General features: G+C 33.3%; 6 protein-coding genes, 1 long non-coding RNA gene and 2 pseudogenes across 16 annotated transcripts; 5 read left to right on the top strand and 4 right to left on the bottom strand.

The window, feature by feature from the left end:
* Nucleotides 1-4336: 4336 nt before the first annotated feature.
* On the top strand, nt 4337-7730 carry EMB1303 (embryo defective 1303). Of its 2 annotated transcripts, none has more exons than XM_011039444.1 (5): nt 4337-4426; nt 5143-5229; nt 5904-6055; nt 6745-6823; nt 7294-7730. In XM_011039444.1, exons 2-5 carry the CDS (start codon nt 5178-5180, stop codon nt 7488-7490), a joined length of 480 nt encoding a protein of 159 aa, XP_011037746.1. In that variant the 5' UTR covers nt 4337-4426; nt 5143-5177; the 3' UTR covers nt 7491-7730. The 2 variants fall into 2 exon arrangements, with proteins under 2 accessions (XP_011037746.1, XP_011037747.1); XM_011039445.1 differs by having other exon boundaries at nt 5155-5229.
* A 332-nt stretch (nt 7731-8062) lies between these two features.
* LOC105134902 (heat shock cognate protein 80-like) lies at nt 8063-8852 on the bottom strand (annotated as a pseudogene).
* LOC105134875 (obg-like ATPase 1) lies at nt 8824-14440 on the top strand. The gene is made up of 12 exons (XM_011039446.1): nt 8824-8985; nt 9067-9234; nt 9792-9915; nt 10270-10361; nt 10593-10691; nt 11134-11247; nt 11331-11395; nt 11637-11753; nt 12048-12123; nt 12980-13072; nt 13274-13324; nt 14043-14440. Exons 1-12 carry the CDS (start codon nt 8899-8901, stop codon nt 14139-14141), a joined length of 1185 nt encoding a protein of 394 aa, XP_011037748.1. The 5' UTR covers nt 8824-8898; the 3' UTR covers nt 14142-14440.
* Nucleotides 14441-14856: 416 nt separating this feature from the next.
* LOC105134876 (2-succinylbenzoate--CoA ligase, chloroplastic/peroxisomal-like) lies at nt 14857-20204 on the top strand. Of its 5 annotated transcripts, none has more exons than XM_011039448.1 (10): nt 14865-15191; nt 16109-16202; nt 16308-16476; nt 16571-16669; nt 17485-17582; nt 17772-17965; nt 18280-18407; nt 18929-19308; nt 19528-19739; nt 19896-20204. In XM_011039448.1, exons 1-10 carry the CDS (start codon nt 14992-14994, stop codon nt 20023-20025), a joined length of 1704 nt encoding a protein of 567 aa, XP_011037750.1. In that variant the 5' UTR covers nt 14865-14991; the 3' UTR covers nt 20026-20204. The 5 variants fall into 5 exon arrangements, with proteins under 5 accessions (XP_011037753.1, XP_011037750.1, XP_011037749.1 ...); XM_011039447.1 differs by having other exon boundaries at nt 14866-15191; nt 18920-19308; XM_011039450.1 differs by having other exon boundaries at nt 14866-15191; nt 16308-16440; nt 18920-19308.
* A 1125-nt stretch (nt 20205-21329) lies between these two features.
* LOC105134877 (uncharacterized) lies at nt 21330-23071 on the bottom strand. Its single transcript, XR_844090.1, has 2 exons — nt 23027-23071; nt 21330-22622 (listed from the first exon to the last, which is right to left on the bottom strand). It is a non-coding gene; the product is annotated as an uncharacterized LOC105134877 (long non-coding RNA).
* A 7088-nt stretch (nt 23072-30159) lies between these two features.
* Nucleotides 30160-36177, top strand: LOC105134879 (WPP domain-associated protein-like). Of its 2 annotated transcripts, none has more exons than XM_011039453.1 (6): nt 30160-30376; nt 30998-33415; nt 33789-33915; nt 34778-34879; nt 35318-35400; nt 35607-36177. In XM_011039453.1, exons 2-5 carry the CDS (start codon nt 31077-31079, stop codon nt 35378-35380), a joined length of 2631 nt encoding a protein of 876 aa, XP_011037755.1. In that variant the 5' UTR covers nt 30160-30376; nt 30998-31076; the 3' UTR covers nt 35381-35400; nt 35607-36177. The 2 variants fall into 2 exon arrangements, with proteins under 2 accessions (XP_011037755.1, XP_011037754.1); XM_011039452.1 differs by having other exon boundaries at nt 30161-30376; nt 35318-35389; nt 35611-36177.
* A 124-nt stretch (nt 36178-36301) lies between these two features.
* On the bottom strand, nt 36302-40563 carry LOC105134880 (N-acetyl-D-glucosamine kinase-like). 4 transcript variants are annotated; one of them, XM_011039454.1, is made up of 7 exons: nt 39896-40563; nt 38801-38948; nt 38266-38475; nt 37863-37991; nt 37403-37572; nt 36985-37130; nt 36302-36689 (listed from the first exon to the last, which is right to left on the bottom strand). In XM_011039454.1, the coding sequence occupies exons 1-7, from the start codon at nt 40134-40136 to the stop codon at nt 36612-36614; spliced, it is 1122 nt and encodes a 373-aa protein (XP_011037756.1). In that variant the 5' UTR covers nt 40137-40563; the 3' UTR covers nt 36302-36611. The 4 variants fall into 4 exon arrangements, with proteins under 4 accessions (XP_011037756.1, XP_011037759.1, XP_011037757.1 ...); XM_011039457.1 differs by having other exon boundaries at nt 38284-38475; nt 39896-40560; XM_011039455.1 differs by having other exon boundaries at nt 36985-37115; nt 39896-40559.
* Nucleotides 40564-43131: 2568 nt separating this feature from the next.
* Nucleotides 43132-46974, top strand: LOC105134881 (probable receptor-like protein kinase At1g30570). The gene is made up of 2 exons (XM_011039459.1): nt 43132-43965; nt 44167-46974. Exon 2 carries the CDS (start codon nt 44190-44192, stop codon nt 46698-46700), a length of 2511 nt encoding a protein of 836 aa, XP_011037761.1. The 5' UTR covers nt 43132-43965; nt 44167-44189; the 3' UTR covers nt 46701-46974.
* An 8487-nt stretch (nt 46975-55461) lies between these two features.
* Nucleotides 55462-59501, bottom strand: LOC105134882 (probable LRR receptor-like serine/threonine-protein kinase At4g26540; annotated as a pseudogene).
* Nucleotides 59502-61782: the final 2281 nt, after the last annotated feature.

Here is a 61782-nt window from a genome sequence, read left to right on the forward strand (position 1 = left end):
TTAAATAAAATCTTGATTATTTAATAATTTCTAATGATCTAAGAAATATCAATTTATAGAGGTTTTTATTAAAACAATTCATGAAAATGAATATGATTTGAATATAAACTATTTTTCATCTTACAAGCACAATTCTCTATTTGATATGTAACTTTATTTTAAATCAAATTTCTTTTTCATCGTTAGCACTTTCTTTCCATGTTCTTATTTATATTCTATGAAAAATCACTAAATTATTTTTAAGAAATTTTTATTTTTAAGCTAGAAATATTATACATTAATGTTAAAAAATATATTATATGTTATATTAACAAAATACTAAAAGGAGGTGGTGCTTTTAATTTGTTTCACCTCACAAAATATTATTTATTTAAATAATATTTTTTAATCTATGTTTTTTTAAAAAAAAAATATTTTATTTTTTAACATTTAGTTTGTTAAGAATTAAGTTTCATGATTTATTTTGATTTAATTTCTATGAGGTTATTTCAATCTAATAATCTGGGTTTTGAGTTTTATGAGTTAAACTTGGTTCACCTAAGTTTTCTTTTCTTTTCTATTTAATTGACTTTGTTTTGTTTTTTATTTTATTTTATTTTTTTACATTTTATTTAAAGTCTAATTCTCAATTAATAAGATGTCAATTTAAAAAAAAAGTCAAATAAATAAAGGAGAAAAAACCCGAGATAACAAGGTAACTCACAAAACTCATAACTTGAATTACTAGACTAGGATAATCCTATAGAAAACAAATCAAAATAGATAATGAAACTTAATCTCTAGCAAATCAAATATTGAAAGATAAAATTAAAATTAAAAAAAAAACATGGATAAAAAACTATTGAAATGAATAATGTTTTATAAGGTGGTACATAGTAAAAATATAATTTCTTTTAGTATTTTGTTAATGATTTATTTTGGTTTACTTTATATAAGTTTGTCTCGATCTTATGATCTAATTTATGGGTTTAGTGTGTTAACATATGTTGACTTAAGTTAGTTCTTTAGTCTTTATAATAACCCCAAGTTTTGAGACAATATACATATGAATTCCAGGATAAAAAGGAAGAAAATCCAAGGATTTCTTTTTATTATATAATGTGAACCCAGTAATGTGGATAATTCATGATTTATTTTTCTTATACTTGTAATCGTGGAATTCGTGTGTATATTGTTTTTAAAAGTTAGTGTTGTTACATTTAGTATTAGGGTCCTAGTCTGGGCTTAGGAAATGAAATGAAAAATTGATAAATATTGGTTTGTTTTCAGGATGGTATGAACAAGGAAGCGTGTGATGATTAACTCCTCTTCAGCAAGGAGAAGAAACCATGATACAAGATTTGTTGATAGTCAGCGAGTAGATCATTTAGAGGATACCGCTTTGTATATACCACCAATATCCTATCAATTGAGTGTTGGAGAGTCATCTAGACTTTGAGATGAGGTTGGTTCTAACTAAGTTGGCGCATTATCGCTTAAGAGATCCAAATTATAGAGGCAACGAGCAACACCTCCATTAGCAACAACCCCTGTACCATACACGAACCCTACCTCACTTGCGCAAATAGTTAAAGATGTGATCGAGACTATGTCTAGTATAATAGTTAAATGGCCCTAGTAACCCTAAAAGTTTCAATACTACTTGAGGCATCAATTATTCCTACTATTACTATTTCTGATAGTATAGTTGCTCTGGTTCAAAAAGTGAAAAGCATAAAGGAGTTGGGATGTGAGCTTTTTTCGAGCAAACAAGATGCAAAGATTGCAAACAGGTGGATGTAGAAAGTAAAGAACACCATAATTCAAATTAAAGTACTCCAGGATTGGGTGGTGAGCAATGTTATATAATTATTATTAGATAGAGCTCAATCATGATGGGAAATGATACAATCCAAGAGAGATATAAGGTTATGGGCCTGGAGTGAGTTCATAAGATAGTTTAGGATGCAAGATTTTCTCTTATCAGTATAGGGTCAAGGAGTAAGAGTTTGTAGTTTTGAAATAGGGGGACATGTTAATCCTGGAGTATAAGGTTATGTTCCATGACCTCTCATTATTTGCTTCATAGTTTGTTTCTATTAAGCACCACATGATAGATAAACTACAAGATGGATTGTGCTAGAAATTGAGATAAAGACTGTTTGCTTCATGGTTTGAGTTCACTAAAGAGTTTATAGAGACAACTTAAGCCTTAGAAACATGAGGGATAGTAGCAGTTAGTTGTTTTATTATTTAGGTTAAAAATATAAATATTGCTAAGGGAAGGGTTAGAAAAAAAATTTCTTTATAGGGGTCGGGACCCTTACCAGCCGCTCATGTCTTCACCCCTGGATAGTAAGGCCAAGCAGCGTTAGGTAAGTAAAATGGTGGTGATTTTTTCTTAAGTAGATCTCTTAATCCTAAAAAAAAAAAAGAAGCTTCAATTTAGTCAATTTAGAAAGAAGGAAGGGGCAATAGCTGGGAATGCTTAGATTTTTCATATCAAATCTATTGAAAGACAACATAGTAATAAGAGTGAATCAGTTAAAGGTATATAAGAGCAAAAGAGAATTACTTATCTTTAGTGTTTTGTAATGTGGACAGAAACACCATAAAAACTACTCTACTATATTTAAACAATGTTATATATATATATATAGGGAGGAGCATAGATAAAAGGAGTGTTTGTATTTGGGTAAGAAATGTTATTATTGTCAGGGATAAGGACATGTTATAAAAGATTATCATTAAAGATTAGAGTTTATACAAACTTGGTAGTAGATTCAGAGCCAGCAGTAATCAATCACAATGAACAGACTTGATGGGTAGACTCAATTAAAAGCTGGTGGAAATAAAGACTATAATAGAGCTTAAAGTGTTTGAACCTAAGATAGGTTATTTACCATGACATAAGAAAAGACTCGGGCTTGTTTCGATATTATTGCAAATATAATGTTATTATATCACTTGTTTGTTTATGTGTAATCATTGGGCTTACCATTTCTTTATTATAAGTGAGATGGTAAAAAAACTAGGAAATAGGTCTTGTAGATTCAAGAAAAATTTTATTATAAGTACTTCTTTATGAAAAATGAATAAATATTGATATAATGTATATTGATATTAAACTTGATATTAGAGGTGGCAAATGAGTGTAGATTTAAAAACCAATGAAGAGTTTAAATCAAAATCAATAAGACAAGTTTTAATGTTATAGAAAATTATGAATTTTGGTTTGTAAATAGCAAAACTTGGTTTAGTTGTAGTTATAAAAATTGTAAATCTATGTTTTATTTTTTTAAATATAAAAACCTTGCATAAAACAAATATGGTAGATGATAATATAGGTCCAAGTGGTTAACAATTGCATTTCATAGCTAAAGTGGGTTAATATATAATAAAAAGAAATTGATTAAAACCAATAGATAACTTGTTTATTTATTTATTTTTTTAAAAAGAAGGTCATCCAACACTTACAAAAATTAAAGAAAAAAAGAATAAGCATGTGGATCTCCCTCAAGCCGATGTACTCGAGGTTTTTTTAACAAGCACTTGTGCATGAGCTTTTTTGGCAAGCTCATGGCTTGAAATGGTGACAATTCATTGGATTCCAATTCCGTGTTGCTATTTCCTTAAAATTCCACTTATCAAACAATGAATTTTGTATACTCAAGTTTTCTTGATAAACAAAATTAAGAATAAGAGCATACTATGAATAAATCGAACTAGGGTAAGGAAAATCATGATCTTGCAACTTAATTCTTTTTTGAATTTTTCTAATTCAACATGTTAAGTTTTTTTTATCTTTAAATATTAATTTTTTATTGAATTTTATCATTAATTATTATATTTATAATGCATTGATTTTTATATTTTTTAATAAAATAATAAAATAAAAAACTAATTCAATTCAGTAATCCATAATTCAATTAACTAGATTAAACCTGATATTTTTTTTCTTTGAATCTTTTCAGTTTACAAGTTTATGTTGAGGGAACTCTAACATAATTTAATTTAAAATTAGAATTAAATAGATAATTAAAAGAAGATTTTTTAAATCTTAATAATACAAAAATCTACATATTATTTGTTTACATTCCAAAAATATTTTTTTTGTCTAAGCTGCAGTAATAGCGTGGGCAATAACCTGCTATTTAATCTAATCACTAACTGGAATTAAAAGGAAAAATATCAAAATCATTTCGATCCAATAATTTTGGACTCCACAAACCACCCAAAGAGAAATTTCAGCCCATCATCCATTTAAGCCAGCCCAGAAAAAACAACCTGAAACTTCAAACGGCACCGTATTACAGCGTCATCGCCGCCATCATTTTCCTGCTACCAATCCAATGTTTTCGCAATAAAACCACAGAAACATTACAGAACTTTCAAATTCAGCTGGTCTTCTTCTTGTCCCAATTCTCCTTTCACTGAGTCAATAAAGGTACGGTGTTTTTCTCTCTCTCTTTCTTTCTTTCTAACGGTCGCTGAGAAAATTCAAGAAAAGACAGAAAAGGATATACCTTTAGGATGAATATTAGGTACCCATTATTTAGGACTGTGAAAACAGAAAAACCAATCTTTCAATTTGTGTCTGATTTTCATTTTTCGTGTTAATTAAGGTGAAACTTATGTGGTTGTATTAGGTATCTAGCTGGTTAGTTGTTCTGTTTGTTGTGGTCATATGTTTTCTTTATTCAGTGGTTGGGTTAAAATTCAATTGGTGACATTTTGTAGCTTAAGATATGGAAAAGTCGCAGTCTTGGTGATTGTGGTGGATTATGGATTAGAGAAGGGCTAGTGTGTTGTGCTTTTACTTGGGTTTTGGTTGGAATGGGATTATATGAAAAGAAAAGGTATTTTCAAGAGTTTCTCAATCTTTTCAAGATGGGATTTTTATTGTTTTTTTGAAATTTAAGTTTGAGTAATGGAAATGACTCAATTAGCCTTGTTACTGTACTGATTTTGCTTTCTGATGTTTGCTTCATTACGTGGAATGTGCGTATTTACTCGTGAAGAATGCATTTCACTTCTTGGATTGAAAAATTTTCTTTCTTTTGGCTTTAGTTATCTGGTTTACAAGCTATGCAGTTCATTATGGTGGCACTTATTTAGCATTTGATTTCACTTGACATCTTTCGTCTCATTTAATTTTAACAGATAAATTTACAGGGTATTTCTCCTTTGTTGCTGAGATGTTGCCCTTTTCTGCAAGTAATATCAGCTCTGTGCCTGTTTCTGTGCCAGGTTTGTGTTCCCCTAATTTAGTGCTTGGAAAATATAATGTGAATGTTCATGGTCACTAGTTTTTACTTGAGAATTGTGGACCAGACACCAGTGAGCAGGTATTTGATGCTATAAAATGTGCATGCCAGTCAATTGGATTAATCATGTTGATATGACTATAATATATTGAATATATATATATATATATATATCTGTGGATGATGCTCAGCTACCGAGCACCTTACAGTTTTGAATTGTGAAGCTTAAATGCACAACATGAATAAACAATTTGCAATAGTAATAGATCCCCGCTCCATCCTCAACCCTAGTATGGCTTGGTTACCCTGTGCCTTTCTAATGATTAGCTAGCCCTTGCATTTAAACTTATTGGGGAACTGATATTATATAGTGGTATCAAGCTTTGTTTGAGTGTGGGTATGCGTTAGGTTGTTAATGCCCGAGTGCAATGGATAGTATCTATCCCCCATGATCCCTGACAGTTCTCTTGAATGTTGTCAATCAAGGCTATTCCCCAACCCCCAAAATTCCTGATGGTTCTTTTTGCAAGTAGCTTTCTTCTTGTACATGATAATAAAAATTTAGTACCTGGTTAGTTATTTGGCTAAATTTACTAGGTTGTTAGATTGATTCTGTGTTGATTCTAAATACTGCAATTTATAATATTTTGCGCACAGTGAAGACAAGGGGTCAATGCAAGGGCCAAATTAAGCAAACAGGACAAGGTCCCCTTGGACTTGCTACACAACTACAGCCTATTGATAGAATAAAACCCTTTGTACATTCAAGTAGAAAGCGATCTGCTTCTATTATATGTTCTGCTGCTATGGTAAGCCTGTTGTTGGATCTATTACTTCATGTTATGCACGTGCTATATTTTGAATGTAGGAAGTTTTAATTTCTTTCTCTATGATTTCAACATAATGAGCTCTTGCCTTTTATTATTAGTCAACTGAATCAATGCAATTGGTCAGAGAAACCTTTTCCATAAGTATTTTTTCTGTCTTCTATTAGCACTTTACACAAGTTGAACAGGCAAAGCCATGCTATAATAGCTTTCTAAAGCAAGAAGCCTGTAATTTTGTTGTTCCCTAGGTTAGAGGTAAACATTTTGCCATTGGGACAGGGATTTATTTGTATTGCTGTCTGAACTTCTTGTTCCTTTAATTTTTTTGAGATGTGTAAGTTTGCTTAAGGAGAAAGAATATTGCAAGTTAAATATGCAGAAGAGTTGGCCTAGAGATACTCAGTTAACCTTTCCCTTCTGTAGTTTGTTTAGGTGATTTAGAAGCAGATTTTGTTTAGGTGATATAGAAGCAGATTAATCTGGCAATTTCATGGGAATGTATCTTGATAAAACAAGATGGAAATGCCAATCCTAGAAAAACCATGGAAATACGAGTGTTATACATATGCATGCACAGAGATGTTGAATATTCATTTTTCAAAAGTATTCTGATTCAACAATTTAAGAAATGGGGGAGTACAAGGTTTGAACGAACTTTCTTTCTCCTGCAGAATGCAAGATGCTCTACTTCAGGGCAAACTCAAACTGTTCTCAAGGAGACACCTACAATTACCAAGGCTCCTGTACGAGGTAATTGCTATTTGCATAGTCAACTGAATTGCCAAATTGCTTAGTGAATGAGTTTCAGCTAGCTTTTGGCACACAAGTTCCTTGGGATGTGAAAAAGCACAGTGATGGACATGCATTGATTTTACATGTCCATTTGTATTTCCTTCATTGACACAGCATCTATTTCCAGTTATCATCGAGTCCTGTTCCTGCTTGTTTGCAATGTTCATTTGTATGTTCTAGTTGAATTGTTCATGAGTGCCCTAGGGATTGATGTCTTCTGGAAATGTGTCTTGGTTGCTCAACATTTTTCTTTGTTTGCATGGTAAATATTTAATGAACTTCATTTTTTGGTTATTTAGAATTCACATTAAGTGTGCTTTTGTTATTTTCCAGTTTGTAAGTTTTCTATACAACTGTCTGTTGGATAATTTATCTTTGTTGCTACACATCATATTTAAGATGACTTATACTGGTCAATTGAACTCCAGAACCAACGAAGACACCTCAACTTGATGATGGAGGACCTGGGCTCCCACCGCGTGATGATGGTGATGGTGGCGGTGGTGGGGGTGGGGGAGGAGGAAACTGGTCAGGTGGATTCTTCTTCTTTGGCTTTCTTGCATTTCTAGGGTTCTTAAAAGACAAAGAGAGCGAGGGAGACTACCGGGACAGCAGGAGAAGATAAGGAAAAAGGATTTGGAATCAATAAATCTTTTATGCACTTCAATTCTTATATTTCCTATGCTGAAATTTTTTGGGTGGACGGGTAGCTATTAAGCATAAGCATGAGATAGGACAACTTTTGATGTCACTTACATCAAAGCAGGAAATTGTAACGCTATGTTGTATTGTTTGTTTCAGTTTTCCATTACCTCTGAAAGGATTTGTTTTACTAACTATATAATAAAAGCTTTCTGTTTATTCACCGTTCCGGTCATTTCAAGATGTTGGACATGAAAACTGGTGCTCATGCACTTCACCTTCCAAAGGAGTACATATGAAGCGATCCTGGACTTAAATCTGAGACCTCTTGGTTCAACTACTCCGCAAGTTATCAGGCCCAAAAAAGGCGAAGAAGTATCAATGTCTAGCTTGACGGATGAAAAATACTCGATAGGAAAGGTGAGACTGGTCACACCAATGACCTGTGATGGACATGGCATGTTCAATAATAGGCCCTGTCTGAACTCTGAAGAAGGAATGTTAAAGAGAACGTAAATTTCGAAGGTTAACCAACGTAAATTTCGAAGGTTAACCAACATGCACAAAGAGCCTTGATCAAAATGTTCGTGTAGCCAATTCACAAGTCCAGGTTATGTGAAATACCACTACCACTCACCAAGCACTCTCTCCTAACCTCCCTAGTTGACGACTAGGGCTATATCTGCGTTAGAGGTAGCAAAACTGCCACAATACCTTCTCTACCTTGTCTCCCAACACATCCTTGATAACCTTGCAGAGACCCTCGAAGTTCTGCTTCAGCTCTTCCTGCCTTTTCTTCTCATCTTCAGCCTGATCAAGTTTCAGGCCCTCCTTGGTAGCAGAGACAAGCTTCTTGCCCTCAAATTCCTTGAGCTGGCCAACAGCGTACTTATCAATGGCATCAACCATAAAGAGAACTTCATAACCCTTCTTCTTCAACTTGGAATGGAGACTTCTCAACAGCCTTCTTGCTCTCGCCAGTGATGTATTAAACGTCATTCTGGCCCTGGTTCATCCTGGTCACATAGTCCCTTGTCAGCTCATCACTACTCTTGGTAGAATGATATATGAGCAACTCAGCAAGTTTTGACTTGTTTTGGTAATCCTCGTGGATACCAAGCTTGAGGTTCTTAAAGAAGGACCCAGAGAACAACTTGTAATCCTCCTTGTTTTGAGCAATCTCCAAGAGGAGCTCAGTAAACACAATCTTAATAAACACACACTTAATCTTGTGGCTACCAATTGGGTTCGTTCCTGAAGGCCCATATCCTTCAACAAACCCAAAAAAGCCCAATTCGGAGTCATCACTGCTTTCGCCTTTCTGCTATTTCACGCTAAACATCATCCCTCCCAAAAACCCTAAACCAAATCCCCCACCCCCAAAAAAAATAATGCCACCAAAAGCATCGAAATCCAAAGAAGCACCGGCAGAGAGGCCGATTCTTGGCCGATTCTCATCGCACCTCAAGATCGGCATTGTAATTATTCTCTCACCCCTCTCGTTTCCCCTATTTAACCTCTTTTTCGTGCTTCGATGTGTAAAATTCTTTTTTTGCTAGGTTGGATTGCCGAATGTGGGGAAATCTACCCTTTTTAATACTCTTACGAAGCTGTCAATACCGGCTGAAAACTTCCCGTTTTGCACCATTGAACCTAATGAGGCTAGGGTTAATATTCCTGACGAGAGATTCGAGTGGCTTTGCCAGCTGTTTAAGCCGAAAAGCGAGGTTTGTGTGCTTCAAGTTGTTGAATATAATTTGTAGATTTTTCGTGCTGATGATATTAGCTGTTGAATCTGACGGATTAAGCAGGGTTATTATTGCTGGATAATGAAGAAAGAAATGAGAAAATCTGAAATTTGATGGAATTGATGGGGAGAAAATGAAAAAAATGAAAACTTAGTACTGGGTTTTTTAAAAAGATCACATTTTTTTTTCTGTTAGGAATCTTTATGCTTTTTTTTGGATGGGACGTGTTGAGATGAGATGATTAGTTCCATCATTTTTGTTCTTTTATTTAACTACTTCATATGCTAGAATTGTGAATAGGCTGATTAACATGGTTCTTATTGCTGAACTGTGAAGAATGAGGGTATTTCTAGATTTGGTTGAAATCATGGGGAGAAAATGGAAATAATGACAATTTATCCCTTGTTTTTTCTTAAATGCAATTTTGTTGGTTAGAAGTAATATTTTGGATCGAATATGATGATAAGTTACATTTTATGTTATTCTTATGGTTTTAAGTAATTTATGCAATATATATTGAAATTTTTAATGCTCAGGTTTCAGCATTCTTGGAGATTCATGATATAGCTGGATTGGTTAGAGGTGCACATCAAGGTCAAGGATTGGGGAACAGTTTCTTATCTCACATTCGTGCTGTTGATGGCATTTTTCATGTTTTGCGTAAGATATTTATCACTTTTTTTATAATTAGATTTTTGTTATTCAAATAGTGCAGTGACTTTCTAATTTTTTTACTGAACTACTATTCTCTTATGGAAATTGACAAGAAAAAGTGCGTCAAAGAAGAAATATTCTTCTTAGGAAATATGGTGCTTTGCTTTTTAAGGGGAGAATAGTAGAAAACTTTTCCATTGGATAGGGTTAACTGTTCTATTTGCTGCTGTTATATTAGAAATTAGAAATTGGGTTCAATCTAAACATGATATCTGAGATTTTTTTTTTCCTGCTTGTTGTACATGGGTGTTAAATGTGCACTTGATGTGGAATTTATTCATATCCATGCATGTATAATAGGAGCATTTGAGGATCCTGATATTATCCATGTTGACGACATTGTGGATCCGGTTAGAGATCTTGAAGTTATTAGCGCAGAGCTACGACTGAAGGTATGTGATTTACTTACAGATACTGTTTGGCACTTAAATAATGCCCATAAGTATGAATTGAACATCTAAATGACTGTTTTGGAATTTTATGTTTGATTTTAAAGTATGCTCCATCACGCGTTTTTGAATGCGATGTGCTATAAGATACTGTGATGTATTTTTGACCACTCAGTCTTAAACTTCTCAGTAAAAATGAATTAGATTTTTAAACCCTGCATGACTGTACTGTAGGATATTGAGTTCATAGAGAGGAGGATAGAGGATGTTGAGAAGAGCATGAAGAGGAGCAATGATAAGCAGTTAAAAATAGAGCTGGAGTTGTGTCAAAAGGTATGTATTCTCGTGGCTGGAACTTAGTATGATATTTTACCTTGAATCTATCAGCTAATCACATGCTGATGTGAAGGTTCATTTGCATCTGTTGAATGATGTCTATTGGCTTTGTATATATACTCCCTCAGTCCCATAATAAACTTCTTCATTGTTTTTGCACAAATTTTTAGGAATTGAATAAATTAATTAAAGGTGTTTATTTTAAAAATATGATCCCACCTTTACCCCTAACTATATTTATATAGTTAAATGTTTTTTTTTAGTAAATTTGATAGATGGTAAAGGGTAATAAGGGAAAGTGAGTGAAAGGAGGTAATAATTATACTTTGACTTTTAGAATGGGCATTTATACTGAGTAGGACACTTAATATGTGACTGAGGGAGTATAACTACTGGCTTATTCCTTTAAATGATTTCAAGCAATGATGGTGCGTGTTAGGTCAATGCTTGGCTTGAGGAAGAGAAAGATGTCCGTTTAGGAGAATGGAAAGCTGCTGATATCGAGATATTGAATACTTTTCAGTTGCTTACTGCCAAGCCAGTTGTCTACTTGGCAAGTTTTCCACCCTTCTTTCATCTTAGGCTCATCTTTTGCAGTTTTGATGATCTTCTTGGGTGATTGCATTGAATTTTCAGATTAATATGAATGAAAAGGATTACCAAAGAAAGAAGAACAAGTTTTTGCCCAAGATACATGCATGGTATGCCCTTTTTTACCTCATATTTACCATTTCAAGCTATTCATGTATGTTGCTATGAAGTCTGCCACTCCATTCCCTGCATGTGACTTAATTTGCATCATGTCTTGACAACCCCTGTAGAAATTTATTGTTGCTTGTGACAGTTTGATTGTCAAATTTCACTGGTGGTCTCTGATCAGCATACGCTCTTTTAGATTGTTTTCCTACAAAAGAAATAAGTGGTTTTTGATTTCTTTTGTAGGGTGCAGGAACATGGCGGTGAAACCATTATTCCCTTCAGCTGTATATTAGAGAGAACTCTTGCTGATATGCTGCCAGATGAAGCAGCTAAGTATTGCGAGGAGAACAAGTTACAAAGGTTGGTATTGAGGAGCCAGTGGCTTGTAAATATCTCTCAAGTGTTTTTTTTTTTTTCATTTGAAGATCTGTATATTAATTTGAGAGCAAAAACAGTAGCGTGTTCACAAAATCTAATGATGATGGCCCCCCCCCCCCCCCAAACAACCACCAACTCATATTTTGCTGGAAAAAGTTTCTGGAGTTTGCAATGTGAAGTTTTCTAGGAGTATTGCACTTCTTTTTCTTTTTTTTTTAAATTATAACGTTGTGCTTTTTATGGTATTAACTTGAAACAAGTCCAACTTGCCTGCAGTTGCCTTCCAAAGATCATAAAGATTGGATTTTCAGCGATTAATCTAATTTACTTTTTCACTGCTGGCCCTGACGAGGTAACATATACCTAATAGCCATACAATTTTTGTATTGTTGTTCTCTTTGTTTAGTTTATCTTCGGCAAGTTTTATGGAAAGCCTTAGCTCGAAAATTTATTGCAATTGAATTGAGTATGCAGGTAGTGGTTTTTTACTTTTGTTTGCAGCTATATGACGCCTTATCTCCAAAACATGTTCTGAACTTCCAATGGCCATGGCATCTCACAATAAAGGCATATTGTGCATTTGTATGCGGTTTCTTGATAATTGTTAATGCCACTGTTGACATGTAATTTATAATTTCTCAGATTAGTAATTGAAATTTTTCAATGACAAACTATTTCTGCAAGTATTGGCCAATCATTTATATAGTTATGTTCACAAACTTGAAGTGTAGCCTTGGAATCTCTCTTGTTAAAATTTTAGCTTGTTCAACTAAATGTTTCTCCACATGGGCGCTTTAGTTTGTCACTGTGGATTGTGGAAAAATTTATAAGAAATTAACTTCGTTGCTATGTTTTGGTCTGAATTGTTAGATCTTAGCATATGCACCTGTATATGGATTTTCTTTGAACATCAGTTGCAATTATTACTGCCTATTTCCCTCATGGTCATGATTTTCAAGCTCTCATTAGTTTTTCATAATCTGATTGTTACACTATTAGTCTGGGATTTGGTGTTTTGTGTTATACAAAATTTTTATTTTGTAGTGCATGTTTTCTTTTGTCTGCAATGATAATTATCCTTCTCATTGATGGCATATATTTTTCATGATAGTCCTTCCTGTGTATGTCATAATATCTTTACAGCCAGCTGTCTGTGGCCTCTGTTTTGATAAGTTAAGCCTAATGTCCTGAATCACTTGCTCTTGCAGGTGAAGTGTTGGCAAATCAGACGGCAGACAAAAGCCCCCCAAGCTGCAGGGACTATCCACACTGATTTTGAAAGAGGATTTATATGTGCTGAGGTTTGTTTCTTGTTTCTGGATTCACCACTTTCAAAACTGAGTCTTTAACAAACTGCTCAATAAATTTATAATCTCAACTGTCTGTGCCTTTCATTATTTCCAAGTCAATTAATGATCTTGATGCATATTTGATTTTTATCAGTGACCACTGAAAATTCAACATTGTGATTTCTTATCTTTGAATTTCCTGATAATGCTTAGGTCATGAAATTCGATGATCTGAAGGAGCTTGGTAGTGAGTCAGCTGTTAAGGTATGCATTTTGAATAAAACATTGTTTGTTTGCTGTGAGAGCCTTAGGGGTTTGGGGGGTTGTGAATGATAATTTCCATATTTCAATATATTCCCTCGGTAACTATTTGGAGTCAGAATTGGACAGACTAATTGGTAAAAGGAGAGATTAAGAGATACAAAAAAGGAAACAAAACGAGATACTATTGTCTGTTGTGGAAGCCTACAATATGCAACATGATGAGAGACCCTAGAATCTAGCGTATGGTTGTAAAACTGATGACTTAAGGATGAATATGTCCAGAATATATCAAAAATATGCACCGAATAAACTACATGATATCAAGCGATCATTAGCTGTGGAACCATTATGAAATCAACTAGTGTGTCCTATGAATCCAACAGGTATTTGAATTTGTTGCATGTATTATAATTATGTGTGAAACGCTCATGTTGTACAGTACTCTTCCGAAAAGATCACATGCATGTGGTTGTGGTATTGGTTTTCATTGTATGGTTGATGTTGATCTTGTTGCCTCATAGGCCTTTGTTATTGTGAGCTTTTAATATGGCATCTATTTGAACTTGAAATGTGACGTTTAAGGAAAATTTTAGTGAAGTTCCCATTAATGACTCTTACATTGGTGTCTATATTTATATGCACCGCACCCCAGCTGTACAAAATATGCAGGCTTATCCTTTTTATTGACGAATTGAATCTCTCTTGCAATTTCGCTCAGGCTGCTGGGAAGTATAAGCAGGAGGGTAAGACATACGTTGTCCAAGATGGAGACATAATATTCTTCAAGTTCAATGTGTCTGGGGGTGGAAAGAAGTGAGATTTTATCCTTCAAATCTTCCACTGCAATGATTAATGTATTTTTGGTGGCTATGCTAGAAATTTTGTTGGTGTTTGGAAAAAACACTTGATTTGAGCGGTCATTTATGTGACTGTAAAATCACAACATCACAGCCCAAATCAAATGATTTAAGAATTGTAATTTATAATCAGAATCATGAGCTCTTGGATTTATGGTGTATTGGCATATATTTCTGTTTTGATACATCTAGTCGAATAGTACCATGGGAGGCCATAAAATGGGATCAAAGAATTCATCGCCATATTGCCTTCTACAAATTTCTCCTTCATGAACTTTTGCTATGATGGATAAGTGATCAAGCGATCATTTTTAGGATTTTTTTCTCTTACATGTTCAAGAAGAAGTTGTGGACTTGTAAGGAGCAACTGGCTTTAATTATTAATTAACCAGAAAGGATGTGTTTGGTTAGTGTTCAAGAAATGACAGGTTCAACATGTTTAACTGGAGGGATGGAGACATGAACGGATGTTTGAATTGTTTTATTTTTAAAATAAGAGGTACAGGGGATGTTTTATTGTTTTTTTGTTTGTCTTTTTTTTCCTAGACAAAAAACAAATCTTAAAGAGAGAAAGAGACCCAAAATCTCTTCCATTTGGAAAAAGCCACGTGGCTTTCTCCAAGCCATCCACCAATCACTTATTACTGTGACCTACGTAGCCTCACAGCCTAACCCCCCTATCCTTACCCTAACTAGCAAACTGATAAGGTAATCTAATCCGCGCTTTCTTTCAACCGTCAAGCTTTCCATTAAGAGACCAAAGAGAAAGAAACTTTCTTCTTTCATATCCCCAATTCGCCGTTAACACAGATGGCTAATTACTCTCAAGCCCACATTTGCCAGTGCCTAACCAGACTATCAACTCTACGTTCAACTTCTGTGGTTACCATCTCTGGTAATAGGCAGAAAACAGGACACCAGTTTGTGGGAGATGTTTTGTCTTTGGCTCATGGGTTGCTTCAACTTGGTCTTGGCATTGGTGACATTGTAGCCATCTGTGGTTTCAACAGGTTCTTATTATCATCATTATCTATCCTTGCACCTTCACATTCCTTTGGCAAAAAACAGGTTCTTTTAGACAGTGGTTTATACTTTGAGCTATGTTTTCTTTCTTTTTAAGGATGTTCTGGAAGTTGGTTGATGGAAAATGTTGTTGCGATGTTCTTGTTTGGTTTGCTAGGAAATTGAGAGTGGAATGGGAATTAGGTTCTTATTTTAGTTCAATTGATTAATTTCTAGAGTGAACATTAATGTTTTTGTGATTAATTTGAGCATAGATTAGTTGTATTAAACTTAGAATTAATGGTGCCTTTCAAAAGGGTTTTTTGCATTGATTAAGGAAATTAATTTGGAGAAGTGAGCAAAGGTTAATTAAACAAGGATTGATGGGCTTATGAGCCTTTTGTTTAATAATATTGGCGGCATTGTCAAAACTAGTTTGGTAAGAGAGAATAAAAAATATGTAATTTAGTTTAATATGAAGTCATGGAAGACTTTTATCTTTCATCTTTGAGTTGGTAATATTAAGAAATAAATTAAAAAAAAGCTTATAATCTTGAAAATATAAAGAATAATGGATAAATTACGTTTGGACATTATTGAAATTTATACTATGATTAGCTGACCTTTTTGTAGTTTTTGAAACTACTCTAATCTAGCCCTCCATTTTCTGTTTTCTTTCAAAATAATTTTTTGTTCATCAATGTAAATAGAAAGTATTGATGGATAATGATCCTTGTTGATTGTGTAAAATAGTGTTATTCCGTGTGGGTCAACTTGTAATGATGTGACCCCGGCCGTGGGCTGGGCCATGGATGGGACAAGTTTAATAACTTTGGTGTAAAATAATCTGTTGATCTTAAAGAGTGGCCCGTGTTTAATAAATTTGATCTGATTTTACAAATTCTGATGAATGTATTTGTTTCAGTGATTGGTATTTGGAGTGGTTACTTGCTGTTGCATTTGTTGGAGGCATAGTTGCTCCTTTGAATTACCGATGGGTTAGTACATCACCTGCCTGTGTATGTGCTGTTCGGCATCTGCACCAGTCATCTATCTACTTGCTGCGCAATGCTTTAGCCAACTCCTAAAGAGTTAGATTGAGGTTTTGTGTTCTCCATTTGCAGAGCTTCGAAGAAGCAAAATCAGCAATGTTAATGGTAAGGCCAGTGATGCTGGTCACTGATGAGAGCTGTAAACACTGGTATCAAGAGCTCCAGAGTAATGCTCTACCTTCTGTAAAGTGGCATGTTTTTTCAGGTTCCCCTTCTTCTGGTTTTGTAAAAACATCAAATGGTGTGTAGCTTCCTTCACATCTCTTCATCTGGTTTTATTCTTCTTCCATGTTCTGACAGATGTAATGTTGTTGTTGCTTTCTTCATTTTGACAGTGTTAACTACTGAAACACTTAGGAAGCATGTCATAGGAACTAAACAGCTGGATTACTCCTGGGCACCTGAGGGCGCTGTCATAACATGCTTCACTTCAGGTACAAATCCTATGATCTGTGTGGAAGCAAATTCAAGAAGAAATCTCTTGATGTTCAGAGGAATATTATATTTTTACCAAATTTATCTTCAGAGTGTTGTTGGTGCATGTTAGAGGTAAAATGCATAAATACAATTCTGAATTTGTGTACAGCAACCATACCCCCCTTGTAGGGAGGGTTTCCCTGCTTCCTCTCAATCATCCATCCCAGTATGTCGCGTAGGGATCTCAAAGATCAGCTGCTTCCCTTTTTTAGATTCCAATTGATAAAGCACTTTTCATGACTTCACAGAAAGGAAAGCTCTTTAGATCTGAGCAATTAAACTGACAGAAATGACAATTCTTTCATACAATTCCAACAGCTTCTACTACTCCTGTTTGTTTTATCAACTATGTGCAAGCAATAGATGTCAAATCCTTGCTACATGATAGGTCAGCAACTGGCAGTCACCAATCACACTTGACAAACCCTTTGAGACCAGTTCAAAATTTTATGTTTTGAGCTAAACTTGGCCACTGTTGGTTCGAATTTTGAGTGTCCTTTATGATATGTTTCGTTGTTGAAGATTCCTAATGAAAGTGCTTCTATGAAATGCCTTGTGCTTTTCTCTTAAATTAGTTCATCTAAGAGCACATTTTACTTACAGAATCACTTCAACAGCAGGGAAAATAAGTTGAGTAAAAAAAATAGTATCTTAAATATGATTGAAGTTTAAATTCTAGTACCATTCTTCAGGTTCCTCCTGTGTGGATCCTTAACTGGCATGATCCAGCAATCTAATTATTATTTTGGCTGAAATTTTTTTATGGCTTTAGGAACCACTGGAAGGCCCAAGGGAGTTATCATAAGCCATTCAGCTATGATAGTACAGTCCCTAGCGAAAGTCGCTGTTGTTGGTTACAGTGAGGATGATGTATGCAGCTCTGAAGAATTGTTTTCTATGGATCTGAATTTGTAACTGGAAAAACATGGCAATTAAAAGGGATAAAGATAATGCAAACCATTGAGGATATTTCTAGAGTTTCTTATAATTTGGAGAATGGTAGCATTGGTAGCTAGAAATGACTGTTGGCTGGATTCCTTATTCCTTGGACTTCTTCAGGTTTATTTGCACACTGCTCCATTGTGCCATATTGGTGGATTGTCATCAGCCATAACCATGCTAATGGTTGGAGGTTGCCATGTCTTGATACCAAAATTTGAGGCTTCGTTAGCAGTAGAAGCTATCAAGCAACATTGTGTTACTTCTCTAATCACTGTCCCAGCAATGATGGCTGATTTGATTTCCTTAACCAGGTAAAGTTGCAGTCCCCCCTGTAATGGAGATTAACAGAGTCGTGTCTAACCTCTGCTTGGATAGAGCTATCTTTACGCAGTAGTTTTTGTCATTGGAATTCATTATTACATTTCATACGACATGCACTACATGATTAACATTTACGCTGCAATTTGTCAGCACACACTTAAATTTTTTTCTCTGTTGCTAAGCTCTTCAGAATTCTTTTGTCTAGTTTTCTTCATTTTCCCCCAAAATTGACCACACTGCTTTATTTGTGATTTTATCATTATGTCTCATAGTAGTAAATTACTATTTTGAAATATTTTGTCAGGTTGAAAGAAACTTGGACAGGGAGGCAATATGTGAAGAAGCTATTAAATGGAGGTGGGAGTCTGTCAGCTGAGCTTATGAAAGATGCCACCGAATTGTTTCCAAGAGCTAAGCTTCTTTCAGCTTACGGTAGCAACTTGTCTATCTTTGTTATCTTCTTCTTTAATATAATCTTTTGGCATGTTATCTTCTTTTTGGGATCAATTTTTTGATGAAACATTGTAGATGTGAATTTGATTTTGAATTGTTGATTTCTAATGTGTTAGAGGAGTGGGCTTGTGGATGCTTTAGGCTGTTCTGCAATTACTTTCATTGTTTCTGCATAACATTTACCACTACAATGGTGGCCAATGGACTAGGTCAATTTAACAATTGTTGATCCTAGTGCTTCATAGACAATCCAGGCCACATGAGGCTATTAGAGTGTAGCTGAACTGAATGGAGCCACTCAAACAAACCATGTACGAAGAAATTACAACCATATTTACACATCTATGGAAAAAAATTGTATTTCCATACAATATTTCCAATGTTAAATTGTTCTTGAAAGTACAAATCAATTTGGATGAGCTATGTTTCTTATACCACTAGATTTATTAGTGTCTTTCTCTTGTTTTTTCACTCTCACCCTTTTTATGAAGGGATGACAGAGACATGTTCTTCTCTAACTTTCATGACCCTTCATGATCCAACACTTCAAACCCGTGCTCAGACTCTGCAGACAGTGGATAAAACAAAATCCAGTTCAGTTCACCAACCACATGGTGTATGTGTTGGCAAACCTCCACCACATGTTGAATTAAAGATAAGTGCTGACGAACCTTCTACCATTGGCAGAATTTTAACTAGAGGTCCCCATCTAATGCTTAGATATTGGGATAAGAATCCAATGAAGGCAACAGAATCCACCAATGATTTTTGGCTTGACACAGGTGACATTGGTTCCATAGATGACTGTGGCAATGTATGGCTCGTTGGACGACAGAATGCCCAAATCAAGAGCGGTGGAGAGAACATTTACCCTGAAGAGGTAAGTGTGATATATATCTGCCTTCATAATCTACTTTATAATCAAGCAATAACGACTGAATCTAACTTTGGGACAATCATGGGCAGAGTGATTTGCTGGATCCTCTGAACTGTGGAATCGTGCAATAATAAATTTGAGCTTCATGTCTTTAATGGATCAGTAACTGGATTTATGCATTCACAGTCCTTAATATAAAGTGTAGTTGCTTTAATGTTACAGGTGGAAGCAATGTTGTTGCAACATCCAGGAGTTATTGCCACTGTTGTAGTGGGAGTTCCAGAAGCTCGTTTGACAGAGATGGTTGTTGCTTGCATTAAATTAAGACAAAGTTGGCAATGGACCAATAACAACTGTAAACAATCTGCTGAAAACAATCTAACCTTATGCAGAGAGGTTCTCAGAGACTACTGTAGGGAAAAGAAATTAACCGGGTATTGCTGCTCTCTTTAAATCCGTTTCAGAAATGTCAACTTAATAGCCTATTCACATCGATAAATACTCAGCAGCAAAGATTCAACAGTTGCATTTTCTTCCTTTTTACGTGTATTTTGAAGATGTTTAGTGGCTTACTGATAAATCTTTTGCAGGTTTAAAGTGCCAAAGCTATTTATTTTATGGAGGAAGCCATTTCCACTGACAACAACTGGTAAGATAAGAAGGGACCAAGTTCGGAGGGAAGTTACGTCTCATCTACAATTCTTTCCCAGCAATCTTTGATTGTTACGAATAATTTATTGCATTATGTACCATTTTTGCTAGCAAAAAACAAAGTAAAAACATTGAAACCACTGTGCCTCATCATAGTTTCCTAGCTCAGAAAGTCCATCCAATTCAGTAATGGCTAATCTTATGTGAAATGCCATATCCTAGTTTTCCGAGAATTTAGTCTTGGTGCGCAAGGTGGTCCGAGAATATCCCTAGTCACTTAATAAAGTAAAGAAGAATTAGCTTGTGTGAAACGCGAGACGTTATAGCACAAATAAAAGGATTGAGAAAAGATATGAAGTACTATTAAAGACAACAGATTATACGTGATTTTTCAATGGAGATTCCAGCTTTTCTTAGCTAGCAATTAAATTTCTAGAAATTAAGCACATCTAGGTGCCATATTTATAACATGGCTTGGTGGAACTGCTAGTGTTTGCTCCCCTTGTTTGTTCTAGTCCCAGTTTGAGCATTATACATTTTGAGCACTAAATCTTTAGATGAAATCCTTCCATTTTCATTGCCTAACACTCAGGAGACACCTTCCAACACCTTAGGTCAGACTTTTCAAATCCCCTTTCACAGGGGAGAGTCCTAGCTTCTAGCTTTGTTTTGATGGAAGGGACGAAATCACATGTAGATGACTTTCGTTTATTAATACGAATTAATTTTAGATCTTTGTTGGATAACATGTAGTTTCGCTCATCGTAGTCGAGCTTTGATTTGAAGCTAGCTTGTCAAAGCAGAGAGATTGAATTTCCGATGCAAGCTGGGTGGATCCATCCCGTTCATCTACAAGGAAGAGCTTTAAGGTAGCTTTTTACTATTTAAAAAAATTGAGCTTTAAGGTAGAGGAAGGAGGATTTTATACGGTATTGGAGAGAGCCTTGAATTATGACTAGAAGGCAAGTAGCCAAGCTCGTGGATTTCTATATATATATCCTACGTCAACAAACAGAAACACAGCTAGCTTTCAATAATTGAGAAGCGAAAGGCACCATGCTCATACATGCATGCATGCATACACAATGACTTGCATGGTACGTATTTATCACAAAAGTGAACAGACTTGGATGTATGAAATGAAAGCATGCAGAAGAGAGGAGTACCATGGATCAATTAGCTATGGGAAATCAATATTAGAGAGCTGGCTGGCTAGAAAATCTATAAATAGCTGCTGGCATAAGAGAGAGATCGTCACTTGCCACATAGATGTAGTATACACCGGCCATTAAATGACCATGCAGCTGATGGGGAAAGGGACAGCGACTCTTTTATTAAAATGATTTCCTTTCTTTAGAGGATATCCTTCTTCATTTTCCTGGAAATATACTAATTTTACCAAGTATATGTGTGATGATAACATTTCCTTTCTATCAATTTAATTATCGATAGAAACAAAAACAAAGAACTTGTAATTAACTTGTTGTGGTCTTGGTTTTTTTAGCCTTGGCAGCATGATCTTCTAACCAGGACAGGATAGTCTCAAATACAAGCTCCACATTTTCCTTAGGCTCACCAATCAATACATGCCACATACCAGGAAAGATCTTCAATGTCTTGTCCTTGCTTGAAGCTGATTCATGCACAAAGCTAGCTGACCTAAAATCACATACAAAATCATCCTCCCCATGCACCATTACAAATGGAACCTATAATTAGGTCATAGCAATGCATCCTTACGTACTCAGAAACACTCAAAAAACTTTAATGCAGTTGCCGCCGCCAGCTTCCCTGAGTTCCGGCGGTTTGGGTTGTTGGCAACCAACCTTCTCTTCCATTCTACCTTGTATGATCTTCTAGAGACTGGCTTTGAGATCACCACTTTCCATGTGGGTGCAAACAGTGCCGCCAAAAGTAGTTTCTCTAGGGTCACATGGGCTTAAATTTTGGTGAAATGCCACACATAGCACTGCTTAATATCAAGCCATCCCATGCATACCCTTGCTTCAAAGAGATAAGGATTGAAATTGCCCCTAGTGATTCACCATATAGAAAGGCTGGCAACTTAGGGTTGCTAGCCTTGACTGAGTCAGAAAACTTAATGCAATCACTAACAACATATTGAATATTTGTGATATATATGACCAGCTAACCCATGTGAGTGCAAAATCCAAGAATCCTGCTTTGGCTATGGCTACAGCAGTTAGCTCATTGAGCCAACTGCTTTCTGAGGAGTAGCCATGGACCATGGCTACAATCCCTTTTGGCTGAGAAGTGGAATCCGAAAGCCAAGATTGTCTGAAGATTTTCATGTTCTTCTTGTTGAACATGAAGCTTTCTTGGTGAAGAATTTGGTGCTTCTTGTAGAATTCTTCTCTTGTGAGGTCTTCATAGGGACTTTTTGTCATTAGCTCGGTGAATTGGGTTTGACATTTTCTCGTCTTGAAAGCTAATTAATTAGTGAGAATGATTGAACACCCAAATTTGACTGAAAGAAGAAAAGAGTCAGCAATGTAGCTAGATTCGTGGACAAGATGCACGGGATTCTTAGTGGGGAATTATCTATTACAAAAGGAATTCTCCTTTTTATCTTCAACCGTCTAATTAGTTAATCTTCTCCACTGTCTTCATACCTACGAATTGATGTTGCTTGGGTCAAGGAATACCTAGCACAAAAAATACAATTAGAAGGTGAACTCGTATAAATTTTAAATTTAAAGAGTTTTTTTTTTTTAAATGAACGTGTCAAAGAATTATATAAATATATATGAAAACCTCATCTAAAAACTTAACATATTGAGTTGAAATGATTATTTAATAAATTTATATAAGTTGGGTGGTGGAGATAAGAGAAAATAAGAATTAGAGCATACTTGGAAGTGATTTCCTTTTCTTTCATGGTCCCCTTGCCATGGAAGAAAAAGAAATCACTTGCAAGGACTGTACTGAGAATATCTTAATTTTTATTTTTTTTCTATTTGCCACCACCCAACTTATTAATAAAATCATTGTTATTGTTTATTCTTTTGTTTATATGTCATTATTAAGTATATTAATGAACATTAAAAACAAATAAAACTATGGGTTTTGAATGGCCTTATGTTAGAATTATTCATAATTAAGGACTTACATTGAATAAATATTTTGTTTTCTATCGCTTTCGAATGGGATTTTTTTTATCAGCTAAGAAAACCACTAATATTGGCACAAGAAAATAACGCAACAAATAGATTTTGCTATTTTTTTAAGGGTTACAATATATATTAAAATCTGATAATTTCATTAATTGCTTGATTTTATGCTTCAAGGACTCGATTGAAAATCTCATTATAATTGAGAACTTATTTCCAATGAATTTCATTTTGGGTGTGTGTGTGTGTCTATATATGTTGGTCTTGATAAAACTATTTTTCTAAAAAAGAAAAATGTTAACATGGATGACAAATTTTGAAGATAGTTGTGCCTTTACGTGAGGACATCATCACCTGGGTGAGATGATGAACAATGAGCATGACGGGCGTAGAGATTCTGTGTGATGCATTCATGCATAAACCGTCGAGTGATGGCAACAATTTTCTCATCTACAAAACTAGTTCAATTCTCGCAAGGAAACATACATTGTTCGCAACTTAATTTGGCAATATATACATGATTTAAGGCATTAAAAGCTTCAACTGTTTTTATTTATTTATTATTATTAATATGATTGTTCGGATTAGCTTGTGTGTACCTTGACTAAGTTAAAAACCATGTAAATATTTAATAGCCCTGAAATCATAAGATACAAAACTAGTAATCTTTAAAAAATAAATATAAAATCTAACCAATTAAATTACACCCCTCTAATTTATTAAAAAATAATATAAATTATATTCTAAAATCTAACTTAATAGCTTAAGCTATTGTGTTGAGATGGTTTCTTGATATAGTATTAGAGTCTTAATGATCAAGCGGTTACAAGTTCAAATCTCATCATTTCTATTTATTTAATAAAAATTAAGTATAATATAAGTTTGTACAAGTTTTAAGTTCAAAAGATTTTCATTTGAAGAAATATGTTAGAAAATAATATAAATTATATCTTAAAATCTAACCTAACAAATTTAAATTATTGAATTAAAATTATTTCTCAATACAATTACTTCATCCATATTTTATTTTTAAAGAAAAAAAGGGCAAGACAATGGTTGCAAAAGCTAGCGTTGCTAGACTTATTGATCCATGAGCGAAACCTTTTTCCTTTAGTTAGTTTTATAAGATAGAATGGACAAATCTATAAAATAAACCTATCTCTGTAATAATTTTAAAATAATTTTTATATTTTCAAAATAAAAAATATGAAACTCTGCTATTTTCTGTATGATACAGTAACAAATCACCATTCGTAATGATAAAAAGAAGTTGTCACTCCTTCGAATCTAAGAACCTATTTGGAAGTGTGGTTGTTGTTGCTTTTCAAATAGCTTTTCGTGTCAAAATACATGCTAACGATATTTTTTTATTTTTAAAAAATTATTTTTGACATCAGCACATTAAAATGATTTGAAAACATTAAAAATATATTAATTTGAAGTTAATAAAAAAATAAAAAAATTTCAAATTTTTTTAAAAACGTTTTTGAAACATAGAAACCAGGCTCTAAGTGCTCGCAGTCCGATAGCTTTCAGACACCCTATGGGCTATGGCTATGGATTAAAGAAGGTAGCGACGACTATGGAAGGAGCCAGCTGAAACTGCAAGAGGCTTTAATTAAAAACCATGCATACATATCAAGCATCAAGAGCTTCATTCATTGTCCCATCTGAGATGGGTTTGATCTGGGCTTTCAAACCCATATGGTATTGTTGATTTTGGAGTTCTTTTTTGGGGAGAGGATTTAGCAAAAAGTCTTCATATTCATGGGTAATTGCTTGCTTCCTCTTTGCAAGAGCATAGGATTCTCCAAAAAATTTACGTGGCCAAAAAGCTTGTCTCAACTACTATTATGAAAGAGTTATGATACAAGGTTGAAGAGAATGGGGACCAAGGGCTCCCCACCCCAGCTGGATCCTCATGGACTCCATATCAAATTACATGCGAGTGTTCGTCTCCATTTTGGAGAATTTAACACGCTACCCTTCACTTTCTACCATGGAAGTTTTCCATTGGATTGATGGAGGGGTCCAAGATTTTCCATAACTCTTGCTTTGGTTAATTAGGTCTATAAGATGACAAAATTTTGACCTAAAAGAATGGAAAGAAACAGCACCAGTACCAGTGATGATCATGAACATGATTACTAAATAAACAAGTGATTGTGGTTAGTTGGACCTTGTGCTTTGTGAGATTAATTATTCTCTTCTTTTTCGATAAGCTTTAGGATTGTTTACTGGATATTGGTATAAACAATGCATGAGAGGTTAGATTAATAATTCAGCAGAAAAGGCAACAGCAACAGACTAAAAATATTTCTTCCAACGCACCAACTGAAAATTATTGTAGCTTTCTTGGCCCCACTGCGTCATTCCTACTTAGCATAATTATAAAATTGCTGATTCCGGTTTATAATTATCTAGTTTAAAGCTTGTTTTTCTATACGTACAGAATGCTGCACTTTAATTAAATTACAAGAATTAAAATAATACTTTTATTTTATTTTAAAGTCCAACTTAAAAAGACATATTTTAGGCTTAAACATACATGCTCTAAAACCTGGATTAGATAAATTAATTTAAGTTGATTTAAAATAATATCATTTCAAGGTTTAACACAAAAAAAAAGTTAAGACTGGGATTTTTAGAAAAAAAAAAGTCAAATTAGATCTCATCTAAGTTTTAATGGGGTCAATTTTCATTTGGTATATATAAAATATGATCGAAGTTAAGATTTAAAATCTAAATTAAATTGTATTTTTTTATTTTAAAGCACAGTTTAAAAATGATATTTTCTACTTAAATAAATAAGTTCTAAAATTTAAATTAAATTGGTTAATTTAAATTAATTTAAAATGATATTATTTCAAGGTTTAACCAAAAAAATAGTTAAAAATGGTTTTGTTTTAGGGGGAAAAAAATCAAATTGAATCTCAACTGAATTTTAATTAAATCAACTCTTATCTAGTATATTTATGATTCGACTCAGGTTTTATATCCATAAATTATTTAATAAACAAAGCTGGATTTAATTAATAACATAACTCTCAAAGAAATGATAAACTTTTGTTCCTTTAAAATATAATATTCACTTTCGAGTTAAAATTTGTAAAAATATAATTAATCAAATATTAGTATTTCATTTCATTATGAAGCAATAATGAGATTCAAAATACAAGATTGCAAATTGTATAAAATTTATCTGTGACACCAGAACCAGACCCTTGAAGCATATCCGAGAAAAAAAATGCAAGAGGAACATTTAGGGTTTCCTTCTATATTAAAACTGGAAACTGCCTTTCCTATTGCCCTGCAACAAAATAAGGTTATCTTTCCATGTTATGTCTTTTCACATGTGCTCTCTCGTACATGTTCTCCAAACAAACAAAGTGGAATTCTTAATATTGTTTTATTCTTATAGAAAGACACAAATTTGTTTGTCGAATGTTCATGTTGATGTAGATATATCATACCATCAAACCAAATTGCATAGAAGACTTCTATATGTTTCTTCTTATGTGACAAAAATGTATACCCATGAGAAAATGCCAAACATTATATTTAACATCTATTTAAGGTCTTCTTTCCTTGGCAATTCCTACTAATTGAGATCAAAACAACATTATTTTTAAAAAAAATTAAAATTAATTTAATTATGTTTCTTTAAGTTTAATCAACTCAATTAAGTTAACTAGATTTACTTTCAAACAAGTCATTAAATAATTGACAAAGGGTATATATAATTTAATAATATCTTTACCCTGAAAAAAAAAAAACCAAATATCTTGATATTGGTTGGTATTTTGGTCTTTTCACAGTACCCACTAGTCATTAAATAATTGACAAAGGGTATATATATCTTTTTATATTGTTTAAACATAAAAAATAATTAAAATACCCTCCAAATCACGCTTTTATAAACTAATAGAAAATAATATTTATGTCTTTTTTAATTTTTAAAATACATTTTCGTGCATCGAGGGCCTTTTGGTCTTTTCATTATTGTTATTTTGTTATTGTTGGTTTCATGAAGGGAAATTTAGTATTTTAACATAGATTAAATATCATCTAAATTATTGGAAAAGTGTGTATGCATATATGACACAACCATTAATGCATAGGAGGCACCTATGCGTTATGAATAGGGTGTAAGAAAATTTAATATAAAAAGTACCTTTTTACTGTATCATTGAAAGCATTATCATATCTTTTTGTTATTGGTATGATACATGTTGTTTGTAGCGAGTTATTTGTCACTTATGAGGCTTTTCTTTTTTTTTCTTTTTTCTTGCCCAGAAGATACACTTAGTCCTTTTTGTTAATATTATTTCAACTTCAATCTTTTTTTTTTTGTTCTTAATCATTTTATAGAAGTTTTATTTGCTTTTAATTTTATCGTTCAATTTCAATTTGGTAATATATTATTTTTTTTTAATTTCATCCTGATTATTTAATCTTGTTTTTTTGGACATTTTGTTAAATTACTTTTCCTTTTCAATTAAACCTTTCAATTAAATTTCTTTTTATATTTTTTATTTCAATTTTGATCATCATTCTTCGATTTTTTAGGCCTTTTGTTAAATTTATTTTTCTTTTTAATTTTATCTTTCAATAAAAAATAATTTTTTGTATTTAAATTTAAATCCTCGTCTTTTAATTTTTTTTTGTTTTGAATTTTTTTGTATAATTATATTTTTTTAATTTCATTTATTAACATTTAATTGATTGAGAATTAAGTTTCATAATTTTCTAAAAAAAATACTTTCAATCTAATGACCCGAATCGCAAGTTTAAAAAGTTAATTAGATAAACATTATCATTACCATTATTATGCTAAAACAATATTGATCTTTTCTTTATCAATGTTATATAATAATGTCATAGTGAAATTGATACGGTGGTCTAGGATGAGTTTTTAAAATATATTTTCACTTAAGATAAAGACACTAATAAGAAATATCACATGCAATGGAGAGTTACCTTCCCTTGCCCATGCAATTCAACTATCATGAAAAAAATTATGCCATGCATTGACAAGATGAAGAGTTGACAAGATGAAGAGTTGGTCCTCTTCCATGTGATAATTTTTAATATTATAGGAATTTTTATACATCAAAACTATTTCCCCTCTACATAGATTAAATATATTTTGACATAGATTAAATATTATGTAAATTAATGGAAAAGTATGTATGCATATATAACACAATCATTAATGCTTGGAAGGCACCTGTGCACTACAAATAAGGTGTGAAAAGATCTAATAATAAAAAATACTTTTCCACTATATTATTGAAAGCATCAATATATATTTTTATTGTTGGTACAACATATGTTGCTTGTAGCAAGCAATTTGTCATTGATAAGATTTTTTTTTTCTAACCCAAAAGGTACACTTGGTCCGTTTTGTTGATAATATTTTAATTTCAATTATTTTTTTATGATTTGTTTTTGTTCTTAATCATTGTATAGAAGTTTTATTTGCTTTTAATTTTATCGTTCAATCTCAATTCTGTAATATATTATTTTTTCAATTTCATCCTGATTATTTTATTTTTTTTTGGACATTTTGTTAAATTAATTTTCCTTCTCAATTAAACCTTTCAATTAAATTTCTTTTTATATTTTTTATTTCAATTTTGATCCACATTCTTTAATTTTTGAGGCCTTTTGTTAAATTTATTTTTCTTTTTAATTTTACCTTTCAATAAAAATATTTTTTTTGTATTTAAATATAAATCCCTTATTTTTTAATTTTGAATTTTTTTGTATAATTATATATATTTTTAATTTCATCTCTTAACATTTGATTGATTGAGAATTAAGTTTCATAATTTTCTCAAATAAAATGCTTTTCATCCGATGACTCGAATTACGAGTTTAAAAAGTTAACTAGATAAACATTATCATTATTATTATTATGCTAAAACAATATTGATCTTTTCTTTATCAATGTCATACAATAATGTCATAGTGAGATTGATATGGTGGTTTAGGGTGTGTTTTTAAAATATATTTTCACTTAAGATAAAGACAATAATAAGAAATATCACATGAAATGGAGAGTTACCTTCCCTTGCCTATGTAATTCAACTATCATGAAAAAAATTATGTCATGCATTGACAAAATGAAGAATTAGTCCTCTTCCATGTGATAATTTTTAATATTATAGGAATTTTTATATATCAAAACTATCCCCCCCTACTCTAATGTTAAATAAATATTTTGTTGATACATGTTTTTTATCTTATATAGTTAAAATTATTAAAAGTTGTCGATTGATGACTAGACTTGAAACTCATGTTATTAATTAAATGAATTAATCTAAATTAATTAAAAAAATATCATTTTAATTTTCTAAATTCAAATAACATCATTTTACAAAAGAAGAAAAAGAAAAAAAAAAGAAAAAGAAAAATAAATCAAACAGGTTTTAACTATATAGTTGATAAAACTAAAATACTATTTATTTTTATATTTTAAAAATGTTTTTTAATAAATAATTTTTTTATTTTTTTACTTTAAATAAATATTTTTTTAATATTTTTAAATCATTTTGATGCGTTTGTATTAAAAATAATTTTATAAAATAAAAAAATTATTTTAATATATTTTAAAATAAAAAATATTTTAAAAAATAACTACAACCATATTTTCAAATAAAAAATTAGAAAGTTGAATTTTTTTCACAATTTTTGTTTTTCACCCATCCTAATCTAGGAGACGGTTGACCTAAGTATCCAATCAACCTCTCAAATTAGATGGGTTCAGTAAGGATATATATGATAATTCAATAATTGAAGACTGTAATATATCAATTATTAAAAGTATATGACCGTTAACAGCCATCAAAGAAGAAAGGAATCTATAAAAATCAAATCAAATAGCCTCCACCCAAAATACAAATACAGACAAATTGAGAATACAAATTAGCATTTCTGTTCACACCAAAAATAAAAAAATTTCTAAATAAAATAAAATAAAATTCATATACTCAACCAAAAGAGAAGTCAAAAGACAAAAAAAGGGCAGCTTGTGTGAAGAAAATAATACTGGTAAAACGTTGAAATTACTTTTGTCTTTTCCACTCCCGCTCTCACCAAATCAACCCCTTCAATCACTGTCTCTCTCTCTCTCTCTCTATCTCCACTTATTTTCTTACATCGACAAAACAGAACCCTAAAACAAAAAACACGCAGAAGAGAGACAAAAAGAGAGAAAGACACTGCCTTTCTACAGCTGTATCGACAAGAAATTCTATACCCGTATTACGTTTTTCAAGAAACAGGCAAGTTTTGCTTCTTCTTCTTTTTATGTATTTTCACTTCTTTTTTTTTAATGATTTGAAGTGTTGATTAAGCTTAAGTGAAACTTGTTTTTAAGATGGTTTTATAATTTACTTGTTGGTCTTGCATGGTGGTTGAGAAAATGGGAGGAAAGAAAATGAAAACTTTGAGTCTTTTGGTTTTTAAAGTACTAAATTTTTGTCATTTGAATTGTTAATTTAAGCATAAGTAAGATGGTTTTAGGTTGTAATTTAGCTCATTTAGATTTAGCTTGTTTTTTAATGAACTGGGTTTTGAAGCTTCTAGGTTTTTGTTGCCAATAAGGTAGAAAAGATTTGATTTTTACCTGAGCAATTTTTATTTCTACTTAAAATAAGCTCATATAGTTGCAATAAGCTTAGTCTCAGATGAGTTTTGTTTTGTTTTGTTTTCTGGTTTATGGTTAAATGGAGCACTTTGAGCTTCAAAACTTTCTTTCTATTTATTTATTTATTCATTGAATTCTCTCTGCAGTAAATTGAGTAAAAAAGGGATTTTGGGTATTTGCTTGTGGATTGCCTGATTGTAGATTTTTTTTTTTGTTTTCTTAAAAGTTTCTTTTGCTGCATTGCTAAATTTTGCAGGGTTTTTGTGTTTATTAACCTATTGAGATTGATCGTATGTTCAAATTGAGTTTTGATGGTGGTGTTATGTTGAGAGTGGATGGGGAGTGAAGAGGTTTTGGAGAATTCTATTCTTATGGATGTTAGTATGAGTTCATGCAATGGAACAATGGTCCAGCACACAAGTGGCATCGAGGAGAGTGAGAATCTAGGCGCTGATCTACTTAAAGATTTTGATTTGTGTTGGGAAGATATTGAGGATCGATTGACTGTTTCTAGAATGGTTAGTGATTCGGTCATAAAGGGCATGGTATCTGCAGTTGAACAAGAGGCAGTGCAGAAGATTGCTCAGAAAGAATTGGAGTTGATTAGATTGAAGGAAGAAGTGCATCTTTACCACGCGGGCACAGATGAAAATGAATCTGTGTGTTCAGGGATGTGCCAAGAGCAAAAATATAGAAAAAATGGTCTTTATTCTACCCATTCAGATACGTATGTGGAGCAAGCTATGTTACAAGAATCTTTGGAAAATCTTAAAATTGCAGTTAAAGGGAAGCTTAAGAAGCTCAAGAAAGAAATTCACAAGGTTAAAGGGTCCTGTTCTATGAGGAGGAGGAATTCAGCTTCTGAAATTGTGGGTTTGAGTGGTATTCTTCCAGAAAAGGTGCCTGATAAATGGAGTGATCTGGACAGAATGCTTGAGGATCTAGGAACTACTCTGGACTCTTTCTACAAACACACAGATGATATGGTCCGTTTCTCCAAGTTATCACTCTTTGAGTGGCAGCAGGAGAAGGAGGTTCAAGCAGAAATTGAAGGGCTGGTTATCCAGAATTGTATTAGGGGTCTCCAAGAAGAGTTTGAGCAGAGCTTGTGGGATCAAAATACCCAGTTTTTTGGCAATATAAGTGCAAGTTGGCTTGAAAAGGTGAAAGAGCTTTCAAGTTTACGTCAGGAATTGGATGCCATCGCAAAGTCACTGTTTGTATCTGAAAGCGGGCAGTTAATTTCTCATGGTTCCTTGGAGCACCGGAAGTCTTCAGGTCATCATGTTTCAAATGGAAATCACGATGAGTCTATAATTACTATGCCAGAAAATTTGGAAGCTGCCCAACTAAAGCACATGAACAGGGAAGAATTGTTTCATTATCTCAAGACTGAGATGACTAAAATGAAGAGACACCATGAGTCAAAAGTGCAAGAGATGACGGAAGAAATTTTCAGCCTCAAGAGGGAGTACTTGAAAGAAAGGGGATCTTCTTTGCCAGTGAGGAAGGATAAGGACTTCGACATACTGAGGAAAAAGATCCCTGAAGTCATTTTGAAATTGGATGACATTCTTGTTGAAAATGAGAAAGTGCCTTCAGCGAGCACCAATGCAGAGAGTCTTGACAATATGAAGGACAGACTTGAATCCCTTCGTTTAGAAAACCATGAACTACGAGACTTGCTTGCACAAAAGAAAAGGGAAATAAAGCTCCTTACCTCACAAGTTTCTGATGCTACTGAGAAAATGTCACAACATTCTCTGACAGAGGTAAACTTGTTGAGAATAATCACAAATCTTAAAAGTTTAATAGAAGATACACATGTTGAAACTACAATCAGTGAAGATCTGCATAAAATACTTCTCAAGGAGTTCATGGGCCAGATCAAATGCTTCACTAAAGAATCAGACCTGGAGTATGATTTCATGGAGGGAATTTATGAAATTATATTCAGAGAAGCAGCTCAAAATGCCAAATCTGCTAGCAAATTGGAAATTGAAGATTCAGATATGGAGTCTATTATTACACAAGGGCTGTTGGAAGTTGGTCTTCAAGAGGCCTTCAAGGAAGCTGAGGAGAAACTTGGTAGTTTGAACCAGAAATATGTTGATGAAAATAAAGTTCGATTGACGCTTGAGATTGAAGCTATGGAAAAAGAAAAGGCATTAAGAATGAGCATTGCGGAGAAAGAAAAACTAGACCAAGATATACACTTGCTAACAGCAACAATTCAAGAGAAGGAGAAATTAGTGCGGGAATCAACAGATGCGTTGGAAAAGGAGAAGGAAAATTTAGAGTTGGCTTCTAGAGAGCTTGGCAATTTAAGGGCTCAGACAAGTCAGCAGCGTCTATTAATTTCACAAAACAGTGAAGAATCTGAGATCATTAAACATGATTTGCTCGAGGCTTTGGACAAAAACAAACTTTGTGAAGAGGAGATTAGCAAGTTGCAAGAGAAGATTCAGCTAGTGACAGAGAACTTGAGGGAAGCTACTGAAGAGAAAAGCATGCTGCTTGCTGTTTCTCAAGAGAAGCAATCATTGGTTGAAGCAAGAGAAAGGGAGCACAGGGAGCAGCTGGATTCAATAGTTGTTCTTGTCAATGGATTATCAAGAGCAGTTACTGATTTTGAAAGCAGAGCCACAAAAGAAATCAAAAGGAGTAGCTTGAGGTGCTAACATTGCCATTGTTTTGATATAAGAGTTATTTATTTTCCCTTATGTTAATTTACATTGACGTGTGGACACATTGGGGTCTTTTTTTTTTTAGAATGGTAACCGTAAATGCTTAATGAAGCCTAAACTACACTAATGTGTGCACATATTCATAATATAAATGATTCCGCTGCTTAGATTATGCATGTGGGAAATGGCATGTGCCCCCATTGTATTTGTATTACCTGATTTTTTCAGATCATTAACCTGTAAAGCTTGAAAGAGTTTATTATGCTGTAGAGGATGATGTTTTGACTGAAAATTGTTGCATAGTAGAGAATAAGTTTATTGATTAGAAACCAGCCATAACAATACATGGCCTTTTTGCAGGCTGGAAAATCTTAGTTCACAATCAGGTTCTCTTATTCAGAAGGCTGGTGTACTTAAGAGAATGGGATTTCTGCACAAGCAGAAGTTGGAAAGTAGATGTTCTGACCTTCGAAAGGCTGAAGCTGAGGTATGCCTTAGAATTCACACTTTGCAAGACTTACCATATCTTTTAGTGGTTTGCCATCATCTTATGACAAATTACACTCTACAGAACACATGTCTTGGTTGTTTTGTATGTTTTTGCATACACCATGCGTACTGGTTTGGAGATAAATTCCAGTAACTTAAACGGTGGTGTATATGTCCATATGTAGAACTATGTTATTTCATTACTCGATGAAGTAGCTTTTTATTTTTTTTCTGGAATGGTTGTCTTTTCTGATTAATGTTTGGATACAGTTTTCATGCTATATTCCAAAATATTAAAATATATAGGATAGACGTTAATGCACTGGCTTAATGGATAGAGAGGCCTGGACTCACATGCTCATTGGAGTTACAGAACCACCAGGGATTTTTTTTTTTCTGAAAAAAAAGACAGTAAGTATGAAGTAACCAACTTAAATCGAATGAATGAAAAAAATTGGAACCCTGGAAATCTTTTTCCTTTTGGAAAGATTTTGAAGTTTTATTTGTTGGAGTAAAAGAAGATAGCGCAGAGAGGTGTATTGGGGAGATTTTTTTTCCGCTTCATAGCTATCTGATCAAGATTATCTGCTATTTAAGAGGACGGAGCTTTTATTTCAGAAGGGTGAATTTTTTTGTGAACAAGTATATTCAGTGAATCAGTTGTATTTTTTGTAATTTTGGGTGATCTTGTCCAATGCTCAATGCATCCTTTGTTCAACTCTTCACAGTGACCCCTGGTTCTTTCAGTTTTAATCCAATTTCATGAAAATGTACACACATGAACTTGAAAAAATGTGTATTGATATGTGTTTTTCATTTTTCTTAACTAGTTAACTGGATTTTTTTCGTCTGAATTTCAGGTTGATCTTTTGGGTGACGAGGTAGAAAATCTTCTAAGCCTCCTTGAAAAGATATACATAGCACTGGATCATTATTCTCCGATATTGAAACATTATTCTGGAGTAAGATGCTTTTTTCTTCTGCCACTAACACTTAATGTATTTGGAATTAATTTGTGTTCGCTTGCTTTCATTTTAACTTGTGTGTGTGGGTGTGATTGAGTTTGGTTATTTCTTGAAGTTGCAAAGTGGGACATGAGGCGGAGACAACTATTTGCATAATTGCTGTTGACTAATATTTGCGCAGAGCCCATTACATGTTTTGTTTTGAAATTCCATAGAAGTAAATGTTACAACTTTCCCTATGTTGGATGAATTCCATTCAGGCTTCAGCCACAAAATAGATTGATTGTTGAACATTTGCACATCAACCTTGCCTAATTTAAAATAATGTTTTTCATGGTTATACATTGCTAATATTGTAAGACACCCCATCAATACCCGTAAGACATTTAATTTTTGATTCATCCATTCATTAACCGTTTACTCCTTTTGTTGCAGATTACTGAGATTCTAAAACTAGTTAGAAGAGAATTGAATGGAGAATCTATGAAACCAGTTTGATCCGACAAGGTAATGTTTCCAAATTAGGTGGTTCCATCTTAAACATTATGTTTTTTGGGACATGGCAAGATGAAAGTGAGCCAAAGGCCATTGTTGTATGCTACTAGCTCAAGCTGTCACCTAAACATAGCATTCTGTATGGAGTAAATTGATGATTATTTATGAAGATTTTCTGGTGCATTTTATAGGTATTCCCTCTTTATTTCCTCATCGTAAGTTTTGTTGAACAGATGATACTGCATAGTGAGGGAGGGAATTTTGCCAAGTGCCTTTGCCAACACATTGAAGCTTCAAACTCTTGCAAAGTGGAAAGCCAAACAAATATTCATAGTTTTTGGTGTCAGAAGGAAAGGGATGCAGTCTCCCCCTAGGCCTTTGGAGGGGCACGCCAAACGCCCGCAACAAGAGGCGAGGCAACTCTAGAAAATTTGGTTTTTGTGATACAGAATGGTCCCACATTCCTGGTTCTGGACTGCTAGTCACAGTGAATCGCAGACTGGTTCTGTGATTGACAGTTTTCAGTTCTCCCTCCCCCATTCTGCCTGCATAGATTATAGCTTTATCATACCATAGGTTTACAGCCTGTTAATGTATAGGTTTTTCTGCAGTTAATGAATCATTCTTGCTAGATGGTAGGCAAGTTTTCAGCTGTCTTCATTCTTGAGATACGATAGCTGTTATCCCAAGTAGAAAAAAAATCTCGTACAAGCAGATTTTTTGGGAATCGTCAAAAAGTGATTCCTAATCAAAACTAATGAAAGTCTTAAGCAATTTCCTTACCAGCATGCTGGTGGGATCATATTAATTAGTTTGCAATCAGAAATATAAATACTTTGAGACAGCAGCAAATTTGGAGACAGACCACACAGGAGCATCTAGCTAGATCAAACAATGGAGGACAGGTGGTGGAAATAAACATTGAAAAACAAGCAGACAAAAAGGCATGTTAAATGCTTTTACCATCAATTCTCTAGTCTTTCATTATCTTTACGTACAGCTGAAAAATGGGGAGAACATGCGTGAAGTATTCTTCCAAAACATGTGGAAGTTAAGAATGAAATGGATGTGCCAAGGGTTAAATCATGAACAAGTAGCTGCTTTTCATTTTTCGTTTTCCTTAAATGAAGGCAGAACGCACATAAGAATTTCACTAAATACATTTTATTTCCAAGAAATCTTCCTCTATCTTGATCTGTACAGTAGAGAATTCAGCACCCTAAAACGGAACTGGTCAGCTATGGGAGTTCTCTGTTGATTCTGTCATCAAGAAATTCCAGGCCAGCAACGCTGCCCCAACTGCTGGTTCCACCTGAATATTCAAAACAAGAATCAATACTCGTCATCTCACTCCCAAAATTCATTTTGCACCATGACAAATACCTCCACACCAACAAGCCATGCTTTGAATTGAAGGGCAATTTAGTCCGAGGATTTCCCTAGCTATCCCTCTCTGGTTTTATAGTTTAGAAAGTTGTAGCATCGCTCTTCTAATTGTAAATCATTAAAATCAGTTGCAACTTGGTTCAAAAGCAAGGCTTGAAATCAGGTTTTGCAATTTGTTGAGAAATGAATGCTCCAAGAATAAAAAGTTAATCGATGCTAACCTGTGGTCTAATGGGATGAGCCCCAGGAAACTGCTCCTGAATACATTTAATAACTTCTTTCCCAATATCCCAAGTCCTGTTAGCTTCGAGAACACCACCAACCATCACAACAGGGAAAGAACCATTTCCATCTGCAAGGAAAAAGTCTTTATGAAGGTTAAGTTCATGAAAATAAAAGGTAAAAAAGCCAACAGACATGCTTTGCTAGATAGCTTTCCAAAATTGCATTCCTATTATTGTTAGAATGGTTTATATGGAAAATATCACAACAACTTGCGATAAAGGCTAAAGGACACCATAACCCAGAGTTTAGGCATAATGAATTCATACAAGGGATCCCCCAGTGCTAAAATTTATATGAAAACAATGTTTATCTTAAGCAACATTTTAAATGAGTATAGTCAAATGAGGTTTGCACCTTCACCGCACAAATGAAGTCTTTGGACAACAGCCTTCACACTTAGAGCCAAGTCCTGGACTGCATCGACCAAGATCTTAGTTGCTACTTGATCGCAAGCTTCTGCACAAGATACCACTTCTGGAACAAGTGCTGCAATGCGTGCCCAAGATGGATCGGCGTAAGTCCATCTAAAAAACAAATGAAAGGATAGGCATCAGTTCACGGAATGATTATCAGGGGGCTTTAGAGGAGCAGGATTTCTCTTTTAGCCATTTCATTTAATACTAAATATCAAGTGCTTTAAACCATTTGTTGGTTACATATATGCATGGGGAAAGGAAAATAAACAAGAAAGGAAAAAACATGAAAAGGAAACACACAAACAATGAAGGATACTTCGATTTCAAAATTCAAAGTTCAAACCAATAATTGAACATAAAAATGATGACCAGAGTCAAGATGGTTTTAAAACAAATACCCGATAAGTTCATCAGGAGATGAGAGACCGAGTGCCGTCAAAATCTTATTTGTTAGCATTGTCTGTGGACCACGACCATCATGAGCCCTTATTACTGCAGTCAGTGCCTTTGCAGCAATTCCATATCCACTGCATTATCACACATTACTAAAACAAAATTATGATACTTGAAAAGGTAAGAAGACTGTCTAGCAAATGATCAATTAACAAAGCAATTTCAATTTTCTTTTTATAAAACCTCAAGCTATTAAAAGCCACTGGAAAGAAAAAACACTATTGTTATTTTCAGAAAACAAAGTAATTAGCATTCAAACTGCTGATTATTTAAGAAGAGACAAGGAAACTAAAACTCAAATCTATCTCATACACCCTGACTGCATTAGGCAAAGAACTAACCACACACCGAGTGCATAGCACATACCTCCCCCAATCACCTAGGACAGGTCCTGCGCCTGAAGCTCGAGCTTCTCTGCCATCTTCAGCAAATCCATAAGAAATGCACCCCGTACCAGCAATTAATACACAGCCATGGAGCTTTCCCATGGTCCCACTTGCAAGAGCAGCAACAGCATCATTCTGAACATACAACTTCACATGGCTAGGAAATATTTCTCTGTAAAAACAGAGCATCTGATTCAGAACAAGACATCCACGAGTAATTCATTGGTAATAAGCAAGGAGAAGGAAAATAAGAAGCAAGTAGTAATGGTGCAGGTGAATCTATGGCCTCAAGCAGAAAAATATTTTATATGGAATTGGGAACATTCCAACTAAAACACGAGGATTAATGAAAGCAACAAGATTATATTTTAAGGTCTCAATGAACAATAATGGGCTCTTATAAGACATGAAAAAAGATAGAATTTATGTTCAATTTCCACTGGTCAGGTCACTGCACAGTGAGATAAAAAGGTGCTAGGTAATACTCCGATGCAAACCTTAGCCAGTTTAGTATCCTTTCTTGATCAGTTGGATGGTTAACACCAGAAACGCCTAAACAAACAGCATGAACAGCTGACCAGTCAGAACCTGATTTTGAGAGGGCTTCAGCCATAACCTCTTCCAATGTGTCCCTGGCAGCAGTTTCTGTAGGATATGATAAATGAACGTAACTAAAAAAAGCAAAGAAAATGAAACAATGTTTTGCCATTTTGATTCTTCAACGTTGACAATGTGAGAGTGTTGATATTATATTAATGTATTCAACAATGGTGTGGAGAACATAAAGGATATGACGTAGGGCTATAATAATTGAAGGTTTATCAGAAAATTTTGATTATTAGCGTGTCCATATTGGAACTGATACAGAGAAGACAACAAACATTATGCATTAGAATTCTTAAAAACTACCAACTTAGAAGTTCATTTAAGCATCCAAGAACCCCTATTCTCAAAAGAAAGCATGAACAAATCAAGCTGATCAACAAAAAAAAAAATAAAAAAATCCACGAGACAATTGGCAAAGCTAAGAGATCAGCAACCTCAAAAAAGTGAGTTCAAGTGTTGTGCAAACAACACAAACATTAAAGATATTAATCAGAGCGAAAAGTCCACTCTACAGCAGCTTAATTACTCTAAAAACTTCCCCGTATAAACATACAATCAGATTAAATCCGGGGCCAAAACATATAGCTTAGCATTGGTACCAACAAACCAACTCCAATTTGTAAAACTCAAAATAATTGGGAATTATGAAAAAAAAATTAATAGCAGATCTTCGAAGATTATAAGGTGAAGGTCTAATTCCATTTTTATTTTCCTTTTTTTCCCATGAAGTACCAAACTTTGAGTCGGATTAAAGGGAAAAGAGCCAAAATTCAACCGAATTCCCATCTGGGTCAGTCCAAATCATAAAAACTCACCAAAAATCATTAACCTAATGATCGCCATAATCAAAACCCAAAACAACCCACATCAAAAACAAAAAAAGATTCAAACTTTAACTAAATCAAGCACCAACCACTATATCCACCATTCGAAAAACACAAAAAAAATAAAATCAAAAGGGTAACAAAAAAGAACAACAAAAATACCTCCAACGCTGTTATGATTGGAGCAACCAGAAACAGCACGTCCAAGGATAGGAGGAGGGATAGGGAGGGATTTTAAGGAAGAAAATAAAGGAATGCAGACACAAACAGTTGAAGTAGTCCCACCATCAATCCCCAAAATGACTCTATTATCAGACCCATCTCCATTTTCACAGTGATCATGACCTTCAACTTGTTTTTCATGGACATTTGAATCTCCATTGCTTTCCCCATAATTATTCATCGTTGAAACAGAAAAATATCTCTCTAACACTATCTCTCTTTTGAAATGAAAAGATTAAAGAAAAGCAATGAAGGAAAGAAACACAAGTTAGGGAGCGAGGACTTCAACCAAGAAGATGGAGACTTTGACATCAGGATTTTTGTTTGATACGGACAAAGAGTGTACTATTTTTAGTCACTTATTTATGAACAAATTTATAACTTAGTCCAATATGTTTAATGTGGTCAAGCAGTTCTTAAGATGAGCAACTCGGAGGATAGAGAGTTTAAACCCATTTGACTTCTTCTTGATGATTCTTGCTACCTCGGGCTGGAAGAGATATTGAATTTGTGTAAATGGACAGAATGGAGCAGCAGCTAGTAAAGCTAAGATCAACCAATGTCCCAACGTGGAGCCTCTCGTGACCTGCTCTCTTTCCCCTCTTCTTATTTCCAAGTGAAGGATGAGGCTCGTGCGTTGTGTTCTTATTATGTATGTGATTATGTTTTTAAAATATTTAGTAATTAATATATAACATAATTTTGTATGGATTAAGAAAAAAAATATAATGTATAATTTTTTAAATCTACTTTTTCTCAAACCGCAAAAATCATATTGGCCCCAAAGCCCCATTGCCAGCTCCCATGGTCTTGGCCTACTGGGGACTCGATGCAATCCTGCTTCTTCTGGCAAAGATATGGCACAACGGTCAGCAAGAGTTAAGGGACTGAGATGTTGATTTTCAAACATGGAGGACTAAGTTGTACTGTTCAAGACAAAGGGAGTAAAGAATAAGTTACTCTAGGAAATGCCCATGGTTTGGACGTTGGAAATTGTGGCGTTATGTCCTGCCCTCCTGAGGGAATCGGTAAAGTTGTTTACCGGCTAAATGTTCTTTTGGTATCTTCAGTTCTTTTTATTTTTTAATAAGGTCCCTCTACGTTTTTTTTACCTTTATTCATACTCGCATTCTATATTTCTTTAGTAACTCCTACCTCCAGCAATCATTATTTAAATAAAATAGAACGATCATTTACTTTAAACAGAAAAAGATCTAGAAAAATATATTAAAATGGAATAGAAAAAACAAAAAAAATAAAATCAACTAAGAATAAAAGTTAAATTCAAAGTAATGTTTCAATGTGATTGCTAAACTTTAAATATGGCCAATCTTGTCCTTGAGTTTTAGCATATATGAAAGATTTCCATCATACAACTTAATTTTTAATTTGTAGTAGCTCATAATGTTGTAGAATTAAATTTATTTTAGAGCTTGACTTTACTTATAATGGGAAAAGCAGTGATTTTTGTTCTATATCATCACTGTATAAACTGATTTTTCCATTCCTCTTATTTCATTGGAAAATCAAACAAAAAACAATAAAATAATTAGCTTTTGAAAATAATTGCACTCATTCGATTCTTTCATGCCTTGAATCAAGCATGGCAGGTTCATATAATTCGTATTTATCATGAAACTAATCGGTTTGTAGACTGATCAAAGTTTGATTGTGGGTTGGTGGGTTACTTTATTTTTAAAAAGTTAAAAATAATTTTATTTTGAGTTTTTTTAATAAAAAAAATATTATTTTGATAAAAAAAATCTTGTTTAAAATAAAAACTTAGCCCGAATCATCTTACTAATTAATAAGTCATTGAATTGATTAATCATGTTAATATCAATCAATTAATTAATATAATTTATCTGTGGAATAAATTTTTTTCAAAAATATTGTAAACTTAAAGGACATCCATAATCTCATTTGAATAGTAATTTAATAGAGATTAGCATATGATTTTCATATGTTGTATAACGCTAGCTAGAGATATATATTTGGTTGATATCCTAATATTGTATCTCATCGATTTTTTTTTCCTTCCATAACATTAATAAAATTGATTTTTGAAAGAAAGAAAGAAAAAAAGAGATATGGAGATTGTCAAAAAAAAAAAGAGACCTTATCCCTATCTATGGAACAAAATAATTTGATGGTTTAACAATATTTTAAATCTTAATTTTTTTTTTAATAAAATATCATTTTAAATTGATCAACTGACATATCAAACCTATCATTCAATCACAATAAAAATTAATTATGAATTCCCTTTTAACTATACATCAATCCATTGATTTTTCAATAAAATATGGAATTGTTAGACTTCAAAGATATATAAATGACTAGTTTGATTCAAGGTTGTTGGTCCATCAAATCCAATTTATAGACTTGTTTGGATGATATATAATCACTCAAAACTACTTGGATTTGATTGTTTTCCTAACCTTTTATTTCCTTGTATTATATTAAAAGGACTAGCAGTCCAACAACCTAAAATGGATAAATTTCAAATATATGTGTCACTTTTATAATCTTCATCATGATGATCTTTATTATAAAAAAATATCAAATTTCCTGGGTCATTTTAATTTTTTTCTCAACATGAATACATTAATCAATGTAAATGCACTGGTCTAACATGTCCCAATCCCCTAAAATAAAATATATGTTAATTGATAAATTCTTCGCAATCAATTCAACTAGGTTTATCTAATATTTTCTTATACAGTAAATCTAGAAATTCTATAAAATTTATACTTATCAATTATATGTTATGGTGTATGATTATAGTACAGAGGTAAAAAAGATAAAGATAATATCAATAAAAAAAATATTTTTTTGTACCTTTTATTTTAAAAATATAAAAAACCACTCTCAAATTATTACAAAAACATATTTATACATGTTTTTTATATTTTTATCTTTATTTTTTTCAACTAAAATGTTTATGTTTATATTATTTATATTTTTTTCTTTCTAAAAAAAATAACCAAAACTTATGTTTTTAAATTTATTGTTAACTAAGCTAGCATAATGGATTCAGTGCTAAAAAAACTGGATGCTAAAAACCCTAATCTCTAGTAAAATGTAAAAGAAAAGGAAAAAGAAAACTAGCGTGAGAAACAAGAGTCGGCAACGTATTCTCTTGTCCCACGCTGCATAAACATAAAGAAATTGTACTAGTGACTAGGATAAATGTATTTTCAATGCAATTGTGGATGCAGATTGAAGAGAGGAGGAAGACATGCAAGCATGTTAGATGGCAGGCGTTAACTGGTTAATTTGACCATAGAGATGAGATCAGGACAAGGACCCTCAAGGACCTAATAGGGGTACTCTTGGTACGGTCAATAAAGGAGGCAAGGCGCAGCTGTTTTAGCTCTAGCTGAAACTCAAAGGGTAGTTTTGTTAATCCTCAGTCACTACAGTACAGGATCACTGCTCATCATCTTCCAGACATCTGCATGTGACTCACCTCACCAATAATGGAACCCCATCTCATCGATCTCTGGTTACACTGCCCAAAAACCACCATAAGTAGAGAAAAATACTATCATAAGATCACAAAAGATGTTGTCTTTGTGTGAGATAGCCTTATGACAACAGTTAAAAAAGATTATAATAAAAAGGAGGCTTAAGCCATGTCAGATTCTTGTCTTTAAAGCATAGAACGGACAACTACAGGATGGAAAGAAGTGAACTTTCCAATCCTTTTTTTTTTTTTTTTAACTACAACCCATGTTCTATTTCCTTTGTTTTGATAGCCACAATTAGTATTTTCAAGATTTGTTTCTTGCGATAATTTTCTCTAGATTTCAATCTCATTTCCTGTGAGCAAAAGTTTGTTTCTTTACATCTCATTGCCATTTTGTATTCAGTTCTTGCATGTTTCTTCTTGCTTCATCAGATCTGAATGGTGTCTGGGGTTGCTGATTGGAGAGGGTGGATTCATGGAGGATGTGCAGCTGGTTTTTGATAAACATTATTCAGATGCCTGTATGGGACTAGAGAAGGTAACTTGATGCACTGTTGAAGTCTGTTGAGAATTCTTGATGCTGCTTTAATGTATGAAATTGTTGTGAGCCTTTTGATGATGGTGGTGAGGTAATTTGGGTGAATAAAGAGATGGGATTTTCACGCATTTTGTGAAATACTGTTTTTTTTCTTGGCTGGTTCTTGTTGGACAATCGAGGATTGATTTTGTATTTTTGAAGGTTCTTGAGGGAAATTGGCTGTAATGGAGAAGGTCCAGGGAAGAGGGATTTTGGGTCTTGTATTTCTGATCATAGTGTTCCTATCTGTTAGCAGTGGAGAAGCTCAGTCAAAACCTGTTTTGGTAAACTGTGGTGCAAATAGCAGTGTTATTGTGGATGGTAGGAGATGGATTGGTGATTTGGCCCCAAATGATAATTTCACTGTCAGTTCTCCTGGTGTTGCTGCTACTGATTCTACTGCTGATGGCAATTCAACCTTAGGGCCACTCTACAAAACTGCCCGGATTTTCAATGCTTTGAATTATACTTTTGCTGGAATGCAGGGAAACTACTTTCTTAGACTCCATTTTTGTCCATTCCCTTTTGAGAATTATAACGTTAATGAGTCCTCTTTTAGTGTCGTGGCTAATGGTCTGAAACTGATGACTGAGTTCAATGTTCCGGTCGAGATTTCAAACAAGAATTTGCACTTGCAGAATTCCAACAGCAATTCAAGTTCTTTGTCCTTGGTCAAAGAGTATATTCTAGCAATCAATGATGTTCTTGTGGTTGAATTTGTTTCATCTAGGGGATCATTCGGGTTCATAAATGCCATAGAGGTTGTCCCTGTGGTTGGCACACTTTTTGCAGACTCAGTTAGTAAAGTGGGTGGAAGTAATGCCAATTTCAATGTAAGCGGACGGGGGATTGAAACTATGTATCGGTTGAATATTGGGGGACAGGAGATCAAAACTATTCAAGATTCAGAGCTTTGGAGGAAATGGGAAATGGATTCCATCTACATGATTACAGCAGATGCTGGTGTTGAAGTCAGGAATACTTCTAATGTCACTTATTCATCGAACAATGATTCCTTGGTGGCTCCACTTCTTGTATATGAAACAGCAAGGATCATGTCCAACACAGAAGTCTTGGAGAAAAAGTTTAACATGTCATGGAAATTCGAAGTAGATCCTGGTTTTGATTATTTAATCCGGTTACATTTTTGTGAGCTGGTATATGACAAAGCAAACCAGAGGATTTTCAGGGTCTATATAAACAACAAGACAGCTGCTGATAGCTTTGATGTTTATGTACGGGCAGGAGGGAAGAACATAGCATATCATCAGGATTATTATGATACGGTTTCCTCCAAGACCAACACCCTTTGGGTCCAACTGGGTCCTGACACTGCAGTTGGTGCTTCAGGAACTGATGCTCTCTTGAACGGACTGGAGATTTTCAAGCTGAGCCGAAGTGCGAATCTTGCATATGCTGACAGAATTGATTCAACTGAGAAATCTGGAAGTCATTCAAAATCTTGGACTCTCTGGTTGGGGGTTGGAGCAGGTGTAGCTTCTGTCCTCATTGCTGCTATTACATTTACTTGCATCTTTTGCTTCGGCAAATATCGAAGAAAACAAATGAGTGATGCCAAAGGCAACCCTCCTGGATGGCGGCCACTATTCATGCATGGTGCTGTTGTAAGTAGCATTGCTTATAATAAGGGAGGGGTCCGTTCTCTAAATGGATCGTTGGCAGCGTCTACTAGAGTTGGCAGGCGTTTCACCTTGTCAGAGATTCGTGCGGCAACGAACAATTTTGATGACAGTTTGGTGATAGGAGTTGGAGGCTTTGGTAAAGTATACAGTGGGAAGATTGAAGATGGCACACTTGCAGCAATCAAACGGTCAAACCCACAATCCAAGCAAGGCTTGACTGAATTTGAAACAGAAATTGAGATGCTTTCAAAGTTAAGGCACAGGCATCTGGTCTCGTTGATTGGGTTCTGCGAAGAACAGAATGAAATGATCTTGGTTTATGAGTATATGGCAAATGGAACTCTTCGAAGTCATCTTTTTGGGAGTGATTTCCCACCATTGACATGGAAGCAGCGACTAGAAGCATGCATTGGTGCCGCCAGGGGACTCCATTATCTCCATACCGGAGCAGATCGTGGAATAATTCACAGGGATATTAAGACAACCAACATACTGCTTGATGAAAATTTTGTAGCAAAAATGGCAGATTTTGGGTTGTCTAAAGCTGGTCCAGCTTTGGACCACACACATGTTAGTACAGCAGTGAAAGGAAGCTTTGGATATCTTGATCCTGAATACTATCGTCGACAGCAGTTGACTGAGAAATCTGATGTCTACTCATTTGGCGTGGTGTTGTTTGAAGTTGTTTGCTCTCGACCTGTTATAAACCCAAGCTTGCCAAAAGACCAGATCAACCTCGCAGAGTGGGCAATGAAGTGGCAGCGGCAGAAATCACTGGAGACCATCGTTGACCCACGTCTCGGAGGAAATTCTTGCCCTGAGTCATTGAAGAAGTTTGGAGAGATAGCAGAAAAATGCCTTGCTGATGAGGGGAAGAATCGTCCAACAATGGGGGAAGTTCTGTGGCATTTGGAATTTGTCTTGCAACTTCATGAAGCCTGGATGCGCGCCAATGCCACCACTGAAACCTCCATTACTAGTAGTCAAGCATTGGAGGATTTGGAGCTCAGAGTAGCAGAAGAGGCACGACGCCCCCCTCTCGCCTTGGAATAAGAGACTGATAGACCTCACGAGGAAGGGTGATGGACAATCTGCTGAAACAAAAACCTAAGAAAATAGCATGCTGCAGCTGGATTTCACAGTGGAACGGCCCAAGTGTCTAGCGAAAGCTAGAAATTACATTCATTACAGTGTTTTTATCATTATGGTCCTAAATTCTTTTATTTTGTTCAATCAGATTATGTGCTTGAGGTAACTGTTATTATGTCCATATTAACTTTACTAGCGAGTGGAGTGAAGTAAGGCATGATCTTCATAGTGTTTTATATCTTATTATGTGTAATATAGCTTGTTTTAGGGGAAATCCAGTGCGGTAGTAATTATTTTTTAATATATATATATATATATATATATTAAAAATAATAATTTTTAACATTAACACATCAAAACAAAACAATCTGAAAGTATAAAAAAAATAATTTTAAACAAATAATTAAAAAAAATATTATGAAACACATGTTGTATGGCAACCCCAAATAACCTTTAATCAAGTTGATTCTAAAGCCAGTTTTTGAGATTTGAAAAACCAAGATATGGATTCATTTCAATCCATGCCATTTTTATATTCTTGCATAGCATGATGTTGCATTATATATATAGGGAGCATGAAGTGGGATTAAATTGATAAGCTATAAATTTCTCTTCAACTTTATAATTAGATACATAACTACTTGCTAAAGTTGCTTACAAGAATGGGCTATAGAGCTCAGCTATATAGCTCAATCCAGAAAGAAAGTTTAAATTGTACATGGAACATTAAAAATCACAAAATACTAATTATTATATTCTTTTTAGCCTTTCAAAATTCAACAAAACAAGTACATTTAGCTTATTTGTATCCATCTCATTAACAATTTCTAAAACCACCCATTGAATGTTGTCTTTTTGATAATGGAATCACTTTATTTTAAATAAATGTATAGGTGTGTTCTTGATCATTTTATTTCATCATGGTTAGCTTCAGGATTATAGGAATAAAAGGTTTTGAATGAAGCAAAACACATCTAAAGTAATAGTAATTTCATAGATAAAAGAAAAAATAAATCATGAATTAAGGCTTAAAAGTCATCATCTCATAAGAAAGCCTAAAAAGCATGTGGAAGAGAGAACAATCCAACAAAAAAAATGATATTTTTGATGAGACCATGATGGTGCGTAAAATTATACAAGATGCTAAAAGGGTGGTTGTTAGTTTACTTACAAAAAAGTTAAAGCATAGTTTTTAATTCTAGTCTTTCTTTATAATTGTTTATTGATTGTTAGCCGTATTATAGAATTGTTTCACTTCTTGTTTGAAATAGAATATTTGATTTTTACAATTTTAATTTTTATTGAAAACTATTTTTTTAGGGCTATATTTATTTGTATGGACTCATATCATCTTAAGTTTATTTACTTTTCCTACAAAGCATGTGTAGTAATTGAGTTGAGAAAGAAACTATATGGAAAGAGATTTCCTTCTGATATCATGGAGGCAATGATTTCCAGAGCAGGTGCATGACTGACTTTATTTTATGAAGTGCTTCTTCAAGCTGTGTAGTGAGTTCCCATGTTCCTTTTATTGTTAGTATTTGATGGCATTTCTCTTTTCACTGAAGGATTTTTATGCTTCTATTGACATTAAAATATATGGACCTTTACAAATGTCTTTTAGAAGTTCTTGATCTTTTATTTTGCTATAGAGGGATGATTAATGATGGCTTGTAGACAGAAACATCTGTTGGTTTTAAACCAATCATGTTTCAAGGTTCAATCAATGTTTTATTCTTAGTTTTATGATTTTTCTTGTTTCTATAAATATACAGTACTATTTTATCATCAATATCAATTTATATCATAGTCGCTTATACTTTTATGCTAAAGATGTCTAATTATAGCAAGTAAAGCAAGTCTTAACAATATTGCTCTCTTTACTTTGAAAGCTTGAAACCAATAAGAGAAAAGTGGTGATTTTGGAAATGAAAAGGTGGAAATTATGGAAGAAGTTGTTTCGAACTCATCAAATGAGAATGAGCTTGATTGTTGTTGGATGAGATGAATTATATCTTTTTAATTGAATTTTATTGAAAAGGAAAATAAAAGCTCTAATTTTTAGATTGTTAGGGTTTGTTGATATTTGTGAGAGTTACAATTTGTGGGATTGATAATGGGACATTTGAGAATTTTTGGATCAGGGAAAGATTGAAAGAATTGAAAAATAAATTTTGGATTTCTAACTCTATAATGGTTGGCCATGAGTGTGGGTTTTTTTTTTGGAGGTTATTTTATAGTTGTTGATTTACTTGACATGAAATAGATAATGGTAATAATAATTCAAGAGAAAAAATAAAAAAATCAATGAGAAATAAAACCTAAGGCGGCCATGGGGAACATTTAAAGGAGATGGGAAAATGTTTCAAATTTATGATGTTGGAAGTTTATTAAATGTGTAGGAATGATAAATTGTATTTGGAAAAGAGTTTTGGGTTGAATACTTTGAATTTTATAATGCTTGTGTGTTTTTGAAAAATTAGGTAATGAGGATTTAATGATGCGGAATGTGTATAAATAATGTGAAAGCCTTAAGGATTAAGTGCTAATATAATTGTGGTAGAAGAAATAAATGACATGTATTGAAATAAATATTTTTGTTGTTTAAAAAATATAAATGATGGATAAAATTCTGATTGTTTATATGTTGTTTTGGTAGGATTGAATATTGAAATAAATACATTTAAGAAAAAAAAAACAGAGAAGAAGAAGTAAAAGAGATATGAAAAATTTAAGGATTTTGTTAAGATTTGGTCAAATGATTATTTAAATAATTTTGAAAAAATATATGTGAAGATAACCTTTATAAATTGATTAAATTGTATTGTTTAAATAGTTTATGTGTTGATTGTATTTAAAGTGGATTTTTAAATAGGATATATGACTTTTATGTTAGGTTTGTATTGTAGGAAGTATGAGAATAAAACTTTGAAATATTAATGTGAGAATGTGAATTTAATAATATAAAGTTAGGGTTAATTAATTGTGTTAACAATTTAGGAAATTGATGAAATAAAATAAAATTTGATGAAAGACATGAGTTTCTTGATTTATAAGTGGTGGGCTATATATTGAATTTAGAGATTTTTTATTTATTTTGATGATCAATTGTTGAGGGTTTGTGTATTATATGTTTGACATTAAAATTAACATGTTTGAGAAATAACATGACAAATTATGAGTTTTACTATAATTGGTCAAATTTCTAGTTTAGAGAATTTGGAAAGATTTAAAAGGTTAACTATGGTTAATTGATTTAAGTTGTATATTTCATAAATATTTGATGTGCGATAGTAATTACAAATGGGATTGAGTTAGATTAAATATTGCATGTCTAGTTAATTGATTGTATTAGAGTTTGATCAATTTCAAACTTTTATATATGAAATGTGTAGGTGAATATTTAGTATTTCATTGATTATTATATGTTTTTGCTATCTATCACCCACCTTGCTTTAAGTAAAAGAAGCATTTTATTTAATTATTTATTATTGTAAATGAAATATATGAATATTATTTGGTGAATGTTACAAGTTTAAATTTGAAATAAATCATGTTAATGTGAATTTGATATGAAGTAGGAAAACACAAATATATATGATTTATGTGAGTATAAATTCATTATGATCTAAAAATGTCATGTAGGATATATATATATATATATATATATATATATATATATATATATATATGGTTATGTTTATGGGGAAAAATTATTATGTAAAATTTAAACCAACTGTGATGGCGGAATTTATTATATGAGAAATTAAGGGATTGGAAAAACTAATAAGAAAAGTTGAATGGACCATAATAGCATAAATATAATAAGGAAAAAAAATTAATTGACTACAATGATAAAATTTATTACATAACTTTTATCTTGTCCATAACAGTGAAATTTAATAGGAAAAAAATAAATTGATCACAATGATGGATCTAACATACTAAATATTAATCTAGCTACAAAAATGAAAGATATTATATTTTGAAATATGAATTATTTATAATTAAAAATAATTCATAGTCATGGATAATTTTAATGAGCCATAAATTGGCTTAAGTAATATTAATATTGAAAATATATGAGTGAGTCTTAAATGAGCTTAAATGAGCTTGAGGAATATTTGAGATTTTAAAGTGATATAAATGAGCTATATTAAGTAGGATTGATGTTGTGAATGGAGATTTTTAATGATAATCCATAAATGAGACCATGAAATTCAAAATGAATTAATAAAAGTGTAGCTAGTAAAAAATGATTTAATAAATGTTAAAAAAATAAATATAATTGATAAACCAGAGTAAAAGGAAAGTATAATTCAAGGTATGGAATGTGTTCAACGAACCTATAAGAAGGTTAAAGTTAGAGTTTTAAACATTGAATATGATGAATAAACATAACAAGATTAGGATATTGGATAGTTTAATAAAACCTAAATTGATTTGGGCTATGAACAAAGAGTAATTGAGATGATTATATAAAGAAGGCTAAATAAAATTATAAATGAAGATGATTGTAACAATACAATTGCTATAATTAATTTAAAATATAATTGATGAATGTTTGAGATGAGTGAAGAATTGGATTCTTAATCAAGAGGTATCGTGAACAAGACAATGATAGTTCAATGATTATATAAAATAAAAATAAAAATAAAAATAGAAGTTTATCTATTGTTTAAAAAAGAAAGAAAAAGTGTATTAGACTAAGAATTTATTAAAAAACTAATGTGTTTATAAAGGTGTTAAAGAGATGAGAATTGCTTGTTTAGTTTTGAAAAGTATTAGTAACTATGATGGTGAAATTGTGTATGTTAATTGTGTGATTGTATTTGTTTTTTGGGTACTGATTAGTACTTAAAAGTGCATTTTTATCATGATTTTATATCATCATTTTGCACTTGAAATATCAATAACTCCTTAACTAAAATATGTTTTATAATAATGTATCTAATAATATAAGATACCTATAATTTATGGTAAATATCTATTTTTAATGCAGGCCTATCACATAAATGAAAGGATTGATTGATGACTTGAAGAACTTAAATTGCAAGGATAAAGAGATGACCAAACTTAGAAAAGAGATGTCGGTGCAATCCAAACCAGAACACTGTTCGGTAATTGGGTCATATCTAGAGCTATATATCTCAGATTTAGGTCAAATTTATATGGATGGAAAGGTAAGACATAGGCCTACAACTTTCATATGGAGCCCAAGATCTAAAAAGGCCATTATCAAGTCCAAATTGTAGCAACAACAAAGAAGCCCGAATCTGTCTTCCAGCCCGAGCACTGTTCGGTATTTTGGCCATATCTGGAGTTCTAGAAGTCCAAATGAGCTGAAGTTTTTACACAAGAAAGCTGAGACAATTGCCTACAACTTTCATGTTTGCAACTGGCTCCAATTTTGACGTTATCAATGACGTTTTGGGCAGACAAGAGAAGATAAGGATTGTCACCAAGTCAAAAGTTGGTCACCCACTTATCAATTAGTCATCAAATCAATAGTTCCCATTTTTGGCCTATAAAAGGAGGCATTTGCCATGCATTTAGGCATCTTGATTTCCAGATCAAGATCATGCTCTTCCTTTCTCTCTTTGTATTTTTTATGCTTTGTTTTCATTAATATTAAGTTTATGCCTTTCATTTCCTTTCCTTTACTTAGTTAACTTTTATGTTCTTATTTTGTTTATCTATTTTGCTTTCTTTCATTATGTCTAGCTAAGTTAATTATGTCAAGGTGAAAAGGTTACACTAATGGTGTAAGAATAAGTATAATGTAAACTTAATATGGACTTTAATGTTTGATACTAACATGTTTTATATTTGTTATCTTGTTCACTCTTTAATACTTTGCTTGTTAAATGACTAATCTTGATTTATGTTACATAACACTTGGTACAACAAATGTTTGGCACTTTCATAGCCCATAATGTATGGTATAACCGACACCTGAGCTATGAAAGGAACTTGATTTGTTGTTAACATAAGTTATAATCATGAATGCTTGACGAGATTTACAAGTATTAGCATTAATTGAATAAGATGACTAATGTAATCATGTTAACAATATATAATCTGATTGGAACCTCCTTTGTGTGTGGTTTCCAATTCAATAATAAGAGTTTATACTATACTTGTTTGATATACCATTAGTGGAACAATCTTTTAGTCGTGTCAGGTACCTTCTTTTAAAGGACTCAATCCTAAATAATGTTATCGATGTATCTAGTTTTTATATTCAATAAAACTTGTAATATCTTATCAAAATTTTGCAAATAAAATTGTATGCATATCATCAAGAGTGTTATAACCTTATGATATTTGTATGTCAAAATATGTATTAAAGTATTTGTGAATAAAATTAATGAATTTAGAATTAGAGACTATCTTTATTATATAAAAAAAAATACCTTTAAATTTCAAGTGTATGACAATTAAAAAATCACCTTTATTTTTATTTCAAGATTATATTTAATATTTAACATTTACCTTGATTTGGTATTGTTTGTGTAGCCTATATCAAAACAACACTTTACCCCTATATTTTTAGTCAATTATTACACCTATACATATTTCGAGGAGAATTAGCTAGCACTAATTTCAAGTGTCATTTCTTTGCTAACAAGATACCTGAGTGTCTTATTGATATCTATTAGACTAACTCACTCTGATTGTAAGGCCTTTGGTGGAGCAAATTCTCTCCAAGATTAAGTCGTAGACCTCAACTTCTCTTACTTGTATTCAACGTCTTTAACTAATCAAATCAATTTTTTTTTCATCTAGGTTTATCAGTCCTCTATGTTTATTCTCCATTGTTCTATTATTAAAAAGATAAAAGGATATCTTTGATGCCTTCCTTTACAAATGCCACTCTCTCTTCCACTTAAGGGTTAAGATGGTCTGGGCCTATATTTGTTATCCCTTTAAGGAGGGTGGCCTAGGAATAAAAAGGCTTAAACTTGAAATAAAGTTATTATTCTTAAACATATTTGGCGATAACAATTCTCATAGACATGTACTTCTAGCATGTCAGGCCTTCTTCAGTGTCCTCTTTGTCATTAAAGAAGATTCTACTCAGTAGAGATTAATGTAAAGGGAAGCTTGTTTCTAATACTGGTGATGAAACTACTACCTCTTTGTGTTTTGACTATTGGTTGCCAAATGAACAACAATTATGTAACCTAGTTCTAATATTGGTGATGAGACTATTATCTTTTTGTGTTTAGACTATTGGCTGTCAAATGGACAACAATTATGTGACCTAGTGCCTTTCAAAGTGCTCATTTCTATTATGCTATCGTGGAATGGTAATGTCTCAGACATCATTGATGAGAATACTTGGGTTTTCTAATTAGGTAGACCGAAGCTCCAGTATATTTACGACTCGATTACTTTTAACCCCAAGAATGCCTTATTAGACCATTATTTCTAGAATGGTCACTCAATGGCAAGGTTATCTATTGACTTGGCATGAGAAGTTCTTAAAGATTTCACACCCATAAACTCTATGTACCAACTTCTTTGTTTTTCAAGTTTCATCTTGAGACATTGTTTTATCTTATGGCTTGCTTTTATGGATTGTTTCAACACTATAAACATACTACATGCTTTTCTATTAATTTCCTTTTCGACACATATTCTTTAGGGGTCACAAGTTGAGACACATGAATATTTATTCTTTCAGTATTCTATTTCTGGTATAGTTTAGGGTGCTATCACTAGCATGACTTTTATGAGTTGACCTTCTTTGACATAGCATTAACTACTTTATTGGGCATACATGCTGTTGAAAAAAAAAGGAATTTATGCATCTATTTGCTCAGTTAACCCTTTTAGCCTCGATTTATTTCATCTGGTATGAGAGAAGTAACTAAGTTTTTTATAAGATTTATCGATATCATCATATGAGGATATTTTTGATTTGGTCTAGTCTTGTTTGGTAGAGCTTGAACCAAGGTTTTACATCGTAGCTACTTTCAGGTTCATTTAGTGCATCAAAGATTCATAAGATATCATTGCTTTTGTTGATATTGAGATTTTGTTTAGTACAAGTTCATATGTAATCAACTAATCGAATGGTTAAGAAATTTCAAGAAACCAGTTGTTTGGTAGAGCTTTAACCGACTCATGTGTTGTTTGTCTTCACAACTTATTGGTAGAGCTTTAACCGACTCATGTGTTATTTGTCTTCACAACTTTTATTCCTTTTCATTTCTTTTTTTTAGCTTTTACTTCTTTTCCTTGTTATTATTCATCAGATAAACTAGGATAACAAGTATTTATACTATTTAAGGTATATATCTCCTACTCTATACAGTTTCTTTCCTTTCATGCAATTACTCTTAAAACAACAAAAAAAATAAAAGAGTGGACGAGCTTACGTCTCTCTCCTGACTACTATAATTATCGCGTGGGTCTCGAAACCTCTTGCATGTGAGCAATATTTGTTTATAAATCATTATCTTGCTTTTCCAAACAGGTCTGATGATCCTGCTTGTGCATGTGCATGTGCTTCCGAGTTAAGACATACAGTCTCTTATAAATCAAGTTTAGTATGCTTTGAAAGAGCTTTTTCTTGTTCCTTGCTAGAAAGTCTCTCTCAGACAGCACATGGTCATGTGATGTTAGAAACGTGGGTCCATGTGAGCTCTGATGGAAAGACTGGATTTATTATGCGAGAGAGAGAGAGAGAGAGAGGGAGGGAGAGAATCCTTTCCCAGGCAATAAATTCTAATTACTTGGATCCAAATGTGCTAATCATTGGTCCACATGCCTTGCAGTCATTCTCTTGCCACTAAGTAACAGCTTCCATCCCTACTCCCAGGATAATCCAATCCACCTCTAGTATTGGAGCTATCAAACATCTTTCAATTTAACCCTCTTATGAACCCCTGAAGTTCTTATTTTTGATACATTTGTTAATGTACTTGGCTGAATTTACTCTAATGACTCAGTATTACAGTCTACAGCTCCATATATTGTAAGAATTACAGTTCAAAAGGGAAAAAAGATTATACTAAAAATTCTCACTGTGGTTGCACGTTTTAGTGGATCCTTGTCTTGACTGAAGCACTAAAGAAACCTCCTGCTGTCCAAACCTTTATTCCATATTAGATTGAATCATCTGAGAAGGCAAAGGAACAATCTGAAGATCCTTGTGAAACTACAATCTTAGCAGGAGGTGATGAGCGAACTGCTGTCGAATTAACCCCCTTTGACAGGTCAGGTTCTGGCCTTACGGTCTCAACGTGCCTAATCTCCTTCAGCATTGCAACAACATCCTTCATCATTGGACGATCATCAGCTCGAGTACTGATGCACAGGATTGAAACTGCTAATGTCTGGAGCATTTCGTGCATTGTAGGGTCAGCTCTTCCTCTAAGCTTTGAATCAAGAATGTCAACTGGATCTTTCTTGCTTGCTAAGTGTTCCCTAACCCATTGAACTAAGTGTGCACCATCAGGCAAAGTTGGGTCTAATGGATGTCTTCCTGTTAAAACCTCTAAAAGCACCACCCCAAAACTGTACACGTCACTTTTCTCGGAAATACGCTGCATCGATGCATGCTCTACAGCAAAAACAGAAATTAAGATTAATTAGACATTGCTAGTGATTTAGTGGAATCAAATTAACCGAAGAAATTAAATTAATTTGATTGAACAAAAACGAACAAGTACCTGGAGCCATATATCCATAAGAACCAGCAAGTTGAGGTCTTGGACTCGGCTTGCATAAATCATCATCAGATTTGTTATTTACCACTCTTGCTAGGCCGAAGTCAGCTAGGTAAGGTTCGTAGCTTGGTCCTAAAAGCACATTCATGGCTTTAACATCCCCATGTAGAATAGGTGGAACACAATCATGGTGCAGGTATGCAAGTGCGTGTGCCACACCTAACAAAACATCATATCTAGCTTCCCATTCTGCTCCTCCCTTGCCAGCACCATGAAGAAGGGAGCTCAAGCTTCCATTTGGGAGGTAATCATAGAAAAGCATTTTCAAATTCTTGTTTGAACACCAGCCCAGAAGCCGGACAATATTTCGGTGTCTGATTGAACCGAGTGTCCGAATTTCAGAATTGAATGCTCCAGACTCCTCTGAAGACCACATCTTCTTTACAGCTATCATCTCCCAGTTTGGAAGGGTCACCCTGTACACAACTCCAGAGCTGCCAGTGCCTATGACATTAGATGATGTTAGATTTTTAACAATGTCGTTGACGGAGAATTCAAGCTTCTGATACAAATTCATTTCCCATGTATCATCTTCCATCAGCCCATGATTATCAACACGAGCACGAACTAGCATGTAGATTGTTAGTAGTATCAGTACTACACCGGCACTGAGAAGAACAGACATCAGTAGTCTCATTGCTGATCTAGTGTGTGCTCCAGGTCCCAAGTTGTCTGCTGGTGTTGCTACTCCTCCAGAAATGTAGAGTCCTTGATTTGAAGCAAGATCGCTTATCGGAAGCTTTCGAAAAAATTGGGTGTTAGGCAATTCACCAGAGAAGTCATTGAAGGAGACATTAAGGGAAACGAGGTTTTGGAGATTTGCAAGAACATCCAAGCTTCCTTCAAGCTTGTTGTGAGAGATGTCAAGTACTCCCAATTTGCTGAGATCAGAGAATTGCGATGGGATCTTGCCAGAAAACTGGTTGCAGCTTAGGTTGAGAGAGATTTCCAGTGATGGAATTTGACCAAGTTCCTTTGGAATTTCTCCAGAGAAACCATTGTCTCCAAGATTAAGCAATTGTAGCTTAATGCATGACAATATCTCTGCTGGAATTCCTCCTGTAAGTTGATTCTTCGCCAAATTAAGCTTGGTTAATTCAATCAATGAACCAATGCTATGAGCCAGTGAACCTGTAAGCCTATTGTCTGAGACATCCACATACTTTAGGCTTTTAGGCAGAGTATCAGGTACAGAACCAGTGATCCCATTTGAATGGAGATCAAGAAACTCAAGATTTTCACATCCAGATACTGATGAAGGGATTCCTCCAACAAGAAGATTGTTGCTCAAATCAATGAAATTCAAACTCTTCAACTTTTCGATCTCCGATGGAATAGTACCTCCTAACCTGTTGCCATTCAGCCTCAACCTGTACAAGTTGGTGCAGTTTCCTATATCAGGCGGTATAAAGCCGGATAATTCATTGGAAAGTATCAGTAGCTTGGTGAGATTTTGCAATCCGAAAATCTGCTTTGGTATTGAACCAAAAAGACTGTTATATGAAAGATCAAGAGCCTGAAGATTGACACACTCTGAAAGAGACTCTGGGATATTGCCTGTGAGATTGTTCTTCCAGGCAAAAAATAGAGTCAAGCTCTTTAGGTTGCCGATACCAGCAGGAATCTCACCGGAGATTCCATTATTGTCTACTTCAAGATGAGTGAGAGCTGTGCAGTTTGTGATTTCAACAGGTATGGTACCTGATAACTGATTAACACTCAGCTGAAGCTCTTCAAGCTTCAAAAGGTTTCCAAAGCTTCTTGGTATGCTTCCTGCTAGAAGATTCTCGGATAAATCAATGACTGTAAGCTCTGTGCAACTTCCAATCTCATCCGGGATTGCCCCAACTATGCTGTTCTGCCACAAGAGCAGACTCTGAAGCTTGCTGAGTTCCCCAATTCGCCTTGGGATTGGACCGGATATAGAATTCTGATATAGATACAGGTTCTGCAACTCACTGCAATCTCCAATCGCTTCTGGGATAGCACCTGATAATAGTGTTGCGTAAATGGCTATAGTTTGAATCCTTTTTAGCATCCCAATTGATGAAGGAAGAATCCCAGAAATGCTGGTTTCGGCAAGGCCTAAAACAACCAATTCGGTGCAATTTCCAATCTCCTGAGGCAGCTCACCCTTAACATTTTTATTCCCACCTGCTCGAAAAATCTGTAATCTTCTCAATGCTCCAATACTCTGTGGAATTTCTCCGCTGAGTTGATTGTCAAAGAGAGTCAAATACACTAGACTTGAAAGGTTTCCAATATCAGAAGGAATGGCACCTTCAAGAAAATTTGTATTGAGAGACAAAGTTTTTGAGAGACAAATTTTGCAACTTCCTTAGTCTGCATATTTCCTCTGGGATTTCACCTGAGAGAGAATTATCACTAAGATCAATGAGAGTAAGCTCAAGATAATCTCCGAACGCTTTTGGTATTGCACCGGTAAGATTGGTTGATGAAAGGATAAGGCTCTTCAAGGACTTGAGAGGCTGAAAATTTGAAGGCAGTGGGCCTTGCAAATCTACTGCTCTCAAGTTTATCTCTATAATGTTGCCATCTGAGTTGCAATGGACCCCAAACCATTTGCATGGACTTGAGTCTAAAGGGTTCCAAGAATTGAGTACATCTGTGGAGGTGTTTAAACTGTTCTTCCATGCTAAAAGGGCTTGGCCTTGTTCATCGATGGAGTAACAAGAACGAAAGAAAAGAGAGTTTATAGATAGAAGTAAGGTGAAGGAGAAGATACAGGGAGAAAATAAGAGATTCCTTAGAGGAGCAGGCATTGCTGCTGATAGAAGAGAAGAGTTGGTCTGTGTTGGGATTGTTGAGGGGGGAACCCCATGTTTTGTTTATAGAAGAAAAGCAGAAGATCTGGATCCAAGACCACCACCACCTTCTTCTTTTTTTTTTCTTTCTTTATTATTAATATTCTAATTGACATAGCTGTTAATTCAGACATGTTGATGCAGATGCACATTTGGTTTTATTTAAAGTTATTAGTGAATGGATGCTCTATTCTTTTATGAATGAGACTTTTTTTTTTTTTTTGTAATTTAGTATTTAATTAGTATCTCAAAACAGAAAAAATAAAGACAATTTAAACAAAAGAGATATATCGTATATTATTTCTGTTTTAAAAGAATATAAATTCATTCTAAAATCATTATAAGGCAAATTTATTTTATATTTTTATCTTGGCTCTCCACTAATGCATTTATATCTTTTATATATCCCCTAGCAAAACTTGGGTTTTTTTTTTTTCGTCATCAATGCGGGGATTGGAGGATTCATGGCCATATAAAGTGGTGGAGCAAAAATTTTAAATAAAAAAGTAAATTATTAATAAATACTTGATATTATATAGTATATAGACATATGTTATATATATAAAAAAGTTAATTAGAAATGCATGTACTAATTTATATCAAGCAAAATTAATTTAAATATATTTTTAAAATAAAAAATTTACATTATAATTATTCTTTTTGAATTTTTATATTTTAAAACTGCTTCATAATGATTTCATTATTAATTTTATTAAAGATATTCTTTCTTAATATATACAATTAAACTTTCATTTATCTATTTCTAAATTTTCCAGGACTAGTGAAATTATTAGCAATATTTTTTTGTTAACTTGTTGTTTTATACAAGTAGGTTAAATATAAATATTAATATATATTTTTTTATTTTTTTATTGTATCTCTAATTTTTTTAGTTGTCTAATATTTTATTTTTAATCACTACTAAGTTAATCACCATCATTTTCATATGAAATTCATAACAAAATGCATATTAATTCATCAAAATTTATTTTAATTTATATTCACATGCATATAATATTATTTATACATCTATTAATTTAACAAATCCATAAATTATCATTAACTCTAACATTTTTAATAACTAATTATTAAGGAATAAAACTAAAATTAGATATGGAAATAAATAAAAAAATAAAACAAAATCAATTAAAATATAGAAGGTTACTTATTTAACTAATTAATAGTTTAGGATTTGAAGAGAAACTTTGTAAAAAGAAGAGAGGTAGGAACAATAATTTTTTTAAAAAAAAACTTGAATTAATTAATAGTTAATAAAAAAATTAAACTTGTTAACTTATTATATTAAAATTTTAATGTAAAAAATATTTTGAAAAAAAGTTAAAGAGGCAATTGCCCTCTCAATCTGGCTCCGACACTGGTATACTAACCCTAAACCCTAATGGGTAAAAAGCTGCTTATTTTTCACCAAGAGTAAGTCCCACCAGATCGAGCAGCAAAAGAGAAATCTGGTGCTGAATGACTTGCTAACCAAATTTCCCTTTTAATGATTCACTTTTTAGAGTTATTCAATCCTGTTTCCTCTTTTCAAGTCAAGTTGAACCATCTTGCATGCACTTTTCTGGTCACATAACAGCTACAAGCTTTCAAGAACAAGGAAATTAAATCTCCAAAGATTTTTTTTTATTGGCTTATATTATGGTTAAAATCAAAGAGTTAGCATCATTAGGGCATGGTTGATTGATGGATTTCTAGATTAGATTGTGATAGCCTGCCCTGAGATCAAACCAACTTGACACAGGAACCATTGGATATGCATCGATTTGCTGAGGATTCCATGAATCAAGATATGATCGTGCCTTCTTTACTGATAGTCCAAGACAACTGAAGAAGGTGGTCCATCATGTTCTGTGGTCACAGTTGCTGAGTTATCGTATGTGCTGTTACTTGCAGTGTTTTAATGGCTTTTCAGTGCTTTTAGCAGCTAAGTCTACAGTTTATTCACTGGGTTTTCTACGGTTTGATGTGATTAACCAATATTCAGTACAGAATCTGAGAGAGATAATTAATGTTTAACAACTTATGCTACCCAACCCTTAAGAAGTTGGCTCTTGTATGGTAAACAGATTTGATATTAATTAATAAAAAATTTTAAAAGGGGATTTTATTATACCGAATTCACTGAAATTGTTTTTTTTATTTGATTTTTTTTATATTTTTTAATTTTATTCTTTGTCATTAAATTTATTGAAAGGGTTAAATTTCATAATTTTATTCAATTTACTTATTAGAAGATTATCTCAGTCATATAATCTAGACTATAAATTTAATGAGTTTACTTAATTAACTCTAATTTTTCTCTTTTTATCTAGTTGGGTTTTTTTTTTAATTTTATTATTTACTATTTGCTTGATTAAAAATTAGACTTCATGATTTGTTTTAATTTATTTTTTATGATATTATTTCCCGTCTCTTGACTCGAGTCACAGGTTTGACGAGCTAATCCAAGTAGTTTTTTATGTC

The sequence above is a fragment of the Populus euphratica genome, unplaced genomic scaffold (assembly GCF_000495115.2).
Source record: "Populus euphratica unplaced genomic scaffold, PopEup_1.0 scaffold120.1, whole genome shotgun sequence".
Lineage (NCBI taxonomy): Eukaryota > Viridiplantae > Streptophyta > Magnoliopsida > Malpighiales > Salicaceae > Populus > Populus euphratica.

What these genes read in the sequence shown, in the direction of transcription:
- EMB1303 (XM_011039444.1), top strand. Translation starts at nt 5,178, where the DNA reads ATGTTGCCCTTTTCTGCAAGTAATATCAGCTCTGTGCCTGTTTCTGTG. An exon ending in TGTGCCTGTTTCTGTGCCAG is followed by an intron (nt 5,230 to 5,903) that starts GTTTGTGTTCCC and finishes TTTTGCGCACAG; the next exon opens with TGAAGACAAGGGGTCAATGC. An exon ending in TACCAAGGCTCCTGTACGAG is followed by an intron (nt 6,824 to 7,293) that starts GTAATTGCTATT and finishes ATTGAACTCCAG; the next exon opens with AACCAACGAAGACACCTCAA.
- LOC105134875 (XM_011039446.1), top strand. Translation starts at nt 8,899, where the DNA reads ATGCCACCAAAAGCATCGAAATCCAAAGAAGCACCGGCAGAGAGGCCG. An exon ending in CGCACCTCAAGATCGGCATT is followed by an intron (nt 8,986 to 9,066) that starts GTAATTATTCTC and finishes TTTTTTTGCTAG; the next exon opens with GTTGGATTGCCGAATGTGGG. An exon ending in TGTTTAAGCCGAAAAGCGAG is followed by an intron (nt 9,235 to 9,791) that starts GTTTGTGTGCTT and finishes TTTAATGCTCAG; the next exon opens with GTTTCAGCATTCTTGGAGAT.
- LOC105134876 (XM_011039447.1), top strand. Translation starts at nt 14,992, where the DNA reads ATGGCTAATTACTCTCAAGCCCACATTTGCCAGTGCCTAACCAGACTA. An exon ending in AGAACATTTACCCTGAAGAG is followed by an intron (nt 19,309 to 19,527) that starts GTAAGTGTGATA and finishes TTAATGTTACAG; the next exon opens with GTGGAAGCAATGTTGTTGCA. An exon ending in AGGGAAAAGAAATTAACCGG is followed by an intron (nt 19,740 to 19,895) that starts GTATTGCTGCTC and finishes AATCTTTTGCAG; the next exon opens with GTTTAAAGTGCCAAAGCTAT.
- LOC105134879 (XM_011039453.1), top strand. Translation starts at nt 31,077, where the DNA reads ATGGGGAGTGAAGAGGTTTTGGAGAATTCTATTCTTATGGATGTTAGT. An exon ending in ATCAAAAGGAGTAGCTTGAG is followed by an intron (nt 33,416 to 33,788) that starts GTGCTAACATTG and finishes GCCTTTTTGCAG; the next exon opens with GCTGGAAAATCTTAGTTCAC. An exon ending in TATTGAAACATTATTCTGGA is followed by an intron (nt 34,880 to 35,317) that starts GTAAGATGCTTT and finishes CTTTTGTTGCAG; the next exon opens with ATTACTGAGATTCTAAAACT.
- LOC105134880 (XM_011039454.1), bottom strand. Translation starts at nt 40,136, where the DNA reads ATGAATAATTATGGGGAAAGCAATGGAGATTCAAATGTCCATGAAAAA. An exon ending in AGGTATGTGCTATGCACTCG is followed by an intron (nt 37,992 to 38,265) that starts GTGTGTGGTTAG and finishes GTGATAATGCAG; the next exon opens with TGGATATGGAATTGCTGCAA. An exon ending in TCTCCTGATGAACTTATCGG is followed by an intron (nt 37,573 to 37,862) that starts GTATTTGTTTTA and finishes TTTGTTTTTTAG; the next exon opens with ATGGACTTACGCCGATCCAT.
- LOC105134881 (XM_011039459.1), top strand. Translation starts at nt 44,190, where the DNA reads ATGGAGAAGGTCCAGGGAAGAGGGATTTTGGGTCTTGTATTTCTGATC.